This window comes from Protomyctophum bolini, assembly GCF_963924005.1.
Source record: "Protomyctophum bolini genome assembly, chromosome: 12".
NCBI classification, from domain to species: domain Eukaryota; kingdom Metazoa; phylum Chordata; class Actinopteri; order Myctophiformes; family Myctophidae; genus Protomyctophum; species Protomyctophum bolini.
In genome coordinates, this window is record NC_137873.1 from 2,561,266 (window position 1) to 2,633,354 (window position 72,089).

At 42.4% G+C, this 72,089-nt stretch overlaps 2 protein-coding genes across 2 annotated transcripts; one reads left to right on the plus strand and one right to left on the minus strand.

The window, feature by feature from the left end:
• Window positions 1–865: 865 nt before the first annotated feature.
• On the minus strand, window positions 866–8,285 carry atp6v0b (ATPase H+ transporting V0 subunit b). Its single transcript, XM_080777484.1, has 8 exons — window positions 8,009–8,285; window positions 7,057–7,105; window positions 5,805–5,888; window positions 5,203–5,280; window positions 2,933–3,002; window positions 2,482–2,533; window positions 2,020–2,210; window positions 866–1,754 (listed from the first exon to the last, which is right to left on the minus strand). The coding sequence occupies exons 1-8, from the start codon at window positions 8,091–8,093 to the stop codon at window positions 1,728–1,730; spliced, it is 636 nt and encodes a 211-aa protein (XP_080633610.1). The 5' UTR covers window positions 8,094–8,285; the 3' UTR covers window positions 866–1,727.
• Window positions 8,286–32,250: 23,965 nt separating this feature from the next.
• Window positions 32,251–50,144, plus strand: kiss1ra (KISS1 receptor a; the record flags this gene model as incomplete). The annotated part of the gene is made up of 5 exons (XM_080777888.1): window positions 32,251–32,524; window positions 41,330–41,454; window positions 47,464–47,599; window positions 48,798–49,036; window positions 49,764–50,144. 5 exons carry the CDS (start codon window positions 32,251–32,253, stop codon window positions 50,142–50,144), a joined length of 1,155 nt encoding a protein of 384 aa, XP_080634014.1.
• Between the last annotated feature and the right edge of the window lie 21,945 nt (window positions 50,145–72,089).

A 72,089-nucleotide genomic window follows, 5' to 3' on the forward strand; every position in this document is an offset into this window, starting at 1 on the left:
TGAAAAAGTTCCCAAAATAGGGACACCAGGATTAATGTGGTGAATGGACACAATGTGTAGGTAAACGAAATACGTCATTTTGACAATGGCTAAAGATTCTTCCTACTCAACTTAAAGGCTCTCTGTAGACCAGGTTGGATGCCTCTGACACAAAAGTTGGTCAATTTAGGAATGTTAGAAAACAAAAAGTGACACGCCAAAACTCCACTCCTGTAGCGTACAAATGTACATTCAAACAAATAAGACTTAGAAACGTCACCAATCAGTTTGATTCTGTAATGATAGAAGTGCTATTTTAACTGAGTGAACAAATGGAACCATGAGTGTTTATTACATTTATACACTCAGAAACAAATGGATAAATTAACTCAAATAAGTTCACTGTGTACCATGTACAAAATAATACAAAGTTACTAAACCTAATCTCAATGTGTTCTCCCTCCAATGATGAATCACCTCGTTGCTGTCGGGTAGAGACCTCTCATCTCCATATTTCAACTTTTCATGTTTGTGTTTTCTTTTCATAAATTGTTGCTCTACTTCACGAGTGTAGCATTAAAGTAGTGAAAATAGCAGATCTACAAGATCAGCTATTTTAACAATTTACCTTTTTTATAAAAAAGGAAAAATTGGACAAGAAAGGTTCCCACCCTACAGTGACGTTTTGAATGAGGGACAGAGACCTGAGACAGCCAGTTGATTTTGCCCATACTATGCGCAGATAAACGCTCAACCATAGTTCCATGGCATTTCTTAAAAGCCTGTTTGTGGCTGGCTTATGCCAGCTTTGATAAATACTGTACATGGGCCACTGTGTCGATAAGGACCACTTGTTAACAAAACAAAACAAAAATCAAACTGCAAATTTGACAGACCAGGCTATTATACATAGAATGGTTAACAAACACCCTCATGCTTCACAGGAAAAACAAACAAAAAGCACACACGCACACACACATCCTATATACGCACGCACACAAATATTTTCAAATATTCTATTTCTATTCACATTTTTAACCAATCACTTGTGAAGAGTGTCAAACACACACAGCACATGAGTCATGACAAACATGTACAACTAAAAGCAGTTAGGTGAATATCTGATTGCATTTTTTGGGTGTATTCACCTGCCATTCATGACAAAGAGAAAACGGGAGAGAAAACCTAGTGCGAGTCACTGTAATTTCTTGTAACCATTACTTGCACACAATGCTGATTATTTTTATTCAGGATTTACAGCCGTTTAGTGTGAGCAATGAGCTGAAGATTTTTATATGACAACTGTACATAACAGCAAGAGCCCTGTAATATCTACTATGTTTTGTCTGGCAGCACTGACTTTCAAATATTATGAAATAGTGGTCATTTCAACACATACTAATCAATTTATGAACTATAACTGTTTATGGGGACAAGGAAGCATTAGATTACTCATTTGGCTTTTGTTAAGTATGAACAAATCAAAGGGAGGTATAAAATAACTGTTATAACAAGAATGAAAGTATAAAAAAAAGCTGCTGGTTTAAATTTCTGCATTTCATTTGACTCCACAACTGATCTGAAAGACTTAACATCTTGGTGAGCCACTCTTCAACAAGTGATGGTTAAAAACAATCACCGACAAAAACAAAAAAATACATTTAAATAATTTACGATGTATTTACACAATAGTCCATCTTATTTTCCAGCAGGATGTCTTCTGTAAATCTTCTTTTGGATATAAACTTCTAGTCTCCCATCTTTACTTTCGATGTCTGGAAGAAATGAGACAAATGGTTATTCCCCAAATCACACAATGTCCTCAGAATTCTGAGAAGAGAATGGATATCCTTATCTCAAGCTGTCTGGTGGAAGTCTGACAGACAAGTAAAAACAGTACAGGAAGAAAATAACAAAACAATCTTAAACACAATCTATTTATGCTCGGAACAAACAAAAAGTAAAAACGAAGAGAAAAACCAAAGAAAAAACAATTGAGAAAAAGAAGGGAAAAAAAATAGTACAGCTCATGTCAGTCACCTGCAGGATGGCTACAATGACGCCAAAAAGGCCAATTGCGCTGCCAAAGATTTCCACGATGAGGATCTTTACAAAGAGGCTGGCATTCTGGGCATCAGCCAAAGCTGCTCCGCTGCCCACAATGCCCACGCAGATGCCACAGAACAGGTTGGAGAAGCCCACCGTCAAACCAGCACCAAACATGGAGTACCCTGAAAGGACAGCGGCCAATAATGAAACATTACATACTCATAATATGCCACAATGAAACACAGTCAATCAATTACTACCTCAGTCAATCAAACAAATCAGGGTTGTTGAGATATGGGTTATGGGATCAAAAATGTCATAACATTGCATTAAAATAAAGATTGTATTGAGTCGTTGTGACTAGTAGTTTTACATATGAAACTGGCTAAAGTAACTCTACATAAGTCTAGCTGGTTTTACTTCCTTTTACTGCAGTGGATAACAGTTTCTTACCAGCTTGGTAGTTCTTTGCCCCAATGGTCTCAGGGGTAGTTCCACTGAAATTCTGCAAAGAGAGATGGGTTTAATTACAACTAAATCAAATTACACCAGGAAGACTAAGTATTAAGCTAGCAGATCTTCTACTTGTGTGTGATGCTGTAGTTAGTGTAGTATGATCAATGAAGCCTTTTGAGCTGCAATGAAAACAGTGACATCATGGGATTTGCTGGCTCTTACATCACACTCCAGAGGAAAATCAGAGCACTTGTTTGCATCAGAAAACCACAGACCACAGAAAATGTACTGAATGTTAATCAAAAACTTTTTTTTATGTCACAATCCCTTCAAGTCCATAATTTATTCGGACCCCTCCCTGAAAAGGCCCATCTGTCCTGAACCCTAATAATTAGTATTGCCTTAGATGGTTATTCGTCTCAACTGACGTCTCAACTGCCATGCTTACCTCTGCCATGTTGCTTATAACAATAGCCATGATGATCCCATAGATGGCGACAGCCTCACAGAAGATAATGCTGGGGGAGAGAGAGAAAACAGAATCGGAACATGTGATTAGTTGTGATTAACGATTTAATCGTGTTTTGGGCATTGAACATTTAGCCTTTTAGGCTTGGTAAACAAACCCTGCACAGGGCAGATATGACACATAACTGAGAAATAACTGACAACGCAAAATATATTACTATTCCCAAAAAATAATATTTTTTTATTGAAAATCTGAAGTTTTCCAGAAAGCGTTTTATTTCCAAAATAGCCGATCAAAATGTTTTGAGCTTGTAGATACACTATTTTTGCAATTTTTCAACTGAATAGTTTATACGATTATTCAAAATAACTGCGACCAGGTGATTCTGTAATAATTGTGACAGGCCTACATTTCTACATTGTATTGATATACAGTAGGTAGTAGACCAACTTCACTTTACCCATAAACAAATTGCAGTTAAACTGAATTTAAAAAGGCATAATGTATAATCTATATTAAAGAGTTAGGGAAGTTTGCACAAGAGGACACTTTTTAGCACTAATCTACCAATCTATATTGGCCTGCAAGACATACAACCCAATGACCCCACAAAGATCTGAGACTGAGGGACCTTTCAAAGATTTTCATTACTTTTTTTGTTCTCATATTTTGACATTCAAACCCATGAGAAATGACTAAAAGGCCACTGCATAGCGGGAAAGGTGACCGTCCCACTGTCTGGGATGGAGGATGCATCATCTGTGACTTTTTCAGCAGAAACACCAAACGGATGGCAATGAGAATAGCGATCATCCATATTTACAACGGTGACACACCAAAGCTGGCCAAATGACAGAAAAGCAGTAGCTCAAAAATATGAGTGTTTGATGGATTGCATAAATAGGTATTTTAGGCTGTTTTTATGTTGGGATAGCAACATTGTGTGAGGAGAGAATGTTACGGTATACATATGGTCCACTACAGATGATTTATCATGGCTGGTGGCAGCAAAGGGCCAAAGGCTGCATCTGTAATCTAACATCTCGGACAAATGGTAGCACTAGATCGTACGGCTGTCACGGCCCAATTCAGTTTTAGCGGCACCAGAAGCAGACAGTAACGACTACCTATATATGTTACAACATTATGCAATAACTCTGCAAAAGCTTGCAGAATATAAACATAGCAATGAACATGTGCAGGGATGGAGACTGATAAACAGTCATCGTATGGGGCTCAGTGGCTGGTAGAGGCCGGATGTTCGATTCCGGGCTTCCCCAGAGTTAGTGTGTCCTTGAGTAAGACCTAATTGGCAGCTCCCGATATGCAGGTTGGTGTCTTGCAGCTTTCCTCCGCCATCGGTGTATGAATGTGTGGGTGAATGTAATGCACAATCTATGTAAAGCGCTTTGGCTAAAGGCACTATATAAATGCACCATTTACCATTTATATCGTTGCTTAATAAAGTTGTTCCAGGAAAATGTACAATATTACAGTATAGACACAACAGTACAGCTCTGCAACTAGTCTGAACAGGTTTGTGAACAACATAAAGATGTATAGATTCGGGTTATCAGCTATATTTGATTCGGCAAGACTTTCCACCCTACTAAGTATGTAGTTGAAATCCATTTTCTAGTCTTGATTGATTCATAAGCAATGAAAAATTATTATTATTATGCTGGGCTCATCCTTTAACCATTTTTAACCTGGTATCCAATCCATCCCTATGTTGGGAATGCCATTACAAAAATGTCAAAAAGTTAGCCTCTGTTGCAGCCTCGCTGTATTCTGTGAATCTGTTTTGTCACTCGCTACTCAGTCTGGCCAGCAGGCAGCAGACTCGTCAACCAGCACCACTAAAACTAAAACCTAAGGTAAAAAGTAGTAAACACTAATTTGATTCAGTAGTCAGTCCACTATGTCAGATTCAGTAGTACCAAAAAACCAACAGCTGTGTGGGGTGAGTTTAGTGAATGTTACATGCATTGCAGGGCAACAGCAGTAGTAGTGTGCATTGATACGTCATTAAACTGGTGTTTATTTGTTTTTTCAACCTGCACGACAGACCAATCAGAAGCCAATGTCTGTATGTTCTGCAACTAGGGGTAAACCTATAATAAACAAGAAGTCCTAAATGGATCAAAGTGAGTGCTGGTTTTCCTTTCTAAAATACTATTTCTGCCAGAACTGTGAATTACTCGTCTGAATGCTTGCTTCTCTCTTTTTCAAGGTTTGCATGAGCCTACCTGACCAAATTCTTCGTTTTAATTCGTGGAGCCTTCACACCACCACCGATGATGCTGGAACCGGTGATGTAGATTCCCCTAGAATCCAAAAAATACAGAAAAATTAGCACCTGAACCTCATGCAAATAGCACCTCATCTAAAAATGCAATAAATTGCTTTAGCATAATCTACGCCGTTTCAGGATAATGACAGTATTTATGGACAGTCTCTCCTGGTGTTTCCAATACATCAAAAAGGAACCACATCACTTTATCCATGGCAGAAGGGAGTTCCTGAGTTACCAAAGACTTTCCACTTCCACAATCTGTGTTCTGTTTTGAGCATTTACAGAATGAGGAAACTGTTCTTAACTTCTTTTAATATCTGGAAAAGCCGTGTCCAATTTCCCATGGTTCACGGCACTGCCATGAAACTAGCATTAAATGATCGTGTTCCTAGAATTCTTTGTCCATTGAAGGTTTACTGTACAGTGAGCGCACATGCAGTTAAGACGATGTACAAATCTAGGGGCTGCCAAGGTTTTGCCAAGAATTAAGTGTTGATTTTAATTTGCGTCCAAGGTCACTTCCAGAACTTTCACACTCACAAGCCAAGTACTCACCAGGCAGCCCCCACCACAGACAGCGAGATGGCCAGACCAATGCCCAGGTTGGCCCACATAAATGGAGAGGTCTCGAGCAGGAACCTAAGGAAAGAAACAAACACCTTATTACAACAGAAGTTAAGAATCAGGCCTGCCGTTTAAGTGTTTTATGGAGCACCAGTAATGGTATATTATAGTACAGCAACATGAGAAAACAGTTCTACATCAACATCACATCAGCATTTTTTTTTTTGTCATATACAGTATGAAGTCATATATATATCCCATCTGCAGTATAAAGAAGAAGAAGTAGTAGAAGTAGAAGTGGTGGATGGACAACTTGGTTTTAGGCAACGTTTGAGCAAACAATCTTACACTACCAAGGGGCTAATTACCAAGTTCAAGGCATATCCTAGCTCAATATGTTAAAAGTGAAAAGCCACATTTTTTAGTACCGTTCCACCATTGATTAATGATATATTTACAAAACACAAAAGCCTAGCCTAGGCCTTTAATGTTTGTATTAAGCAATTTAGAAACTGGGCAACGTATTTGAAACTCTTGCTAGAAGAAAAAGTAATAACAGTAACATTCTCACAGAATGTTTTGCAACAGAACAACTTATGGACTCAACGTTAGTCAGAAACCAAGGGTCACATTACTGAAACACAAGTGCAATATCTAGAGATCTGATCTCATAATCTGCCATTTAATGACACTGAGAATGTAGTCAAAAAAGGAAGGGCTGTTACAATGCGGTGTAGGTAAACATCATAAAAGGAGTCCTGTGCTTTAGAGCACAATTGTGAAAGGTGACTGTTCAGGCTAATATGCTGCATTTAAGCTATTACGCTTAAGTGTTTTATATCAGCTATCCATCTACACCAGCTTTACAGACTTGAAAACAGACATCTTCTAGTCGCTGGTGAGAAAAGGTTGTTACAGGCCCCAACAGGAAGATGTAAGCCAACATGTAGAACAGTTATGTCTTTACATATCGGATAAACATTCAGATAGGAAACTGAGATGTGGTGATTTGTTTTTACAGTGCAACAATGGGTGACAGGTTTTGGTTTGTAGTTTGCCATTGAAAACATTACCATCTTTTGAAAACTCATTACTACATTATCTAAACAAGTTTCACTGCTACTTTTTCCTTTACTGGATCCAGCCAGTGACTATAGCCAATGCCAAAATAAATTAAAACTGTACTATACCACTGTACATATCTCCTGCATCACACATTGCAATTTACATGATGAGAACTTACCATGCCACATCAAAGCGGAACCCTAGATCAAAAATCGTGTAGCAAATACCTAAAAAGAGAAAGAGATGATTAGCATATTTGATAAGTATAAATCACACTTGACATACCACGGATCGGCATTAAAATATCAATCTTGATATTCCAAGATGCGTCATTCCATGACATAGCCTACTTCTATTAACCCATGTTTTTGCTAGTATTATACAGTAGAGTAAGAGTACACCATGAACAATCATACTAGTACAAATTTACAGAACTGTAGCCTGTGTGTGATAGCTCACTCTCACATGAGAACTGCTGCAGTTCCTATTTTGAGAGTGCTTCACAGTCAGTCACCAATCAGTTGTGCACAGATGCAGCTACTATATGCTTGCAGGCTTGATCAATTCTATGACTAATTGGCGTAGATGCGTGGATCTAATGTAAAGCGAAATATGTCATCACTATTGCTAACTAAGCAGTGTTGTTAGCCACATATGGTACGTAGTTTTACGAGCTACAACGGAGGGAGAGGTTCCATATGGGGCTAATGTGTTTGTGTACGTTCCACTGCAGGCTCGGGGTACGTCTAATTCCCGGCGTGGACACTTGACTGAACACAATGCAACTTCCCGACATTGCAGTTGCATTGGCCGTTCCTTATAACTACCTTTATGACATGTAAAGTCATCCGCAAATAAAATATTGATGAAGCCCGAAACGCTGAACGGGGGCTGACATTTAGTTTAGCACAGCAGATTGGGTTATTATCAACCAGTAAGTTAGTCGTTCCGGGATTTAGTCAGGCCCACCACAATACAACCTATGGTAGTCGTTCACCATTGACGCCACGAAATCAATGAATGAAACCACGATTAATATAAAGGACCGTCTACTCAAATCGTGCTTTAATTTTCGCACGGAAGGATTCCGATCACTTTTCCACGCGTGATCGTGCATCTATCAATCTTACCGACAACCAGGATGGTGCTCCAGAAGGCCAAAGTGACCCCGGTGTAGAGAATAGCGTGTCCGTTCATCATCCACTCGAGAAGCATCTACCCGGGCCGATATAGCAATGCGATCACGATGTGCTGATATTATCTGCGCGATGTGCTGTTCGGCTCAATGTTGGCAAATGACGCCAATAGGCCCCCCAGAAAACGCCACAAAATGAAGAGTTTTTCAATGCCTTCGCTTCGATGGAGGAAAATCTATGGAGAAGGAAGCTGGGCTGTGTTGTCAGCTGACCAGGCTGACTGGGTAGCATGTGACCTGAAGACGTGACGATGACTGCTGCTGCTGTGCTGCGTGACAGAAAAAGAACAGATCTACAAGCTAAGAACGCGTCGCGAGGCGACCCATTCTTAGCTTGTAGATCTGTTCTTTTTTAAGCGAGAATCCCTCGCATTGCTTTGCTTCGTTGCAGCAGGCCTTAGCAGCAGGCAGGCAGTGGCACTCACGAATCATGATGGTCGTTATTTTTTATTTTTTATGCAGCAGTTGTGAAATACTAAAACACAAGAAGATAACATATTGTTATTATATATTTATATTATATTGTTTCTGAGCCAAATATGCCAAGGAGGAGGCTTCATCAGCTTCATGTCATTCATAAAACCTCGCGTCACCACTTTCCACCATCATGCACCGCTTGTTGTGGACGCAAGATGGCGCCAGATGCCTTGTGCTGGGTTATTAAAAACATTGAACATGGGCAAACTACTAATCATTCATTCAACTATAATAATACATTAATTCAGCATTACGATAACAAATGCACATTCTCTTTCTCTCTAGATAGATATATATAGACTGTAAAAAATAATAATAATAATAATATTTTATATATATATAAAATATTATTATTATTATTATTTTGTGGTTTATGTAGTGTAGTGAGTGGAACAAAATCTCAGTTTTTGAGGAGCGCTAGACCCTCCTATGCCCAGCTTGTGAACACAAACCCTGAGCAAAAGTACATATTGAAGATAAAAGTGAGGGCAAAAGTGATTGGAAGGAATGACATTTGTGATGATTTTATTGGCTGAGCATGGAATGTGATGTATGACGATGTATAAGAGCGCCCCTCACTTCTCACAAGTGTGATTTTTGAGCCGTGCCTCCGCTCCATTACGCAGCTATGTGTGTGACCGTTTCGGAAGTTCTCTGGATTATAACCGGATGCCTGAAGCCCACCCCTGTGTCCCATCTTCCAGTCCAGGGACCATCAACCAAGGAAAGCCCAGATACATATCCTGCATTACCCTACATCGACAACAGTGCCGCCAAACAGACTCGAGGCGGCACAAGAGGGATTCTCTCAGGAAATGTCAGTGGGAGTCCTCCGGGCCCTCATATCTATATATAGATTATATCCACTGATTACTATACATCAGTAACCAGGGAGACGGCAGGCCTCATAGGAGAAGATCTATCATACCGGCAATGGACTCTGCTGAACCGCCTGCGTAGTGCGTACTGAGGTTTGTTTGCTTCAAGTCAATGAAGAAGTGAGGCCTGGCAGGCAGCACAGCATGCGAGTGTGGCGAGCCTGAGCAGACTGCAGAACACATAATCACCTGCACCTGCCCCTTGTACAGGAAAAGGAAAGGAAAGGTAGCCTACTACTGTATGTTTACCCATGGTAACTGGACTAAGCTTAAAGCTCAAGAACTTGTTTACAGCCAGGCCCTGCTCATAGAACATTTCATGGTAGAGGTTCAATGCCTTGTCCAAGGGCACTTCAGCTGTGGTAATTTTAACGTGCCGGTCCGGGGATACGAACTAGCGACCTTCCGATATCAAGACCGCTCCGAAAAACCGTTCGGCAACCGCTGCTATTTATATTTTTTTTGCAGCTTGGTTTTTGAAGGGACAGACAGTAGGCTGACAGGAAACGGGAGAGAGATGGGGGAAGACATGCAGTAAAGGCCGTGTCGGGCTCGGGAGTCGAACCCGCGGCACACTGCGACTGGATCACCAGTCGGGTGCCCAGACGGTTACGCCACCGCCTGGGCAGAATGGGGGGACTTTTTTATTATTTCCACACAACTAAGCTCTAAGGTATATTAATGACATAGTAAAATGTTGAAAATGAGTGGAATTCCCCTTTAAGATGTTTGCAGTGTGATGCCCCACACACATTAGACACACAGTATGTGTAGTGGTGCACCTGCCTAACTGTCTCCCTGTAGGTGAGCCTCGGTACTTCTTGATTGCTCATTGGAGAGCACCTGGGCCCGGTGCCTCCAGTGAGCTATAACAGCAAGGTCCCTGCCATTCCCTACGAGAGATCCAGAGGAGGCAGACCTGCTGTCTGTGCCTCCATTCCCTGCATGCTTGCCTCCATGTTCCGCTGATATTATGTCCACCTTATTCTTTCCATCCACACACACACCACACCATGTTCCACACATCCACCACCACCACACCACTGATTACTGACTCCACACCTTATAGGATTTGTTGCCGGATTGTGTTCAGTTCAATTCAGTTTAAGTTAATGCCCAAGCCTATGTTTCAATAAACCTATATTGTTCAACTTTCGACGGTCTCCTGCTCCTCATCTTTGTCATGGCAAGAGCCAGCCATGACAAATGGGGGCTCGTCCGGGATTGTGAGTACTAAAACTTTCAAACTTTAATTTTTAGTTTGAGTTGTTATCTAGTAGCGGCTATTAAAGCCTAGTGGTTGTTGCGCGCACGGTTTTGACAGCCGTTCTGAAGTAAATTGGGGTATCCCCGTGACGTACTGTAGAGCGGGGCCAATCAGAGCCGGAGGTTGGGAAGCCTGGCTCGGGATTCCCTTTTTGTCTTTTTTGACACGGACTTCAAATTGTTTGGGGCGGGCGGGTGCGGTCTTGTGTTTGACTCTCCGTAGCCGCTGCCAGGGGCGCAATAAGCTAGGGGACGGAGGGGACGAATCCCCTGCCAGCGTCACATTGGTCCCCCCCAAATGAGTTTGGGAGTAATACTTGTGAAATCCTGCGTTCATAAACGCGACATATTTTGAAGGGTATATTTGATCCACCCCTGTCTAAATCCCAAAATGGTTTGGCCCATCTACCTTCGGTTTGTTGGAAGTTGTTACACCGCCATCAGTGACCCAATGTGCTTTGCACTCTGTGGTGATTGCGTAATGATTCTAATAATACAGGAACAGTATTCAATAAGTCACCACTTTTGGTGTCACGCACAACTTTTGGTAACGTGTATTGACTAGATCGATAGGAGATGAATGAATATACTTTATCCTCTACTCTATGGACACGTATTAGCCCGCGGACCCCCCTCCCCCCATTTGAAGAGAAGAGAAGGACCCCCATAAGAGAAGATTTAAACAGCTCTAGCAGTAGCAGTGATTCTCAACTCGTTTAATTTCAAGGACCCCGCTGCGTCCACATGACATGCCACAATTAAGGCGACAAGGGTCCATTTGGTTCCAAACTATCATGTAGCTGTACTGTACCCCCTGGAACTCACGGCTCAAGGACCTCTGGGGGTCCCCGGACGGCCGGACCCCACTTTGGTATTTATATTATTATATTAGCCACTAATGAAAGCACAACTGTCAACACCAGGTAAGGTGCAACTACATATTTAAAACATGCGAACCCTCTCCTCTCCTGAAAACTTCCCAGGTGTTGTACATTTTATATAGAATAGGCTAACTTACATGAGGTCAGTGAGTTTTGACCTGTTTTAGGCGCTGCTGATAATGTGGTTAAACTTTTACGTTTTGAGACACATAACACATGGGAGGAGGAGGAATCACAGCCAGGTAATTCATAATAATAATAATAACTGTGCCAAAGCAGTTTTGTATGTGCATTGAGTCACTGGAACAACCTCTCTGTAATCCGACCCTAACCATAACCCCACGTTTTGGTGGTTAGACCCCCCCATCCCCCCCCTCCCTTGGGTGGTGGGGGGGACGGGGGGGACGGATTTTCAGCGTTCTGTCAGTGTTGCGCCTCTGGCCGCTGCTATTTCTTTTGTTTTCCGTTGGGTGTTCTATGTTGAGCATGGAGTTATTTGGATGAATCATAAATAATCATACACGTTTGGGGACACATCGAACGTAAGTTGGACAGAGTACTCAAACAAATATAGGAGCTATACAGCATTGTCCCGTGTGAGGCTTAGCCACGGAGTTGCTTTAAACTTTCGTGGGTTTGTTATTTTTCTTATAGTGTTGGGGGAACGCAGTAGCAGCATTTGTCTCGGGAGCACAGTACGTGGCTGACGGCGCAATTATTAAATGGTTGCGTTGTCCCCATCGTATAATTAGTGCATCAGTACCCCTGCCGAACCCCATGAAGAGCTAGGGTGAGGTAGATAAGCTTTGGATAGGCAGATAGGGGACGCTCTTTTTGTTTGGGTTGCTCTGTGTGAAGTTACGTCGCTGTGTTATTTAAATTGTGTATAGATAGCCAAACGTTATGATGGCTGAAATTGATGATTTTGTGGCATCGCCGTCAGTTGAGTTCTTAAGTGACTGTACAAAGGAACAGTTGTTTGATATTGCTGACCACTACCACATCGACCTTGGGGACAGGAGACGCAGACTGTATACGCTAAGACTAATATTAATGGCCGGTTTGGAAGACATAAATGTTTTGCCGTTGGAGCCTGGGGAAACAGGGGAGGGGGGCGCTGAGCCACTACCCATTAAATGTGTCCAGGCAAATCCAAACTTTTCTTTTGAACAACAAAAGGCGCTTATGCTTATCCAGTTGGATATGGATAGGGCGAGACATCAGGGTGAAACTGAGAGGGAGAAAGTTAAACTGGAAATGGAGAAAATGAGATTTGACTTGCAGAAAGAGAAGTTGGAGCTGGTGAGAGAGGGTAAAATGGATCAGACGTGTTTGGACAGTGGAGGGAGAACCTCTAATGCAGGAAACAGACAGTTTGATTTGGTGGGCAATCTGAGGTTGATGCCGAAATTTAATGAGAGGGAGCCTGAGACGTTTTTCTCATTGTTCGAGAGATTGGCGGACTCGAGAGGGTGGCCTGAGGCGGATCGGACTGTGATGCTGCAATGTGTTCTAACGGGGAGGGCACAGGAGGCTTATGCGGCGTTGTCGGTGACGGACTGTTTAAGTTATGCTACCGTTAAGGGCGATGTGCTTAAAGTGTACGAAATGGTGCCGGAGAGCTACCGGCAGCGTTTCAGAAATGACAGAAAAGACGAAAAACAGTCATATTTGGAGTTTTCACGGCAGATGGTGCTCAACTTTAATCGTTGGCGTATTGCTGCAGGTGGAACTACATGCGAGACAGTGTGTGACTTGGTGATGTTAGAACAGTTTGTGAGGGCAATCCCACAGCGGGTAGCAACCTTTATCACGGAACAACAGGTTAAAACGGTGGGGGAGGCGGCCGCTTTGGCGGATCAATATGTTTTGACGCACCGGGAGTGGGTACCGCGAGGCGCGCAAAATACGCACCGGGAGAACACTGCACCCAGCCATGGTAGCGCACCCAGCAATCGGAACAATAGCGCACCTTCCACCAGTGGGTTTAAAGCGGAGGATGGGAAAAGTAGGGCTGCCCGTGACGGCGAAAGAACATGTCATTTCTGTGGGAAAAGAGGGCATATCAAAGCTGATTGTTATGCATTCAAAGGAAGGAATAACGCAGTGAAATCGGCAGCGTTTGTAGCGCCTGTTGTGGCAGATGTTAGGTCGATGGGTCCTTTACATGAGAGCGAGAGTAGTCTCGGCGGTGTAGACGTGGCGTATCGACCGTTCGTGGAGAGGGGCTTTGTGTCTCTTGTCGGGTCCAAAGAAAAGGTGCCCGTGAACATCTTGCGAGACACAGCGGCGCTGGGCACATACGTGCTTGAGTCTGTCCTGCCGTTTTCATCGAAGTCTGCGACCGGGGATGCCATGTTGAGCCGTGGTATGGGCATGTCCATAATCTCTTCTCCTACACACAAACTCGAGCTAAACTGTGGCCTTGTCCATGGTGAGGTGGAGGTGGCGTTGCGTAAGGCGTTTCCCATGGCTGGGGTCGATGTCCTCCTGGGAAATATGCACGCTGGGGGCCTAGTATGGGCTAATGTGCCGCCAGTACCACTGGTGGGTCCTATTCCAGTCGTGGGCAGTGTCCCAGATGAGTGTGAGCGGGACTTTCCGCAGGTTTTTCCAGCAGCGGCCGTGACGCGTGCCGGGGCTCGTGAAATTGAGCGTAATGAAGTTGAAAATGGTGATGCAAGTTTTTCTTTGTCTGACGTGCCTATTTCTGTGTCTCAGACAGAGCAGCAGTCCGATCCGTCCATCAGCGCCCTGTTTGAGGGAGTTCTGACAGGTAGTGAAGTAAAGGATAGTGCTAATGGGTACTTTCTGGATAATGGGTTGCTCGTGAGGAAGTGGGTGCCTTGTGGGGAGCTGGGGGCAGGCGAACCAGTGTTCCAGGTGGTAGTGCCAGCCAAATATAGGGATTTGGTCTTGAAACTCTCACATGACCAGGCAGGGCATTTGGGGGTGAAGAAGACGTACTACCACATGTTGCAGTATTTTTTCTGGCCAAAATTAAGAAAGGATGTGGCTGCGTATATCAAAACATGTCACACATGTCAGATGACTGGTAAGCCGAATCAAGTAATCAAGCCTGCCCCATTGCACCCTATACCTGCTATAGGTCAACCATTTGAACATATCATAATTGATTGTGTTGGTCCTCTTCCTCCGTCAAGGTCTGGTGCCAAGTACCTCCTAACAAGCACAAAAAGACTAGTTAGCATTAACTGCAATGATTATGGGAATATAGAGCAAAGAAATGACATGGACTGACCATCGCTCCTGCTTATGTTCACAGTCTGGCCGAGCAGACTCCCAACAATATGTGCCTCCATTTCTTCGAGGAAAGTAGTTATGCCTGCGCCGAAAACACTGTAAAGTAGCACAAGCAACACAAGCACTTTTGATGAGACATTGGTTTATGGGCGGTTGAAAAACACAGAGACTCTTGACAAGTTGGACAATCTGTTGGGTCATCTCCCCAAGTCACAATGCTCAGAGCTGACTGCGGTAATTGGGAGTTTCCCAACCTTGTTTAGTGACACACCGTCACAAACGCATCTCATTGAGCATGATATTGAATTGACTGATTCAAAACCCATTCGACAGCGTTTTTATCGGGTCTCTGCAGACAAACATCGGGTGTTGGATACAGAGTGCCGATATATGCTAGAGAATGGTATTGCAGAGCCGGCCATATCTAGCTGGGGTTCGCCATGCATCTTGGTTCCAAAGTCTGATGGGTCAGTTCGGTTCTGTACGGATTTCCGGAAAGTTAACAACGTGACCAAACCAGATGCGTTCCCTTTGCCTAGGATGGACGACTGTATTGACCAAGTTGGGTCGGCAAAATTTGTCAGCAAATTTGATTTGTTAAAGGGATATTGGCAAGTCCCATTGTCAAAGAGAGCTCGCGAGATTTCGTCTTTCATTACTCCGTCGGGGCTTTATTCCTATAAAGTTATGCCATTTGGGTTACGAAATGCGCCAGCGACGTTTCAACGCCTCATGAATAGGGTGGTGGGGGACCTTGAGGGGTGTGCCGTATATTTGGATGATTGTGTCATTTTCAGCGACACTTGGGAATCTCACGTTGCTCGGATTCGCGCTCTCTTTCAGCGGTTGGCTGACGCGCGGTTAACGGTGAATCTGGCTAAATGTGAATTTGCTCGGGCGACGGTCACGTACCTTGGCCGGGTAGTCGGTCAGGGGGAGGTCCGTCCGGTACAAGCAAAAGTCATTTCTGTGGAGAATTACCCTCCTCCTGCCACTAAGAAGGACCTCATGCGCTTCTTGGGGTTAATTGGGTATTATAGAAGTTTTTGCAAAAACTTTTCATCTGTTGTAGCCCCTCTAACTGATCTACTGAAGGATAAGGTGAAGTTCGTCTGGTCCACCCGGTGTCAGCAAGCGTTCCGGAATGCCAAAATCCTGTTATGCTCTGCTCCGGTATTGGCAGCTCCTCGCATGGAACAACAGTTCAAGCTGCAGGTCGATGCGAGTCATGTTGGAGCAGGTGCAGTATTGGCGCAAGCTGACGATGGCGGGGTGGACAGGCCGGTCAGCTTCTTTTCCAAAAAATTTAACAAGCATCAGCTTAATTATTCGGTAATAGAGAAGGAAGCATTAGCACTGGTGTGGGCTTTGGTACATTTCAGTGTGTATGTGGGGTCTGGGGTACCTGTTAGAGTGGATACAGATTCACAACCCACTTACATTTCTTAGCTCGCTTAAGTGTCCGAACCAAAGGCTCATTAGGTGGTCATTGTTGTTGCAGTCCTTTGCTCTGGACATCAGGCACATTAAAGGGAAGGATAATGTGGTGGCGGATGCATTGTCTCGTGCGCCTGTTTAGATATTTGTCTAATCCCTGATGTCTTTGTTTTTGTAGAGACTGGCGTTGTGGCTCCTGGCCTGTTCTTCTCCTGACAGCCCTATTGCTAGCTGAAACACCAGGAGCCAGCTGTTGAGGGGGGAGGAGGGTCCAGGTGTTGCAAGGCCAGGGCTCTAAGGGTGGTTTACACCTTGGAGTATTTAAAAATGATATAGTGCACTTGTTCTTTAAATGTAAAATCTTTTGGTTAGTGGGACACTTAACGTTAATTAACCTTAGATACATTTGTTTGATATAAAGTGCACTTACCGGTAGTTGATTTTGTTTTTGTTTATGTGTTTGATTAACTTGTAGTACATTCATTTCATGTAAAGTTGGGAATCGTGGTTCCTAGTGGGACCACGACCTTAAGGGGGGGGGTGTGATGCCCCACACACATTAGACACACAAAAAAAAGTTTCACAACCAAAACAAACAGCTTCTAGCGTTTTCCTCCAACATGAGGTGCATTCACCTTCATTAGGCTTTGCAATCTTATTGCAAAGACCATGCAAACATAATATCTCATCTACTCGTATGACAAATAGCTCAAATAGCTACCTACAATCAATGATTTTTACTTTTTACTCTCTGAACCTTTTAACACAATGTTTAACACACATTTTGAACAGAAGGCAGATGGGAGATAAACTGCTAGGAAAAAATAAACAACACACTCTGGAATACAATACGTTAGCCTGGAGCTTCAGGGGTTTTGGTTTATCTCGTTCAGTGGAGTCTTCATTCTCTCTGCAGCAGAGTCATGTAGCGTCCAGTGAGGTAGCCACACATGTACCAGGCCTGCAGCGTGGTGGAAAGGGTTGCCACACACAGTATGTGTAGTGGTGCACCTGCCTAACTGTCTCCCTGTAGGTGAGCCTCGGTACTTCTTGATTGCTCATTGGAGAGCACCTGGGCCCGGTGCCTCCAGTGAGCTATAACAGCAAGGTCCCTGCCATTCCCTACGAGAGATCCAGAGGAGGCAGACCTGCTGCCTGTGCCTCCATTCCCTGCATGCTTGCCTCCATGTTCCGCTGATATTATGTCCACCTTATTCTTTCCATCCACACACACACCACACCATGTTCCACACATCCACCACCACCACACCACTGATTACTGACTCCACACCTTATAGGATTTGTTGCCGGATTGTGTTCAGTTCAATTCAGTTTAAGTTAATGCCCAAGCCTATGTTTCAATAAACCTATATTGTTCAACTTTCGACGGTCTCCTGCTCCTCATCTTTGTCATGGCAAGAGCCAGCCATGACAGCAGGTTAACCCTGAAATAGCCTGTTCGGGTTTATGATCTGGTCGGCATCGGATGATAATTTACGTCATGTTGTAGTCACTGGTTTGTCATCAGGCAGGAACCCCCAAACCGGAATCAGTATTACCCCAAATGTCCCTTAATTTTACGGCCTACCCAATAATAGCCTTGATGTGGCATATGAATCTGACAAATTTCTTCAAGTAGGCCTACTTATGGAAATAGTTTGTTTGGTATATCCATCTTCTATTCCAACTCGTAGCGACTGGCGACTGGCGAGACAAAAAACAAACACGTAACACAGACCAGGCTTTCCTCCGAGGTGGAAAATCTAGTGAGACAAGGTTAACCCTGAAACATATAAATGCTGTAATGTAAATCCATTGTTTATTGTATACATATAATATATATACCAATAATAATATTAAAAGTTATTTGTCTAAATAAGAGGAATGCCATCTTATCTTGATTCATCCCTCTTCAAATCAAGTGATCATAATTAAAAGATGATCATTATAGATGACATGAATCTGCATGGTGGATTGCAAACACTAGAGCGGTGCCCGTTTGGGGGGGTTCTGGAGGTGGTGTGGAACGCGTGTTTAGAATTTGTAGTCGGTAGGGCGAACGGTTCTCGAGTTACATGGATTACAGATGTATACAGACGTACGACTACGTACAGACGTACAGAGACATGGTGCATTAGATTAGATTGCGTTAGATAAGATTACATGCAATACAAAGTAGCAAAAGTGAGCATGTACCTGTACCACTAGGATGTCCCCACATCCTAGTTTAACCTTGTACTATTGTTGTGTCTGCTATGTTTTGCTTTGTTATCAGAAAATCCTTCGGCAAAGGTACATTTTTGGAAACAACGATGAACTATATTCCATTTGTTAATTGTTTTCTTTCTCTGTCTACTACTCTACTGCATTAAAAGCATACCTGGTAATTGAATTAAAACGCAATGAAAAGAAATGCAACCTGTAGCTCAACACCAGTAAAACTGTGGAAATGGCCTCCACCCTGTATCTCCACCCTGTGTCAATATGTGCAGTGTTAAATACTACTATGTACATATCATTTACATATAAGGTGCATGGTCCTAAATATCAATGGAAAGAGGCAGTTAAAGGACCACTTCACCACTTTTCATATAATAGGTCCTCTCTAATAATCATCATAAAATGGCACAATGTTTTTCTACTTAAAGTCTGTGTCTCATAGGAGGGCTATGGGCAATTCAGAAACCCGTCCACCAGTGACATCATCGTTATTTTTTTAAACAAGATTTTTTTTACAAAAAGTGATAGATTTATATTATCGTGAGAACGATGGCTTCCATTTTCGCATTGCAACTTTTCAGGACTAGAAAGCCTGCCGTTTCTATTAGCTTGGATTCCCCATCGATGATGAACTGCCCACGGCCATCCTATGAGACACTCAGACACAGACTGAGTAGAAAGAAATTGTGCCATTTTATCATGATTATTAGAGAGGACCTTTTATATGAAGATAGGTTGAAAAGTGGTGAAGTGGTCCTTTAAAAATAGCAGGCGATAACAACAGATTTGTATAACAGATCACCTCGTATGACTGCATCTTCCCGCTCTAAGAGCAGGCTACAACAGGTCATCTGCTCAGAAGAGAGGTTCATCGATTGCAACCTGCCTTACATGAGTGCGTAGTTGCGTATACAGAATCCATCAGGGAATTGGAAGGTTGCAGGTGCAGCCGTTAGCTCATCCAGCGGGTATTATATACGTGTTGTAGCTGTAGAGTACGTGGGCAAGATATTTAACACCTGAACAGCTCGCTCCCCTGTGCACTCCCTGTGCTGGGGACTAGTAAATACATCCCCTTTCACTGGGACCTGCACAACTCCTGGGCCAGGATTCAAGCTGTGAGGGAAATTGTCACTGACATCTCCCGCCCAACTACACCCACAGCCTGTTCCTGCTAGTTCTCTCAGAACAGCGTCTTTCCCAAGCAGCCTGTCTAAAACCCTCATACCACCTTTGTATCTTCATATAATTGTAATTGGTCCTCATTTATTCTCATGGTACTACGTGTAGTGGATACCGGTACGTGCAATGACCAATGCAACACTGTGTGTGTGTGTGTGTGTGTGTGTGTGTGTGCGCGCGACCGCGCGTGCGTGCGTACGTGTGTGTATTTATTTATATTTACTCTTGTATTCACTCTTACTGTATCTGTAGTGTACCTCTACTGTGTTTCAACCTTCCTGCTGTGCAGTGACACCTGAAAGGTTTACCTCATCTCATTACAAATTTACAATTAATCATTTCACAGCTCAACACGACAACACCAAGCCAATATAGCCTGAAAAATAAAAAATAAATTTGTGGCGAAAATACTGTATGCATAAATTAACATAGGAAAAGCAAAACTGCATTTCATTCAGTCTTCAAGGTCTTGCAGATAATGAGAGGCAGGGGGAAAGCCTGAAACCTGCCGCCTAAGGACTAATAATAATAATAATAGCTCAAGTTTATATAGCGCTTTTCTGAATACCCAAAGCGCTTTACATAAGAACACTCGGAACAGACTTTATTAGAAAGAGAGAAAAAAAAGAAGGAAAACAGCAGATACAACAACGGTACAAGGTTAAAAAAGATAAAGGATAAACAAGGGAAGGGGGGGGGGAGACATCCTAGGATAGAGAATGTGGGAGGCTGACTTGATTCAAAAGCACTGGCTGGGGGGGAAGACATTTTAATTTAACTGTGAATAGTGGAACATTATTTCTGCAAGGGGCAATATTGAGGGACTCTCAACACCACAGGGATCTATATTTTATTGTGTGGTTCTGTGTGGTTTAGCATGTTAAAACGTTTGGACGAGTATGACGAGAATGGGTTTTCACCGTATAGGCCAGGGTTTGAGTTGTTAAGTGGGTACCCTGCAGAGAGACGCAGTTGGCTGGCAGTTGCATCATCCCTTGCATATTGTGGAGAATGATTGTATCAAAGATGTATCACATTTTCGTATACAGAATAGCGGAATAATGGGTGTTGATTTTCTGTAGAGAGCCACAAAACCGATTCCTCCCTGAATTTTTCATGAGGTCAAGCTACTGATTTGCCTTTTGGGCGTCCGATAATAAGCTGCCATGATCATGATGACGTCTTGTTTTATTCAGAAGGTACCCTTTCTGATGGAACCCTGGACATTATGTAAGAACATTGCTTTGATCATTAACCTGATCAATGCTAATGTTGATGTCTGCAGGAGAGGAACTTCTCTTTATTGTCCTAAGTAACCAGCTCTCATTCAAGACATGTTGCCCCCCATGGTTCACCCTATGAATGTGATTCCGCAAATTGTGTGCTGGCTAAAAGATCATATCCCATGTTAAAATATCATTTAAGTGATTAAGTTATTGAATTGTGCAGGAACACGATATGGGATTCTATGTGGTGATCTGCAGTACGTAATTTGCATAATTCAAATTGTGTTATTTGTTACATCGGATTTCATTGTGCATGTAAATCTCATACACCATTTATGGTTATGCATGCTAATGCATTCTAAAGGTTATCAAAAGGTTATCTGATAGTCCAATAAACAGGCTGTAAACATAAGTCATGGAATCATAAGAACTGGCATATTTTATTGCCCGGGATACTTATCCCAAAATGAATGGTTGTGTGATATATGCACATGAACAGCAAAGACATAGATGAAAGCAAATACGACCTGTTACATCACGAATTAGCGCCCCTTGAAGCGAAGGCTTCTGTCCTGGAGAATTTTGACGTGTCTCTACTTTTTCAGACACTATATAGAAATCTTTCTGTCTCTCTGTGACCTTGCTTGAGCACAGCTAGGGTGCACACTCTTATAAGTAATGGTAACAGCTTAAAAGGTCTACTTTATCCCAACAATGCATAATTATAAAACAAAATGCATATCATTGAAGTGAAAGATTCAAAGACTGAGGTGCACAGTAACATCTACATGGGTACACGTTTCCTTTGGTGCAACCACTCCAAGGAACAGCAATGTCCGTGTTCACCTATGTGTCCGTCTATGTATGTGACGTTAATGAGCACCAGTATGACTATTAGTACCAGTAGGGGCGCTGTTGTGCCAGAAACAGAGATAGAGAGAGATAGTGCTGCACATGCTGCACTGCTGCCTGCTAATGAGAGAGAGAGACAGGTGTGATTTTTTAAATTGCATTTCCTGAAAAACACATGCTTGTGTTGTCCTTGCTGATTGTTTGGATACTAAGATGAACAGCTAGGAGCTCATAACACAACAACATGGGCACAATTACACAACTCACATTAATAATAATAATAATAATAATAATACATTTTATGTATTATTAGACCTTAGACCTTATTAGACCTTGTATTCTATCCTGGAGGAGACGGGAAGCCAGTGAAGGGAGTGGAGTATGGGTGTGATGTGGTCGTATTTTCGCACTCTCACCAGGATCCTAGCAGCACTGTTTTGAACATTAATGTGGACCGTGTGTTCTTTCTGTCCGTCCCTCAATGTTCTCCACCTGACTCGTAATGCAACACTAATTGATGAATGATTGGCCACCGAAAAGACCTGATCTGTCAACGCGGCATGCTGTTCCTTTTCCTTCTAAACAAATGACCAGAGTACACACAGTCCACAGCCACACAAAGTAGATGTCGTCTGAGGGGCGGAAAACTCATATGTCCAAAACTGTTACCTGCACTAATTGTGCTGCATTTGGATATACATTGGATTACATATGGAGATAAGAGGTAAGCAACAACAAAGATATGTAAAAAGAACAACAAGGTAGGCACTAGGCAGCATAGTGTGCAATTAGCTTGAGATGGCTGCTTCAAAATGCAGAACATAGGTTATTATGTATGTTCTATCATTTAAATCAAGGAATGACTCACTCAGTCTTCCTTTTTTTTCCTCTCTTGTTGTTGTCTATGATGGTTGAACAACAGTATAATTGGTTGTGCACAATAAGTAATAATCGGTTCCATTCAGAAGAACAGAATGAAATCATGTAAGCGATTACATGGTGCAGATATCTTTTTCTCATAATATTTCACCAAAACCCAGGGGTAAAAAAAAACAGTGTGATGTGTTTCTAAAAATGTCCGATCATTGTGTACATGAGAAACACAAAGAGTATAATAACAGAAAGTGTCATTTCAGATTTTTTGCTATTCAAAAATTGCAGATATACAAGCTCACAGATTGTCACTTCGTGCTGTGCTGTAAGCTTGTACATCTGCTATTTTTGAACGTTTTGGGAAAAAAATGAAAGTGTGAGAGCTGTGTTAGAATTAAGGCATATAATAAGGCACATTATAGAATCTGCCTCAGGTCTTAATAATTAGCACAACCATACATATGTTATACATTATACTCAGTATTACGAGCTGGTGCACTGGCTGTCAACTTGAGCGCTCTGGTGACATAACAAACACATAATCCTATTTGTATACAATGTTACAACCTTGGAACGCTGTTCATACTTTTGATGTAATAGGTTATCTCTCTCTCTTTATTACTCTCTCTCCCTTACCAACTGCCCAGGACTGAGATGACAATTAAGGACTAAATGGACACATACTGTACAGGGTTTATCGATTCCCGTTCGGAAATTCAGGTGTTGTGGCAGCACTGCAATGAGCATGAAACATGTGATAGATAAGAAATAGAGAGACACAACATAACATAAGATTAGGTAACTCTAGTATACATTTGGCGTGTAGTTACTTCTTTTTTGTCCATCAGCTAAATACGATGAGTGTCATACATTTTTACAAAAGCATCACCCATCGGAACAGCTAAGTGCTGCCACAACATTGTCTTTCAAGGTTTTGATGAAATGGCTGAAGGGCGAATTAAGGCACTACGCTTTCATACTGACGAGCTTGTGATTCAAGAAAGGAAAAAAGGAAAAATACATTTTAATTTAATTTGGTCAAACTCTCAAGGTTTTTTTGTGTGTGAATTCATGTCAAGATTATAGGCCTAGTTGATTAAAGTGGAAATGGTGACTTCAGCGTTTAAGGGGGAGGGGGGGGGCACTTCAAATAGGCTACATTTAAATATTGTTGCTGTCCGGAAGAAACCACCTAACTTGTTTGGAACAACTGAGGTGTGGGAGGTATGACCAAGCAGCAGACAACCAAACACAAGGGGCACGGTGGCACAGTCAAAAGCTTTGTCGCCTCACAGCTAGAAGGTCCTGGGTTCGATTCCCACTGGGGACGCTGTGCTGGGGGCGTGTTCTCTCCTCCAACAGTGCCCATAACCGAGGCGGGGTTGGCGAAAGGGCCTTTCTGTGTGGAGTTTGCATATTCTCCCCGTGTCCCCTAGGGTAGGTACCCTCACAAAAAACATGCAGTAACCCTGGTCTCTAAACTACAGTACCTCCCTCTGGTCAACCGGGGAGCCTGATGGAGAGGAAAGGAAACTGGTCGGAATAACGTGTTCCCTCCACGCGCTATGTCCGGCCGGGGAAACTCATGCGTAGAAGGAAGCATGATGTCAGTCGAAGTATAGAACTCTCATTGTCAATAGGGCCGACCGGGGTACAGTATACAATTAAAACCAAATAGATCAAAGTTAAAGAATAACACAGGTCTATATCAATTAAACATGGGTGGCTGTTGCAATTAATGATTAAACAAAAACAATTTCCAGCAGAAGGCAGCTGAGCAGTGGTACAGTCAGAATAAGACCATGAAGTATGTGTGTATATAGATATATTTATTTAATGAGACGAAGCTTGCGAGTCAGTTCAGGCCAATCTGAGAATCCCATCGTCAAATATTCGGGAAAACAGCCCCTCCCCTGAGGCAACAGTCTGTCTTGAGAGACTAGTTCAGGCAGACACACTCGAGGGGGTTCATGCAATGCTCAAAGGCGCATACTATACTCAAGGGGTTAACATGTTGCCTTACTATGTGGGCGTATAAGTGTGTGCAAGTCTCACACGTCATTCGCCGATGCGGCAGTCAGCTGACCAATTGGGCGGGCTACTTAAGCTCACTAGACTGCATGCTCTTCGATCCTGCCTTCCTCTGCTCATGGTTCCCGGTTGTATGTGATGTTTTCTCCCACCACCACCCCAGCACCACCAGTGGGCTCTGCTATTTATGCTCCCCATGGGGGGGTTATTGTATCTATCTCCCTGCTCTTTATGTTTTATGTTGTTGCTTAATCGCGCCGAGCAGGGAGAAATCCAGCCGAGCCGAACGCCAAGTCAAATATCATATGCACACTTGTTACTCATTCTGTAATAAATATTGGTAAATCTATTTGTGAGTTGTCTGACTGAATTTATATTATTTCCTCCATACTGTTTTTCCGACTATCCTTGGGATTGTGGGTGGGGGAGGGTGGGATAGGGGATTGAGTTTTATTTTTATATTTCATATCTGAATACTGTATATTCATCTGAATATACTGTATAATACTATCTGAATGTCTGTTTAATACTTGCCCCTGGGCTTCTGTTACAAAAACCTGAATAAAAAGATTTTGAAAAGAAAAGAATAAGACCATGAAGAACACACATTCTTGGATGTAGGCTACATCAACACGCTGTTGAGGACATGTATTTGTTTGACATTTAATTGCAGCTGTAGAGTCTACAGCTGCAATTAATGTCACACCGTCTACAGTGTAGACGGTGTGACATTATTTCATAGCTAGACAGTACTTTCTTTAGTTTACTGGTATAGTATATTGTATGGTACAGGAAGCCTGCAGTGCAGGCTGAGAGAGCGCACCATCAACTGCTAATAGAGCACCGAAGTCTGACGTCAATATCGGTAGAGGGCGCAAATCCACGGGTTCATGTACTTTTTAATTGCATTTTGCAAGTAAAGTACTGTTTACTGTAACTATACATTTTTCTAATAATGCAATATTTGCCTCTGGCATTTAGTGGAGTAGAATACTGCAAGTCATGCAGGGTGGAAACAGTATGTCCAAAACCGTTAGTTTTCATGAACAGTTTCAGAAATATAGTGAAAATAAGCAATCTACAAGCTCACCACACGCCACATCGCAACTCAGTGTGAACTAGATCATTAGCTCTATATTAGCCTCGATACCCAGGCTTTCATTTAGTCTATATTGCTCTATATTGACTAGTTTTGGTAGACATTCTTGTATGATGAAGTAGGGCACTACACAAGTGCCAAAATGGGCGAATGACGATTGTTAGATGCTTAGTTGCTAGATTGGACCGAGATGCTTGGAGAATTAACTCTTGTCGACGGATTAAGCCCCAGAAGGGGTAATAGGTGTAAGTATATAAAGATCATAGGTGTATACCAGCTAGGGGTTCTCAACGTTTTTGACTGGGGACCCCCAACATGCTTTGGGCATGTCTCGCGACCCCCAGGTTGAGAACCCCTGGTGTCTACCACTAGCTGGGTCTAAAACAGATGGTGGCTGACAGAGAATAGATGCCAGTTATAAATAATTGCAGTACTCTTCTGCTACTCACAGAACCATTTTGGCACTGAAATAGGATTAGGACCTCATGGTGGTGAAGGGGAGAAAGCAGGATTTGTGGAGTGTGGACACGCATTGGAATGCATTTCACTCACACCCCAAATGCAGTGGCGGACAAAAGTACTCAAATGTTTTACTTAAGTATACTGTAGAAATACCCTGTTACAAGTAAAAGTCGATTTTGTCCAATGAAAGCCAATGAAACTGGTCAGATGACCAATGATATCCAATGAAATCAACAGGAACTGGAGCACACACAGCCCAGGAAAAGTGTGGATATGGTCAGCTATTTCATCCTAAATGCATTGAGACGTGCAGGGAGTGTGACTCTGTATAATGAGTGCAACACACAATACCAATGGTTTTCTTAGTATGTTCCGCTGGTTGCCTTCGGGTTGTCCTTCACCGCGAAAGGTCAGTCGTTGTGCATGTGGCAGTTGTGAGTGCTGATAATAAGCAGTAATGTGCCGATAAGAAGAGCGTGCATGTCCCTATGTGCTTTAGCCTGCAGGAAAGAGCAAAAGCATGTTGTCTTTGTTGAATTCTCTGACATTTTATCCATCTTAAAGCCTTACTGGGTAATTTCCCTGTAATTGAGGGTCTTTACTCTTTACTCTTTAGTTCATTGCTGCACTTCCCAGGAGCTCTTAATTGATCCCTTTGAAAGGGGTTGTGTCAAATGCGTTCTGTGCTCGTTAGTGCATCAAAGACAGCGATCAATTTGATAGCTGTCATAGAGGGTCAGGTGGGAGTGACGCAGATCTGCAGAATCTACCCAGTATGCCTTTGAAGTTCTAAGGGATCAATTAAGAGCTCATTTAAAGACGCGCTGTGATTGGCCAGTAGTCACTTGAGTGAGCGACACAGCGTGCCTTCCACACTTCCTTCTCACAATGCGATACACATGGCTCTAACGAACTGCAGCAACCAATCCCATCTATCGGGAAATGAGGAACGCATATGCCTAGGACCACTGTCGACCAGGGAGTCTAGGGGTTCAAATGATGATGAATCTGTCTTGCCGATCGTCTGTACAAACACAATTTGCCACGGTGGGGCGGGTGATCTTTGTCACTGCACGTACTACAAAGAGGCATCTATTCTTTTCAATATCTATAGCTCCTACAGGCTGGGACAGCAGTCAGCGGGGAATGTTGAATGGGAGGAGTAGGACACATCGAGGCACTGCATCCTCCTCCAAGGCAGGTAACCTAGTAGCTAGGGTACAACAGCAGTGGGAGGAATTTAGCATAACAGCTAAATTGCGAGAAGAAAATAACTGGCTACTCAAAAAAAGAAGATAAAAATCACACCTGTGTGAAATGAGCGGTGCAACTATACTATATTAACAATATAGTACTGTATTGTGATGTACTGTGTGGGGGTCCCCGGGGGTCTCCGGAACATCCAGACCGCCAGGAACACACCCAGGAGGCCAGCCCGGCTGCGGCAAGGTGCCCCGCGTCCGAAGCGGTCGCAAAATGACAGAGTTACCATGTGGGGGTCCCCGGAACATCCAGAGCCCCTGCAGGAACGGGCTCATACTGTAGTAGTGTACTCTGTGCTGTACTCTACTGGCCACGTTAGGTGTTGCACGTTAGCTGTCTGTGCTCAGACATACAGACACAGAGACAGACATACACACACACATTTCTGCGTAATGGAGTGGTTAGGCACCGCTCAAAAAATAAAAACTGTGCCGACAGCTCAGACTGAATTTGCATTGTAGATTATGTAAAACCACTGTGAACACATACTTACACTACGAGGTCTAAAAAATATGCAAATCCGTAGCACACCATGCAGTGAACTCTTTCAGTCTCTGGTGCCCCTATTAACAGAATAACAGGCATTAATTATGTTTTATTCATAACAAGAACCTTATTGATCAAGTTTATCGAGCTGGGTTCTTATCTATCGAGCATTTTCTATGATTTTGTGGAAAGACGGGAGAATACATTCTGAACAGAACCATTATCTCTCACTCATTAGGCCTTCAAATACAGTACTTTTATAACTTAATACTTACTACATACTTCAGTGTTCATGTGGTTATGTTACACGCTTACGTTACAGCTATAGCCAAAGTTTTATTTTTATGCTTTGACATTCCTCTTACCTATACCGAGAGACCAGTGTCTCTTTCTTTGCATATAAATTGGTGTTTTTGGACTACAGTACTGTAGGCAGGTAAAACATGTGCCACTGGCACTCAACTGTGGTCTTTTCAGTAGCACCCACTGTGTCACACCAATAGCCCACTTCAACTGACTACAAATGTAGTTCAATTGTCCCCTCTTCAAAAAAAAACTAAACATGCAGTGATTTATAATCCACATGTCACTGAAGCTTTTCTCTAAAACCACATGAATAAAAGAAGAGAAGGCGTTCAACATATAGCTGTTATCATGTGTCATCCTCAATCAACCATATAGCTGGCCAGCTGATCATGGAAGATGAATGCTTTTGTTGCATAAAGGCTGTTATGTACTGTACCTTGTCCTTTGTTTGCAGGCTTTACTGGCAGTAAAGCGCACAGCAGAATTATGTAAGAGTTTTCATCCCAATCAAATGAGCGAAAAAAAGAAACTAATGACGCACAGCCTAAATGTACGAACAGAATGAAAGCTAGAGGGTAGCAAGTACTGACAATTACGATGGAGATATATTTTAACATAACAAGTTTACATGATACTTGGAAAATAGTTTGAACACAGAAAATACGTTTGGATATATATATTTTATATTATTGTTGGGGGTGACACGTGGCAACGGTCGTCGGGATCGGGGATCGAACCGGCGACACGCCGTCAGGCTGACTTAGCAGCCTTAGGTGCCCGGACCGCTACACTAGCCGCCCGGGCCTCGTTTGGATATATTGTACGGCGGATAGCGGCCGGATGGGAACCGCAAAGTTCTCAGTTGTTCCCCCAGAGTTAGTGTCGAAGTGAATGACTCTGAACCCCTAATTGTTCCTCGATTAGCAGGTTGGTGCCTTGCATGGTTTCCGCCGCCATCGGTGTATGAATGTGTGTGTGAATGCTGGGTGAATGTAATGCACAATCTATGTAAAGCACCTTGGATAAAGGCGCTGTATATAAATGCACCATTTACCATTGTACAATACAATGTGTGTAAGTCACCTGCGCCTCCCTGGTCAGGTGACTATAGTCACATGCACTCTTTACCTGATCAGGTGACTTGTCACATGCACTCTTTACCTGATCAGAGCGGCTATTTAATCTTCTCTGCCTACCTGCTCGTTCCTGGCTTCTCTCCTGCTGTGCGGACATGCGTCGCTGCTGCTAATGTTAGAGGGAATTAACAGAGACAGATCACTGACGCCAATCTATGTGTGTGTGTGTGTGTGTGTGTGTGTGTGTGTGTATTTAATTGTGGCTATTTAGCCTGGGAGATATAATGTTGCTAGGAGACCCCTGAATCATGAATCAGTGTGTTAGCAAACAAGTGTGTTATAAACTGTGTGTGTGTGTGTGTGTGTGTGTGTGTGTGTGTGTGTGTGTGTGTGTGTGTGTGTGTGCGTGTGCGTGTGCGTGTGTGCGTGCGTGTATATTTGTGATTTGATGTGGTGAGCACTATTTTCCTGGTACTCACAAGAGAAATGGAGAGAGAGCGAGTGCATTTTCCGGCAACGGCATCAGCCGCGGAACACCCGCGGCAGGCAGTAGTGTTTCTCGGGATCAGTCCTAAACTGGGAGAAACGGTTGTTTTATGGTTTTAAAAGATTTGGGGAATTCGGGGGAAAAGGATAGGATCCCTCATTTTAGAGTTATACCATGATTTATACTTCGTTACTGTTTAAATAAATATTTGTACTGAGATTTTCACTGAAAGATATCCCAGGATCAGGTAGACAATATTCATGATCACAGATCATATTCCTTGGGTAATGTGACAGATTTAAAGTAAGTACAACATAAGATCTGAGTTATTTTGTTTGCATGTAATTGGTACAGAGATAAACAATAAGGTGACTATGCTACTGAACACCCCGAGCCCCTCCCAAAAAGTGAAATAAATATATATTTTCTCCCCTTCATACCCAATTTGATAATATGCCGGAAAATAGAATTCTGAAAGCTCACAGCTTTGTGAGCTTGTACTGTAGTCTGTAGATGTTAGAACAGGTGGATGTCACATGTGTGTGTGTGTGCGTGCGCATTAATTATCTCGGGGGTGTGTTACTGTCTGTATGTGTGCCCTTGTGAGCTCGCACACTATAAGGACCGTGACATCTCCTCTGCTCGGCACTCTCCCTCCACTGAAACCCAAGGCTGCTTCAGCTGTACAGACAGAGAAAAACATCAACACCTTGAATTACTACAGATAAATGAAATCCAATTACTCTGAATCCCATCCAGGCGCCAACTGTTACTGATGCAACTGCCAATGTCCATGAAATGATGATACTCTGATCCGTTCGGAGAGCAGACTCTCAGTAAAGAAAGGGACTTGACCTACAGTATCCACCCTTTTCATAATTGTATAGCCCATAAGTCTTTGCGTTTGTGTGTGCATAAGTTCCTCTTTCTCTTGCTGTGTTGCCAGTTTTGCAAGAGAAACAAGTGTCCAGGTCTATGAAAACAAGCACAAATATACAAATAGCTGATCTACAAGCTCACAGCGACACATTTTGAGGTTGTACTATCTGTTATTTAAAAACGCATTGAGAATTAATTGAAATATTTTGAATATTCTTTAAACATTTTAATGAAAAAGGCAGAAGATATTTCCAGATGGATGTCTGCGGACAATTACATATTAATCTGGGGTTAGACTTGAAGAAATGTGGGAAATGGTTTAAACAACTACCAATAATTTATTTGCAAGTGACTACAGGGGGAAAAAGTCAAATAAGCAGACATGGCAACACTGCCAGAAGGAAGCAAAGCACACACATTAGGAGCCCCAGTACCTTGGCGGGGAAAAAGGTGGATAAAGCGAGGGGCGTAGAATCGATTCAAGCGATGGGGAAGAGGAGAGAAAAACAACGACTACAGAAATCTTTCTGGAATCTAAACCAGTAGACCTGGAAAACAGAAGCCGGAGATCAGAAAAGAGGAAAAACAGATGCTGCAGATCGTTCATTGTGGCAAAAAGGATCATCGTTCTGGTCTGGATTATATTGCATGCTATAGAGCCGCCCCGTGAACTCTTCAACACACCCCATACTCTCTCTATACGTCTCTGGCTGCCTGGCCAGTAAGGCTTGACTTGTGCATCCACTTGGAAAACAACTTAACGCTTCACACAGACAGCTGCTTTCCCCTGACACCTGAAGTGATGGATGTGAGGAGGCAGGGTTGCGCTGCTACAGCACATGGGGCTCTCACATCACATGTTGCATCCATTGATCTGAATTCTCTCTCCGTTGCTCTCCTTTCCTCATACTTCATACTTTTTTTTGCCTGATCAAAGCTGTGGATTTGCAATTATTCTCATGCCTCGCGCTGAATAAAGCGAGGACGTTGAAGCGTTGAAGCTTTGTTCCTCTCCTCCTGCTCGCTCTCTCTCTCTCTCTCTCTCTCTCTCTCTCTCTCTCTCTCTCTCTCGGACACCTTTGACCAACCTCCCCCCCCTCATACCACCACCACACCAGCACCATTTATCTCGCATACCTATATTTGTATTCACTTGTTGCCTGCACTCCACACTTTCTCATCTGCCTCCCTGTACTATTCCCCGATCCCTCTTCTCTCTCTCTCTCTCTCTCTGTCCCCCCCACCCCCCACTTGCCTTGTCTTCTCTTTTTTTATATCATTCTCCGATGCGTTTCGTCCTCTCTCTCTCTCTCTCTCTTTCACACTGTCTGTCTCTCTCTCTCCCCCCTCTCTCAATCTCTGTTTCTCACTCCCTCTCACTAAACTCCTGTTCAACTATACTCTCTGCACTACTTGCCGCTGTGCTGAAGTGTGGAAGTGCTTTATTCTCTCATTCACCCATTCTCTCGTCCGTCCGGCAGTCCTCCTCTCTCTCTCTCTCTCTCTCTCTCTCTCTCTGTCTTCTTCCCACCATGTTCTCCTCATCAGAGGAGAGCTGGAACACCACCACCATGGAGCACAGCAGCCTCTGGCTCAACGGCTCGGACCCCAACTCCACCCGGGAGAGCATCAGGCGGGAGGGCGAGCGGGAGAAGGAGACGGAAGGTCACCCGTTCCTCACGGACGCCTGGCTGGTGCCTCTCTTCTTCTCCCTCATCATGCTGCTGGGCTTGGTGGGCAACTCGCTGGTCATCTACGTGATCTCCAAGCACAGGCAGATGAGGACGGCCACCAACTTCTACATAGGTGAGTCAGTGTTGTTTTTGACAGCACATTTTTCCCTCGAATAGTTTATTTAGTTCTAGTCACATTTTAGTCACCTGGAAATGTTTAGTGTTAGTCTAGTTTTTGTCGACTAAATCTACAGTTGATTTAGTCGACTAAAATGTTTTTTTTGGGGGTCCTTGATGCCATGGTAATGACACAATGAAAATAGCCGCTCAACAACGCGTCGCAACGTGACACGTTGTGAGCTTAGATCGGCTATTTTCAGCATGCAACCAAGTAAAATGACTTACACTGGATCTCTTGTCCACTAGTCCCTTCCTAACATTTAGTCTAGTTTTTATTGGTTTATTTGTTTTAAATTGTCTTAGTTTTAGTCATCATAGATTAGTTTTCATTTAGTTTTCATCAGTGAAAAAAAGGTAGTCGAACATTTTTCGAGGAAATCAACACTGTAGGTGAGGAACACTTTGAATTTGAAACGCGGAATCTTCGGTTTTTGTCGGGTGGAAAGCTTGTGTCCAAAACTAACTTTTCAGCAAATGTTTGGTCTGTCGTGAAGCAGAACAAACAACTTGGTTGAGAGATCGCAGGTGTATTTATACTGTGGTGATTGCACCAGGGATTGGCTGTGGTGAGAGGAGGCAGGTGTAGTGGATATGGGTGATTGTGAATGGGGATTGGTCGTTGAGTGGAGGCGGGGAGGTGATTGAGAACAGAGTGTCAGTGTTAAGCAGAGGCTGGTCTCCACTCCTTAAACTATGTTGTATTTCACTTAGTAAGAGACCACACCTTTGCTCAAGATTAACAGTGTATTGAAACAGAATGAGATGAATGCATGGAGTGGAGTGGAGTGGAGTGGAGTGGAGTGAGGAACCCAAGGTAGGGAGCGAGACTCAGGGTGGGGGCGTAGTCTCTGGAGCTGACGGTCATCTTTGCTCTACTCGGAATGAGCGGTTGGTCGTCTCTACTCCGTCACTGCCCCCCTGGATTCCTAGAGAATCGAGGCGGAAGGAGGAGGTTGGGGTGGAGGAGAATGGCGAATAGTGAAAATAGCCGATCTACAAGTGCAGTACTCACAAGTTTCACAACCCATGTTTAGTCTGTCATGGAGCAGAACAATTTGGTTGAGAGATCGCAGGTGTATTTATACTGTGGTGATTACACCGGGGATTGGCCGGGTGATAATGAAAGGCAGGTGAGTTTGATAAGGAGGGAGGAGTTGTTGATAATGAGGGAGGAGTGGTTAAGGTCAAGCGGAAGGAGGTCTCTTCTCCCGAAACTTCCCAAATACAACTACTTGCGTAGTTGTATTTATACACAAAGTGTACATTTTGAGATTTCTGCCCCGTGACAATGTACTTTGTTGACCCCCAGGATCTTGTTTCCCTCTACACCAAATCTCTGTTCTACATGTAACCCAATGTCCAGAGTCCAGATAATGATGTGCCTGCGCCCTGCATGCACACAACAGCGTGGCAAATTAAACCTGTATGAATGTTGCAACATGACAGTCAGTGTTCATGTAAATCAGAGATTTTTACTGTTGAACTTGAGTATTCACATAAGGCAAACGTTACAGGTAGATGTTCTAGGTGAAGCACTTGTATCCATCCCTAATGAACTGGTCAAAATATTAATCAACGCCTCGTGTTGTTTCTTGATCAGCAGCACAGATTGTGATTGTGATTTTGTCTGTCACTCTGAATCTCCCGGCGAGCTGGCGAGCTGTTGATGCCATATGTCACGTCAACACAATCCCAAAGTAAAGGTGATGGATTAACTGAAAAGACAGGGTGGCAGTGGAGGGCGGATGAGTGTGTGCATGTGTGCGTGCCTGCGTGCGTGCGTGTGTGCGTGCGTGCGTGCGTGTGTGGCTGTGGCTGTGTGTTTGAGAGAGAGAAATAATTTCTGGACAGAATGTAAATGCAAGGTCACTGTGTAATGGTGATACCTGTAAATCACTAATTCTTCTCACTAAGCTTTATAGAAATGTGCACGTGTGCGTGTGCGTGTGCGTGTTTGCAGTGTGCATGCTCACTTCCCTCTGTACTGTGTACAGTTTACCGGTATGTGACATGCATTTTGATGTGATGCATATATAATATATAATGTGCCGCGGCTGTTTAATATTCAACAACATTGGATTACACTGCTCATCTCACCAGCTGCCCACTCTTTGTCTCGTTCAATATTATTGTTCCAGATTTACAGATATCAACGGTATGAAGCTTCAGCATCTGGTTCAGCTTCTGATTAGATCAGACTTATCCACTGATTATTGTTGGATAAGAATAGATTGCGTGAATAATTATGTGTTAAACCCAACCCAACACAAGAAATGTGAAAATGTCACTTTCCCCCAAGCTTTATTAATTCTAAACGAATGGCATTGGCACTCTAACTTGTATTAAATCTACCAAATGTTAATGTCCCCCAAGCTATATTAAGTCTTCACAAGACACTGCAGTGTGTTATTGTCAAGGTTATTATAAATATTTCATTTATCAAAACTATAGGACATTGTTTCCTGATACAATAATCAGCCAGTCAACTAACTTTTTATGTTTAAAAGAAAAAACTATTAGTTTGAGTTATTTTGTTAGATCTATCCATAAATCCATCCATCATCCATCTTCAACTGCTTATCCGTAGTCGGGGCGCGAGGGCAACAGCTCCACCAGAGAGCTCCAGACTTCCCTCTCCAGAGCAACATTAGTAACTTCCTCCTGGACCTAGAGGATCCCAAATCCCCAGGCATTCCAAGTCTAGTGAGTCGATGTGATTCCTCCAACTGCGCCTTCGTCTGCCCCGGGGTCTCCTCCAAGTGGGACGTGCCTCGAGGACCTCCCTAGGGAGACGCCCAAGAGGCATCCTAACCAGATGCCCGAACCACCTACGCTGGCTCCTTTCCAAGCGAAGAAGCAGCGACTCTACTCCGAGTCCCTCTCATGAGACTGAACTTCGTATCCTATCTCTAAGGGAGATGCCAGCCACCCATCGAAGAAAACTAATTTTAGCCGCTTTTATTCGCGACCTTATTCTCGCTTCATGACCATAGGTGAGAGTAGGAGCGAAGATTGCTCGGTAGACAGAGAGAGAGCTTTGCCTTCGGTTTTTCAAATAAAATTGAACTTGAACTATAGTTTCTTGCAGCACATTGTGAGTGAAAGGTTGCCACAGGGGTGGACTGACTGGGTGACGTCAACAAGTTTGTCAAAGGTTGAAGATCTATTGTTTCATCATGTACATACAGTATTATTTATAGAATCATTTTCCCCAGGCTTTCTCTCTGCTCTCAGCACCTTAATACAAAGCACTATACAACGTGCATTCCATTCACCTATATGCACACAAACGTTCACAGGGTGGCGAAAGCAATTAGTGGTTCACGTCAGAGTCTTGCTCAAGGACACTTCGCCATAAAAAGAGACAAAGGGACAATGTGATTTTTGTATTGCTACATATCTGTAGTTTATGAAATTATGTGATAGCAATGTCAAAATGGCAGCTGATTACTTGTTTTCGGCCCTTTTATCTGATATAAAATTGTATATAGTGAATGGCACAACTAAGCAAATAATAATAATAATAATAATATCTCAAACTTATATAGCGCTTTTCTGAGTACCCAAAGACGCTTTACATGGGGGGGCTTTACAGAGGTAACAACTAATTAAAAAACAACTTTAATAGAAAGAAAAGGAAAAATAACACTAAAAGCTAAAGAACATTAAAAGACAGTGAAAAGGGTTAGCTAGGGAAGGCAATTTTGAAGAGGTGGGTTTTGAGGGTGGATTTGAAGGTTTGAAGGGTGGGGGCATCTCTGAGTGCCTTAGGGAGGGCATTCCACAGGGTTGGGGCAGCAAAGGCGAAAGCTCTGTCCCCCCACGTACGGAGTTTGGTTTTGGGGACATCGAGGAGGTTTGCATCACCAGACCTGAGGGAGCGAGAGGGGGCATGGCGTTTGAGGAGGTCACAGAGGTATGGGGGAGCCAGGTTATTTAGAGCTTTGTAGGTGGTCAGGAGTGTCAGGATGTTTTCATCTGATTTGGATGATTCTGCTATCAAAGTGTATTCAATTCAATTCAAAGGTCAATGTCAAGGTCATTTTGGATCCAAAATGTCCTTTAATACTACACTAAACCGTCTTGACTACTTTTGATCATGTTTTCACCCGTTATCCTCTCATCCTGAAGCCGTAGATTAACTCACAGGTTGCAGAAGAGAGCCCTCTATTGTAAACATTGACAACACCACATGATGTCTATAGATGTCAATGGCGGTGTGTGCGTTGGATTTGAAATGACGTCAATAGACATCATTGGCAGTCAATGATATTGAACTATGCAACCTCTTCCTCATCAGAACTGTCCTGTTCACCTAGGCATTGAATCTTCCTCATCAGAACTGTCCTGTTCACCTATAGGCATTGAATCTTCCTCATCAGAACTGTCCTGTTCAACTAGGCATTGAATCTTCCTCAGATGCAACTGCAGTTAGGAAGCTAAGATCATATTTTAGTAAAAGCACAGTAATATAAATAATATTTAGGTAGTTTCTGATTTAGTATAGGTAAAAGCTTTTGGATGCACACATCTGCGTGTGTGGCACTGAAAACGTAGTTTTTTCACTGACGTGCGTCAGAACCCACTCACTTGCCCACTGTGATCTTCTCACTCTAACACCACTACAGTGCCAAATATAATGCATTATTGTGTATTTATCTTCCTTCCATCAAGTCTCTTTGCTCAATGTGCTCAGTCTAATTCATGCAGCTGTCGCCACAACACACCTCCGGTGTTAGGTGTGTGATATATTTTTTTATGGATCTTAATAATATCTTACAAACAGCAGGATGCATCCACCACATTGTTTCATCCACAGGCAGTTGAGAGCCACTCTTTTATGTACAGTATTCATTTGCGACAATTTCCTTACATACAGTATATTAACTGTCATATGAACGTTTTGTATGTGCTGCAGGGAGCGCTGAGCCTGTTTGAATGGTCCGTCTCTGTCTTGTTATTTTATTTAGGCCTACTTATTGTTTTATCATTTTCTTTCTCCTCTTCAAATAACGCAGCATTTTTCTGACTGCTACATGAGGGTACAGACTGCTGTGCACTGTCTCTATGCAGTGAAAGTGCTGCAACATTTATGCAGCACTGCTAGTCTTATATTGCCCGTAGGTGTGCACTATATATGCACATTTTCAGTGCAAAAACTCCTCTAGTCCAAAATAGATATTTTATCGTCCCCGGGACATATAGGGACCCCTTTAGTCTGGAGCCCTGGTGCGTGCATGCGTGCATTATCTCTAAGTTGCGTGTGTGCATGCGTTATCTCTAAGTTAAGTCTAGTTGTGTGGTCCTCATTTACTCGTTTATTACATGTTTTACTGAGCTGCGTTGTGTGCTGGAGTATACAACCTTGAGTTTGAGATCCTGACTCTTCAAACTTCAAAGTATAGTCTAAATAGTTTTGACATCCTCATGAACCCATAAAAAGACATATTGCTCATGATTCTTTGATGTTTAATTCAGAAGTTTAAGATGTACCCTGTTTCAGAGAGGCAGGTATTGTGGATTTGCTATGGGATGGCTACAAGAAGTATAATTCAGCATGTCTGTTGTTCTGTTATGATGTTGGTCATGTCCATCCATGGTACAAACATCATAAATGTACTGGACTATACTCTTCATGGGGAGGGCATGACCTCATCATGTGGCCTGTCTTCCATCAGCACACGTTCCAGGTAGAATGGGAGAGTGTTGTCGTCGTTGCATACTTAAAACGGCAACAGTATCGACATACGTGAAAGACACACTGGAGCGTGTGGGAAATGGAAAAGGAAACCATATAACCTACCTGTATCTTACCTGGCTCCGTGGATCGAAACCTGGAAGAGAAAAGGGAATCTGCAGTCCTGGAGTCACACAAATCAAGTAACAAAGGTTATTCATTCAATTTGTACATTTTCCTCCAAGATGGTTATTCCTGCTGTGTTATCCTATCCAACATTATGGCTTTGCGGACAAGCCACATCTACTCTTGGGGAGGGCATGACCTCATCATGTGGCCTGTCTTCCATCAGCAGTATAGCCACACGTTTGAGGTAGGATGTGAGAGTGTTGTCGTCATTTCTTTCTTGTGCGTGTCTCTCCACGCACATGGGCGGTCTGGTGATGCATTCCTAAACGGCAACAGCATCGACAGACGTGATGAATGTCTTGTTGAAGAATGAGACGCATGCGGCACACAGCGTGTTCCATTAGCACCACCCAGAGAAACAGAGGGGCATCTGAACATTGCATCCTTTACAAAAACAAAATGTGTTCACAAGTCGCTCTGGATTAAGAGTGTCTGCTAAATGCCTAAATTGTCAATTTTAACCACTTTATCCACTTACATGATTGTCAGCTATTAAAAAAATAGGAAATATAGACAAGCTCACAGTGCATAACTTCGTGCCACGCTGTGAGCTGCTTTTTTTTTTTTTTTTACAAATCTTAAAATAAGTGGTCTACTGTGTGTACTGTGTGCGTGCGTGCGTGCTTGTGGGTGGGTGGTGCTTTGGTAGCCTAGGCACGTGCACCAGTTGGTTGTGTGAGGGGCTTACAAATGGCCGGCCTCTTCAAAAGGAGGGCCAAGCAGTTAGAAAGAATACTTCTCAACATCAACTACTGCTCAATTTGGAGGAGGCGTTTCCTTTATCCATGATATGAGTTCAGTCAGACAACTCAAGAAGGATGTAATATATTTATTGAGTATAAGATAAGCAATACAATATATTTATTATGGTTTGGCGATGTATTGGATCTGCTTTTTAGGTACTCAGATCAAGCGCATCAGTCCCGACCATAGGGACTCCGAATCCCCCGTACCTAAACAGTAGATCCAAAACGACAGGTGGTAGCTGGGGTGGAGGTGGGTGAGCACTTGTATACAGCAGCGTGCATGTTTACAGTATAGCAGCAGCAAAGCAAGCAAGCAGGAGGAGGAATGCAAAACCTCCGGTTAAAGTAGCCGGTGTATGAGATGGAGTGAGTGTGTGATTGGCTGAGTGAATCATGTGGATGAGAGCGGCTGCAGAGCCTGATGCTGCGGCGGCCCAATTAACGGCCAGCAGCGACCGAACTGAGGTTCCCTGACTGAACTTGCTCTGCGCATGTCTACGACAGGCACAAATGCTCATTTGTCTTAAGCCCAACACACACCGGCTCCGTCCGACGCAGCGCGGCGCGTTGCCGTGAAGCGCCGCCTGGAAAATAGAACTGGTTCTATCGGCGCGCCAGGCGACACGGCGCGGCGGACGCAGCCGGTGTGTGGTGGGCTTGAGTCTCACGCTGTCTGACAAGCTATATTATTGTATGAAAGAATTGTATGCCGTCTATGCACTTTGTAACAGGCAGTGTTTATGTACTTTGTACAAGGTATTCTTGTACTCCGACATACATTAATATTTCAAATGTGTGCGTGCGTGCTCACGCATGTGTATCTATGTATGATTGTGCATGTGCATATACAGTAGTTTGTTAAATGTGGCTTTTGAGAATCCAACAGCAGTGATTAAAAGAAATTCATAGTCTGAGCTTGGACAGTGGAGTGCATGTGTTGATACTTGATATGCATTACTGTATGTCCTTTTCAACATTTAGAAGGAAAGCTGGCAATTAGTTGAACTGAGCTTGGTCAAAGCATACTGGTGGCTGGGGGACAAAATGGACAAAATCAAATAGCTATTACCATATTTTTTCATAATAGCTCTTCTTCTGAGGAAGTGTACTGTGGCATCTCGGCGAGCTTACCCCAGAAATATAGAAACATGCAGCACACAGCGTGTTCCATTAGCACCACCCAAGCAAGTCGCTCTGGATTAAGAGCGTCTGCTAAATGCCTAAATTGTCAATTTTAACCACTTTATCCACTTACATGTCAGCTATTCAAAAATAGGAAATATAGACAAGCTCACAGTGCGTAACTTCGTGCCACTCTGTGAGCTGCTATTTTTTATTTATTTTTTTACAAATCTTAAAATAATTGGTCTACTGTGTGTTTGCTTGATTGATTGATTGATTGATTGATTGAAATATTTATTAACAGTTTGCAGAATTACAGTACATTTCAAGCACAAACTCAATGCAAAGACTGTTAACTGTGAGTGGACGACCCAATTAAGCATTACACTTGTTTACAACAGGGTCCACATTGTTCAATTCATCAAAACATTTAGAGACATACAAATAGACACTTCTATGTAGCTAAAGAACAGAACAGGAATTCATCATATAGGAAGCAAAAAGGGAAAAGATACTGTGTGTGTGTGTGTGTGTGTGTGTGTGTGTGTGTGTGCGTGCAGCTAATATGCATGCAGGTTTACTGACTCATTGACAATAACTGCAATCTGTTTCAACAAAGGAATGGCAGGATGTTGAGTCAACCTCTCCCTGACTCAACACCGCATGTCCTACAATCTGTACCAAATTGAGCTATGATTGCTGGAGTGCCAGAACATTGTGCCTTCACGGGCACATGGGAAATATGTTTTCTGCGTGATACTAATAAAAAGGGACTTAAGGTATAGGAACACGTCCCAGGTGCATCCATGCAATGTTTTTTCGTTCATAAATAGGAACTTTAAAGTATACTATGTTAATTAGTCGATTGACTGAACATTAAACGTGGCACAGCACAACGCCCTCCCATCTTAGCAGCCGGTCAGATGGGTGGGCCGTGAACACGTGCCAAGATGTTCAAGTGGGCCCAGCTCCCTGAACCAGAACCGCTGGGACTATAATGGGATGTTCTGTTCTCTTTGTGCAGCAAACCTGGCGGCCACTGACATCATCTTCCTGGTGTGCTGCGTTCCGTTCACTGCAACCCTCTACCCCCTCCCTGGGTGGATCTTTGGAGACTTCATGTGCAAGTTTGTTGCCTTTCTCCAGCAGGTAAATGAATGCACTGAATTTGCCAAGCATTGATGTGAAAACACTAATGGGCTCGACATGAAGAACACGAACAGCTGCTAAATCAGCTAAAAGCAGTTTCAATAAGATTTTCATTTGGAACCACATGCTAATTTGAGCGTGTACTGTACTGTACTGTAATGTATGAAAAGATAATCCCACTCCTCCATACAAATGGTTTTTCAGCATCAAGAGAGAATAAATCCTCTCTGGTGTTGGATGGAGTGGCCCATTTTCTAAAGGCTCCTTATAATTATCTTTTTGAGATAAGGAAGAGAGCAAAAAAGGTTGATCTCTACACATTTCTTGAAAAATACATGGATATGCATTTGGCCCAGAGAGTTCACATTTTGCATTTAGCTGTTCTTCTTTCATTCATTCATTCATTCTACATCAAATCGCTTGGCTGAAAATAGCTCACAGATAGCTCACAAGCTCACCCCATGTTACGTTGTGAATCTTTTTGAGATTCCTATTATGACATATATACGCAGAAGAGGGACGCTAGATTAATCTCAGAGTGATCCATATCGGTCTGATGCAACATTCCTAATTTAATTCAAGCACGGACTGATTTGTAGTCTTTTGACAAAGTAGATGAGAAAGACTTCCATGCAGTCTCAACATCATATTCCTGTAAAGACTTTCAGTCTCAAACACAGGTCTATTGTTCGCCTATGACGTGAACAGAATATTATATATATATATATAATTAATCAAGTGATGGATGGAGTGAAGCGAGCATTATACAGTAGGTATTAATTTCAACACGACATAAGGTCCTCTCAAATATGCTTTCATCAACTCGCAAACAACCGGGGAGGGCGTGCCCTGCAGAGTCTCATTATATTCCAGGTTGTAATTCTCATTCTACCTTCCATGTCCAATCATCTTTCACATAATATGGCCCGGACACCTCTGATTGAAGTACAAAAGTGTGTAATGAAGCCACGGCCCACGTTGTTGTCTGAGACATACAATGACGCACCATGAAGGATTCCGTTGACTTCATTACCCTCAGCTCTGTGTAGCCATGCAGTGTTGTTGACAAGGGCATCTCTCACAGCCAGCTGAGCTCAGCCTTGATAACATCGGCAAGGGCCCCTTTCATTTACAGTATGACGTCAGCAGTGCAGCAATATATGCCTTCAGAGACACTGAGACAAGGATCTCTGCTTTAAGATCTGCTTTAAGCACATGCACTCTATATCTGATATAGAATATATATATATAATGTAATTCATACGGTATCGTACGAAAGTGAACAAGTATCTAGACCCCTGGGCTCTGTACTGTAGTAGAGTATAGTGGCTACGTTTGTTGGTCTGGTTCAGGGCTGTTGCTAGTGGTTTCTGTACTGTAATATTCACAACTTCACGGGAATTACGAAAACTCAATTCTCCCACACGCTGTCTATTGTATTTTTATTTTTATGGAAGTCAGAAAAATAACAGATGAGAAGATAACGAAGACATAACTTCTCTGAGGCCTATTGTGCCTCAAATACTTTGTGCAGTAACGGCATTAAAGTACACGTGTTCTAAATGCTGGGGTCTTGTCTAAAGAATGGAACTGCCAATGGTTCCTGTTCAGTTAATAAGCAGCCTGTCAGGTTTAAGTGAATAATGAGCGGCAGTCCTATAGTCAATCACTGTGCACTATTAGGAAAATTACATTTTTAATTTATTTTTATTGGAAAGAACTGAAAGCTTTCCATTTGTTTTGGAGGTGGAACAAAGGTTCAGCCTTTAATTATGCTGTGTTCTGAAGGAAAAAAAAAGAAGATACACAGCATGGAGTTTTGTATCCATTGTATTACCACCATTGTATTACCACTCAAACCAGCTCAACTTTTTTGTAGCAGCTACAAATGCTGAATGTATCTTTGAATCTTCATCGGCACCGGCTTCCGTTCAAAAATAATGGTATCCTGTATCTTTGTAGCTTGCTGCCAGTGTGAACGCAGCATTGCAAGCGAGGCAAGAGAAAAACGTATATAGCGCTTTAATAAAGATGGAAGACTGGCAGGCAGGATGAAAGGCAAGGAGTGCAGAGAGATGGTTGACGTTATCGCCTCAACACACAAGACTAATTTAAATATGAACGAGAACACAAAGGGCTGTCACGTGCACTCTGTCAAAAGATGAACGTGCACATTTTACATTTTTCTTCACTATACTACACATATAGGAACATACTGTAATTACTACGGTAATTAGCTTTATTCATCTGAACATGCAGCAGACGAGTCATTTCCAATGTCGCATTGAAAGGCGAATGGTCCGTTTTCTTCTTTTGAATATGAAGAGGTATTACCGTCATCGTTATTCTCCAATATTAATATGACTCACACTCTATTCCTATTGACTCCATGCACTCACTCTATGCTTCTTACTGCAAGTCTCCTCCACTGTGGCTCACAACCCTTTTAATTGATCTTTAAAATTGTTGTATTCATGTCCTCACTGTATTGCATTACTGCTCTTGTTTTTTAATGTTTATGCCTTGCTTTTCTTTTCTTTTTTTCTCCATTGCTCTGTAAAGCACTTTGAGCTGCATTTCATGTCATGAAAGGTGCTATACAAATAAAGTTTTTATTTCAATTTTGGGCACCATAAGAACAGACAGGAAACAAACATTCAGACTAATGATGTACCTGCATGGGACCATATTGACCCAAATTTGACCAAAAACTACGAGAAATATATAAATGAACATGTAAGAAAATAGTAAGAAAGTACTAGCTCCTATATAGGCCTACCATAGAGTGCAGAATTGTCCGTTAGGTTGATGGGATACATATAATATCAAAACAAAATGTAGGTAGGTACAATATTAATAAGGAAATAGTCTAGTATTTAATGTGCAGAAAATTAGATCCAGGTGGAGTTTAGGATGTAACATTAATATTAAAACAATTGACGTTGTTGTCTACCAATCGATTGATTGTTCAATACAATGCTCTGAAAATGCATGCAGCCCATCTGGCCATTTAACAATTCAGTGGTCAGATGTTCAAGAGGGCCCATTGTTTGGTTTTGGGTTTCTTGACATTGTCGCAGCTGTAAGGGCCAAATGAGTACCAAGGTCAAGCGCATTCATGTAACCTTGGGGTGGCGCTGTTGTTTATTTAAGTATCAAGTTCACGGGTATGGTGAGGGAGGATTGACCCGGAAGGGGCAAATGCTGTGTGGAGAAATGCTCGTCAGAGAATATCCATTGTTTGTGTCTATACTCATTATTGTTCGTTTTGAAATCACGCAGATACTGATACTGATTTATACGGAATAAATGTGTCAAAGGCAAGAAGAGCTGCCTGTGTGTTTATATATCACATTGTGGGGCTGACACACAGAACAAACAGTATGGCACTTAAACAGCGCGTCAACCAGGTTCAACTACGGGATCAACTCCTCGAGAGCTAAGACGGGGCTCTCACAGCAGCAATAATAAACAATTGAGAGATAATGAATAATAGCCACAATAGTAAGAAGAAATGCAAGCCATGTACATTAGTCATAGCATAAAGCACAGGTTATGACCTGTGCTTGAAGATGCTGTGCGCATGATTCCTACTTCTAAATACTATAGTCATACTGCAGTGGAATGTATGTGGATTGTGGAGTGAGTTATATTGGATATTCTAGGCTGGCCAAATAAATATTTTAATAATAATTGTTGTTTAATAATTAATTCAATGAAAGACTGTTTATGATGAATATTTAATAGTGCTCTACATGGCCTGATATACATCAAATACACTGCATACATCAAACCACATCAGTTCAAACTATTAAACTTAGGGAATTGGTCCCACAGATGGTAAATATATTATTAGGGAGGACATCATATTTGAACGCAACATAATCCTGACAGGCTCCTGACCAGTTCATGCTAAAATGCATCTCTGACAAGGTGCCCAACAGGGATGTTCTGGCCCGTGCAAAAGTACCATCCGTGTATACGCCCTCGTGAAACAGAGGCTGGGTCATGTGTGCCATGTGGAGAATGGCAGAATCCCTAAAGACCTCCTCTATGAAGAGCTCGCTTCGGGGAAAGAGGCCACGAGGACGGCCACAGCCATACGATACAAAGACAAGCAAGCAAGACCTAAATGCGACACAACCACATGGGAAGTCTCAGCAAAAAAACAGAGACACCTGGAGGCTTGAAACTCAGAAGGGGCTGCAGAGGTTTGAAGAACACCTGCAGCTGATAGTATAATGCCATGCCTGTTTAGTTCTTGCTTATTGTAAATCACTCTGGATTGTAAAATGTAATGTACAGTACACAGTGGCTGCTATGCTCACGCACCTTATTATTTACAAAAGCTCTTCAGCTGGTCTACATACTTAAGCAATATTACACTCGAGGGTGTTCTTTATCGTCATTATTCCACGCCTGCGATGCTGCAGGAACTCGCCCGAAAGGCAGTGCAGAAGTGCATTGCATTTATTAGTCATTGGGCCGGATGAGATATCGTTGCCACTAAAAGGGACAAGACATATGTGGTATCATTTTGTTCGTCTGACATCCATGACGTTAAAATGTGTGCCAGTTTCAGAATGGCAGCTCAATACTTCAATAATTCACTTTTATGCAAAGTTTGTACCATGAATGGCATGACCAACATCATAATATCACAACAGACATGCTGAATTATATACTTCTCGTAGCCATATAGGGAAAATCCACAATACCTGCCTTTCTGAAACAGGGTACATCTTAAAATTCAGAAGGCATGTCCGGACCGTGTGTCTGTGGGACCCAGGCACTGTTTTCACAAGCTTCAACACTATACCTGCATACAATTAATGAGTAGTAATGAGTCCCCTGTGTGGACTGAGTCAAAGGCTTTTCGGTGGTCGGTGAAGGTTGTTATTATCAAGGTTCTTGTTTTTGAGTTGACCCCAGTACAATTAAGTGGGGTTAAAAAACATGATCGCTTGATTATGCGAGTTGCACCATCAATTTCAAATGTAAACCGCTATGAACTACAGATTTGGGGTTTAATTAGCATTCTGTTGATGTGGCGCATTGGGTAGATTAATTTAATTCAGAAATTCTTCACCGTAACTAGGAAATTAATGGGTTTCTGTGTTCATATGTTAATTACTAAATGCTACCACACTCCACAGCTATACCAACCCTTCACAGCTCTGCACTCATTCCAACTCCTCAATACGCTTACTTTATCTTTCTCCGTCATATCCCTCTCGCTTTCTCTCTCTCTCTCTCTCTCTCTCTCTGTCTCTGTCTCTCTGTGTGTGTCTGAGATAGAGCTCTCTGTCACTCACACACATACACACGCACGAGCATGCATGCACGTGCGTGTGCACAGCCACACACACGCACTCACACGCAGGCACTCTCATTCATCCCATGTGCTTCAAAAACAAGAGCACATTTAGGAGACCTCAGAATAAGGCCATTTCTCTTCAGTATCAAGTAGCTGCTTACAGTATGCAGTAAACAAAACATTCATGCATTTGTGGTTTGGCATGCTGTTCTTGTTTTGTTTTTTTAGAGTTGAGATTCAAAATCGATTTTTTTAAAGGGCGTCCTGCCCAAGACAGCAGAATAAAAGTTTCATATAAATAATAACAGGACATGACAGTGGTCGAGTAGTCTTTGACCCTGTTTATGAATAGACACAGTTTGGTCATCTAACGTCTCTTACTGTAAGCACGCCAGCACGGTCGTGATGGTACGGCTAAACAGCGGCTTTTCATTTAAACTAGGTAGGGACCGGGTGCACAAGAACAATGCAACAATGACTCTAGTGTTTAACTGAGTGTATACATGGATACCACTGAGGATTTTATGGTGTACAAGCTGTGAGATTATTTCCCAATTGTGTACATAGACGATCACCACACAAACATGTGGACTGTGTGTGTGTGTGTGTGTGTGTGTGTGTGTGTGTGTGTGTGTGTGTGTGTGTGTGTGTGTGTGTGTGTGTGCGTGCGTGTGTGCGCTTCCTTCCTGTAGATGACAGTGCAAGCCACCTGCATCACGCTGACTGCCATGAGTGGAGACCGCTGTTATGTCACTGTCTACCCGCTCAAGTCCCTCCGCCACCGCACCCCAAGAGTTGCCATGATCGTCAGTGTCTGCATTTGGATTGGTCAGCTAATAGGCTACTCTATTTGATATTATTTAATTCAAATGGGTAAAATTGTTCCCGTGCTGTGAGTATGATTCAAAAAACCGTGACATGATATAGTACTTTATTGTGAGTTCGCACTGAAATGCGTGTGCAACACATATGTACACATTTGACATAACACAAAAACAGTGTTATGTACAAAAACAGTTACATACATAGAGACATAAGGGCGCAGAGCAATGTCCACAGCTCAGTCTAGTCCTGGCCAAAAACCTGATTAAGCCTCAGAATGTCAACAGAAATGTAGAAGATAATTTGAATTACATTCCCATTTCATAAACTAAAACTCGAGCGAGCTATCACCTGACTTGTTTGCACAAAAAAAATGGTGCTTCTTGAGTGTGTTTGACTCCTTTTCATGGATCGGGAAGTTGAGCTTCCTTTTTCATAAGATGGTGGTTGTTGCATGTCCCACTACAATACTAAACCATAGTTTATAGTGCAGGGGTCTTTCAAAAGGGGTGTGGGACCCCTAGGGGGTCCTCAGAGTTTATACAGGGGGCGCCAAATGTTTTTTGAGGGGCGCTAGCCCCTCCTATAATCAGATATTAGTGAAAATGTCCACTTACTCAAACATAACATTCTCATTGACAATAAATGGAGCATTTACGTCATATGTGTGTCTGAGCGAATAGGTAGTTAATAGAGGGAAAAAAGAGCAGACCGAATACAGAGTGAAAGGTCAAGTATTGACCGGTTAAATGTCTGCAAATACAGTAATATAATCCATTTGGGGCCAGCCTGTGGAGGCTTTTTACTGTAAGTCATTTCAATATTTTTTAAACCTATTCAGTCTGCATTGTGATATGTGACCTTCTAAGTAATGTATTCGTTAAAAGTCTAGCAGCCGCATTCTGCAGCAGCTGGAGGCGGTGTATGCACACTAGACTCTAGTGACTAGAGGAGCAACTCAGGGTAGTGAGTAAATAATGAATTATAATAATCCAACCGGGAGGAGGAAATGGAGCTTTAACTCGTCTTGAGGTGTCAGTATAGAGACCTGATTTTGGTCAATGTTTCTTAATTGAAAGAAAATAACTTTGAGACACTTTTTTAATAGTGTATATGTGTCTCAAAGAATAAAGAATGAATCCATGACAATAATAATAATAATAATAATTCAAGTTTCAACTAATTCAGTAATTGTCCTACCCAGGCTCCTTCATCCTGTCCACACCTATTTTCATGTACCAGCGCATTGAGGAGGGCAACTGGTACGGCCCCCAGCAGTACTGCGTGGAGAGATTCCCCTCCAAGACCCACGAGAGAGCCTTCATCCTCTACCAGTTCATAGCTGCCTACCTGCTGCCTGTCCTCACCATCACCTTCTGCTATGCACTCATGGTGAAGAGAGTGGGTCAGCCCACAGTGGAGCCAGTCGATAACAACTACCAGGTGCGCAAGTGTTTAATGGCTATAATCACATTAATGTGAGCTATAAAAGGCATTTAAACACAGCTACAGTAACCTGCCTTTGACAAAACATTAAGTTTACTGTCGGGTTACCTATCATCTCAAGCAAGTTTGAGGTCTCCGCAAGATTATTTTTATACTGAATACTTTCATACTGAGATCAATGGAATGTCTTCCTCAAAAAGCAATCTATAATAGGCCTACTTTGGTCTTTGGAAATGTATGAGCGGTATGTTATGTACAGTATATTGAGTCCCAGTCAATGGGCTAAACATGCCAGACCACCAGTACAATCCTTTGGGTAAGGTAAAGATTTGATAAAATTAAGTTAATCTCAGTCAGTGGCCTCGGCTCAGTGCCCTTGTGGTTAGAGTGTCTGCCATGAGATTGATAGGCCACTATAGGCCATTGCCTAGGGCGGCAGTTAGTAGAGGCGGCACAAACTCGCCAAATGCGACTCAGTAATTCCCATAGCAGTTCCCGTGCGCTCCCTGCCACTCAGTTATTCTCGTGCCAGTTCCCGTGCACTCCCCCGCGCACTGCCTCCACTGCACCGGTCGTCATTGCTGGTTCATTTTGTGTTGGGAAGGGCGCATCCGTGGGATGCGGCCGAGGGCCTAAGTGCCAGCGCTGTATGTATTTTATGTAGATCTGATATTAATTCATACTAATAATTAGCTAAGTTTTTAAGACCTCCTCTCCTTCCCAGGTGAACCTGCTGTCGGAGAGGACCATCAGCATCAGGAGGAAGGTCTCCAAGATGGTGGTGGTGATCGTGCTACTCTTCACGGTCTGCTGGGGTCCCATTCAGTTCTTCGTCCTCTTCCAGTCCTTCTATCCAAGCTACCGGCCCAACTACGCCACCTATAAGATCAAGACGTGGGCCAACTGCATGTCCTACGCCAACTCCTCTGTCAACCCAATAGTCTACGGCTTCATGGGAGCCAGCTTCCGCAAGTCCTTCAAGAAGACATTCCCATTCCTGTTCAAACACAAGATCAGAGACGGTAGCACAGCCTCCAGGACGGCTAACGCTGAAATCAAATTCGCCGCAGAGGAAGTCAACAACAACCACAATGTGGCAAATTGATTTTGAAGAACGAGAATTTGTATATTTACATTTTATGAGCAGCACTTCAGAAAACATTGCAAGTAATCTAACAGAGAGAGAGAGAGAGAGAGAGAGAGAGAGAGAGAGAGATAGAGAGAGAGAGAGACAGAGAGAGACAGAGCGAGAGAGATATTAACATTCCAAACAGCTTCTTTTGTTGTCCTCCCAAGCCATCCTCTCAGTCTATTGGTGTAAAGGATAGCCATGGTCAAAAAGTGTTGAAGAGAAGAGAGAAGTGTTTAAGCATGAGCTGCCTGATACATGATCTGCTCTGCAAGCTGATAAAAATAAGCCATGGGAAATGAACAAGGGAGCAATTCGTGTCACGGCTGTGCTGCTGTTACCTGTCCAGCAGTCGCAGTTGTCACTCTGCCACATTCAAAGTCATGTGTTGCGCGTGTATTGATTATCCATTGTGTTCATGTGTCCTATCAGGGTATCATACTATATGCGTGTTACTGGATTCTCATTATGTAAATTCATAGTTATTGCAATTTCAATATATTTATTTGAATAGCTTCAAAAACTGCTGTACATTCAACTCTTGCTAAATTTGTGCAATACTTCGTATTTACTAATTGTGAATGACTGGTGACACTTTCTGGTGTCTTTTGAATTGAAAATATGCACTATATGACAAATGGTATTGGTAAAATACAGTGCCACAAGAAAAGAACCACAATCGAAATAAAAGAAAAGTACCTTGTACAGCCCTCATGATTTCCCCATTTAAATTGGAGAATTACAGTAGCCTACATTTCAAGCACAACTTAATACAAAACTGTTAACTGGACGACACCATAAAGCAATACACTTGTTTGCAATGGGGTCCACCATGTTCAATTCATCATAACATTTAGAGACGTACAAATATACACTTCTAGTGGTGGGTGCCTGCCTGGGTGGGGGATTGGGATTCAAATTTTACGGGCCAGTTTTGAATTGCAGCCGTCCGTAGGTGCTCTTTGAGAGAGGTTTTGAAGGAGTCAAGGGATTCGCATGTCTTAATGACTGTTTGTAGAGCGTTCCACATTTTGGTGGCATAGGAGCGAAATTAATTTAGTCAACAACAACCACAATGTGGCAAATTGATTTTGAAGAACGAGAATTTGTATATTTACATTTTATGAGCAGCACTTCAGAAAACATTGCAAGTAATCTAACAGAGAGAGAGAGAGAGAGAGAGAGAGATAGAGAGAGAGAGAGAGAGAGAGAGAGAGAGAGAGAGAGAGAGAGAGAGAGAGAGAGAGAGAGAGAGAGACAGAGAGACAGAGAGAGACAGAGAGAGAGACAGAGCGAGAGAGATATTAACATTCCAAACAGCTTCTTTTGTTGTCCTCCCAATCTGGAGGATTTGTGCCAAATCTGGGTTGCACATGGTTTGGTGAACCCCCTCTGGTGTCGTGAGTGTGGACTTCTTTAACATTAAGGAAGTATTTAGACAGGTACATGGGTATCTTGGTGGTGTATCGAATCTTGTGGACCAGACCCATTGCAAGATGCTGTACTCTGTCGTCAACCCTAAGCCATTCCAGCCTGTCAAAGTGGGCAGGGGTGAGGTGGGTTCGGGGAGTGAGGCCAAGTAGTAGCCTGACCAGTTTGTTTTGGGAAGTCTGGAGCCTTGTTTTAAGGGCCTTTAAGGTGCTGTGGTACCAAGAGGTGCATGCATAGTTGAAGAAACCTTGTACGAGGGCTCCTGTTAGGGTCTTTGATTACATTGGTGGACATTTTAATGATTTTATCACCGGATAAAGATTTGCCTCCAGAATGGAACCTTTTCACTGCCTGTTCAGCTAATCTAGGGTTAACATGGTTGGCATTTCTGTTTTGATATCAGTATCCAGCCAGGCAGAGCTATAGGTTCCAGATGAATGGATCTGTCTCTGCAAACAGCCTGAGATAGGGGTGAAGACCAGTCAAGTATAGAGAATGTTTCCCTATCTTTTGTCCTCCACACGCAGACTTGCATTCACAGACAAGCGTGTGTTTCCATGTGCTTGGCTATCGATGTGTGTGTAGACTAGATTGGAAATGTCAACAAGTACCGTAGGTGCACATTATGCAAGAACTGTGACGTGAAGTCCTATCATTAAGGTTACATTTGAGTTACATGAAACAGTCCTATATGGAATGATACCAGCGTCCTTGTCAATTTTGAAGTAAAGAAAGCCTAGACACTTTTCATGTCAGTGGGTAAAACCATTAAAAGCTATTTCCAGACCAGTGGAAGGAGCATGATGTAGAATAGAGATATCAAATCAAACCAAAGTACATTTACATTGACCGAAGACAAACCAAAGTGCTGAACGTGCTGATTGAACTATCAATAAAGGAAATGTGCCTTGGCTTTCTTTTCATTTGAAATTTGAACATTTGAATAAATTAGGGGAGCAAAGTGCTGCCACTAAAGTAAAAAAAAAAAAAAAAAAAAACATATCTTATGGTTATGGTACTAGAAAGAAAGGCAGCGATCCGAGCACTCAAAAATGAAAATGAGGAGAGGGTGGATACAATTCAAGGTACTTTATTTAGAAAAGTTAAAAACAGCCAACATGTTTTCGACCGTCTACATTCCGGGCCTGTCACCCGTCACTCCGCTGGTCACCAGACTATACCTGGTTGTCACATAGTCTATTCCTATGAGTCATAGAATACCTCAGAACGAAAATACATTGCATGGATGCACCTGGGACGTATCCTCAGTGATGTATCCCAAGGTCATCGGGTTTTGGGTCTCACGAACATCATACCCCTCACTCGGGTGACCCAGTCGGGGTGATCAAGTCCCGACTTACGTCCCAGTAGCTACCCCCGATCAGACCCAGTGACTAGGGAAAGACCAGGGCCACACAATCCGTTGGAACCACTCCGGAACTACTCTGCCAACATATATAATAAACTAGTAAAACACAGTGACTGTCCATACATGAACTGGCTGTCAAAAAAGGCTTCACAATAGTCTTCGTTCACCCTGATATATATTTGAATCAACACACCCTGCTACAATAATGGATTCTTTCATTCTTAACTTCATCTGAATGTGTCTCAACCATGTGCCGCATTTTGACTGCAACTTCATGGACACGGAAAATTAAATGTATCTCACTCCGCATCACACAAGATGTGTCAGTAAAGTAGAACTGTGTCAAATACTGGAGAAAGGTGCATTGATTATAATCCAGTAAACATACTGAGTACCTAATTTTGAGTGCAGATGATGTGTCCATGTAGCCTTTCTATATGACTATACCTCTGTGATGTGTTTATTCCATGTGGAGTGATATGGTGATATATAGTAACAACTAATAGCAGACATTTTATTTAACACATTGTTCAGTCATACTTCAATGCCTGCACTTTCTATGTAAGAGAGGAATATGGAGAGAAAATAACATTCCGTTTCGATAATGTCCTCAAACACAATGTATAATTATGCAAACCAAGGCAGAAATACAGAAAATGCCTTTTTTATTTCAAGGTTTAATTTATATTTGATATCAACACTAGCTAATTAGCAGTACGTGATTTTGAGGCTACAGTGAATGCAATGAAACATTTTTGTTTGTTTGTGTTTCCTAGTGTTTGTTTTACATGAAGAGCAATGCTAATGTGCAATCTAATGTGACACTGTGAAAATGTAATACTGTATTGTGTTTATCGCTCAATTTGTTTGTGATATTAAATATCTCAAACCAAACCTATGTGCATATCATTGGTGGCACTTTCCATTATTAATATTTACACATAATTGGCGGGAGATTGAAGAATAGCGTTGGTAATCATGAAATCGGTGTAATGTGACCAGCAGTGCAATGCTTTCTGAGAGTTTTATCAAATCAGCTCAGCAGTAAAATAAATAAATACAATTAAAATATAAATAAAACATCTGTCAATTACATTATGATGAGATTTCAAGTGTGCAAAGATGACCTTTTGGCCTGAGGGTGTCATGATGCTAGAGGTAACCTTTCTCATGTTGTAGTCAATGATTTGTAGTCACCTGGCAGGAAACCACAAGGCGGAATCAGTACTATGAATGGGTACTTTCTCATTCCGCCTTGTGGTTTACTGCCTGGTGACTACAAATCTGACTACTGTTCTGGTAGCATCCATTGACGGGTTGTGAGGGATCTACAATTCACTGACTGAATGTCCACCTACTCTGTGTAGAGTGTGTAGATCTACAATTCACTGACTGAATGTCCACCTACTCTGTGTAGAGTGTGTAGATCTACAATTCACTGACTGAATGTCCACCTACTCTGTGTAGAGTGTGTAGAGGGTGTGTAGATCTACAATTCACTGACTGAATGTCCACCTACTCTGTGTAGAGTGTGTAGAGGGTGTGTAGATCTACAATTCACTGACTGAATGTCCACCTACTCTGTGTAGAGTGTGTAGATCTACAATTCACTGACTGAATGTCCACCTACTCTGTGTAGGGTGTGTAGAGGGTGTGTAGATCTACAATAATTCACTGACTGAATGTCCACCTACTCTCACCGAATGTTCACTAGTACTACACGCCAGAACAGGGACATGTTCATGTGGCTCAACAGATTGAGGGAGAATGTACAGTATGGCATTTTGCATATTATTCAACGTAGCGTATGGCTGAATGACATTATGCATATTCAGAACCTCTTCCCTTTGATCCCTTTTGAACTCGGATTAATTAAGCTCTAGTGTGTGCTGCGTTGGCTGAGTTGGAAAAAGGTGGACCATGATGAAGATAAGAAATTGCATAGCTGCAAGAATCTGTAATTAAACTGTTGTTGCTCAAAAGTGTGAGGAAATAGTTTATATACCTCTCACGGACAGAAACAGCGGACGCGTTGAGAATTCAAGTTCTTCAATGACGTATAATCCCATTCTCAGTCCAGTTATAATTGAAACCTGTATTTATAGAGGAATGTAATTGTAATTATTGAGTAGTGTAGGGTTGAGAAATTGTTAAGTCCAAAATTGTGGCCAGTGGCCACATCTTTAACCACAGATGAGTTTATTGCAGATTTGGTGTAGAAGGAAAATAATCATGAGGGGCGCTCTCATCATCTGGAATTTATGTGGATTGGGAAGCAATGGGGATTTGTGTAAGATGAAAATCTACACTATACGGTAGCTGAATATAGGAGGGGCTAGCTCCCCTCAAAAAAGGATACGAGGGCCAAGAATAGAGATCTGGGGGACTTAAAACTAAGTGTATAGAGTTTAAAGGTAATAAGGTAGAGTACATGATATTTTCTTTGTTCAAATAATATCTCGTTTGAACAAGATAATATATGTTCTGGTTTGGCAGGGATAATGATGAATGGGAATGAATGTGTCAGGTTTCAGCTAGAAGGGCCTTTCAGCTCTGTGGGATGTCTTACGTTTGAACAAGATAATACGTTTCTTCCCATGGCCACTCCAGGGCTCCGTTGATAACACAAAAGGGGAGCAAAATTAGAACTGGAACACCGTCAAATTGAGGCCGGTAAATGGATGCTCCTTCCTGTTCTGGCTTGGCAGGGATAATGAATGGGAATGAATGTGTCAGGTATCAGATAGAAGGGCCTTTCAGCTCTGTGGGACGTCTTCTGTCACTTACGTGCACGTGTGTGTGTGCGTGTGTGTGTGTGTGTGTGTGTGTGTGTGTGTGTGTGTGTGTGTGTGTGTGTGTGTGTGTGTGTGTGTGTGTGTGCACATGCGTGCCATCACTGCCATGGGTAGGTCGGTGGACAGTGCATTATAGCACTTGCTATGCATCCCAAATCACACCTTATAGAAAGCACGAATGTCAATTGTGTTTTTTACCTGGGAGTCATATTTTGACGGCAGTAAGCCTATCATAATTTCACCCGCCTCCCTATCTAATTATATTGGACAGTATAAAGATGTTGATATTCATTTTGTATTCATAGGACTCTACATCATACCCTAGAATGCACAAGTGTCTAAAACACAAGTGTCTATTTCAAACACAAAGTGTTTTTTTGACTGGGGAGTCATATTTTGACAGCAGCAACTGCCTGTCATAATTTCACCCCCCTCTATATCTAATTATTGGTACAGTATATAAAGATGTTGATATTCATTTTGTATTCATCTTTAGGGCCCACATTTTTACTATATTTGAATTGAAAACCTGAATATTCTTTTGCTATTTTTTTTATTGGAATCCTGAAAAGTAACAGAAGGAGGAGACTCAGTGGAGGACACTGGAGCAGCACAGACATTTAGAGCCTTTTATTAGGTGCTGCTAGGTATACAGCACGACTAACGCTTCGACCTTGCGGTCTTCATCAGAGTCGTGAAATGAAATGTTTGTTTGTCTAATAAAAGGCTCTCCATGTCTGCTGCTGAGTGTCCTCTCCTCCAACTTATGTCCTTGTCCCTGTGAAGCACCGGATCAGCCGCGTTGGTAGACTCCCTTTGTTCCTGAAAAGTAAACTTTTTTATTGAATTTCAAATTCATTTAGCAATAGTTATGTTAACTTTATGAACTGTTAACATAACTATTTGGACACAGAAAGACAATAACATTTTAATACTAGTCATTAAGTACTATAGTCACGGAGTAATTAAAGCTGGATATAGGAGGGGCTAGCGGTGAGCGCCCCTCAAAAATATAAATAAATCTATATCTTTCTGTAAATGCACCACTGTTCTGCACGCTGTTCTGACATCACAACGATGTTCTGACACCACAACGATGTTCTGACACCACAATGATGTTCTGACATCACAACGTTGTTCTGACACCACAACGATGTTCTGACACCACAATGATGTTCTGACATCACAACGATGTTCTGACATCACAACGTTGTTCTGACACCACAACGATGTTCTGACACCACAACCAGATTCTAATCTTCTACAACAGTATTGTATAAATAACATGAAAAAGGTTGCAGAGGTCGTGGATAGAGGGTGTGATAGTGGAGCCATCGATATAAAGTCTTAATTGGGTAGAGTGGGTGAGAGAGTTGGGGCTGATGGTGATGATGATCATGATGTACAATTTATTGCAGTTGAGTTTGAGAAACATATTTAGCATCAATTGACAATTTATTTACTTCTGTGATGCAGGCAGTGTGGGTGGAGTGGGTGGCTGCGGAATAGCGTTCAGCTCCTCCTCCCCCCTCCACAAACTTGTAAAAGCTCCTCCAAAATAAGATGTGTGTTTTTGGTGGTAGAATTATTTCCCTAATGAGGCTTCCCTCTTGATTTGGAACTAAATTGGAAGGACTGACCTATCCATCCTCCCCAGCATATCGTCAGTGTGAAAATGAGTTTCCTCTAAGCCTTAGAGGAAACTCATTTTCACACTGACGATATGCTGCTCTAAGGCCTCTGTTCTACCTCGCAATTACAATTTGAACCTAATTGATCGTATGCTCAGTGGAGATTAATTTAGATCTTCAGGGGAGATTTGGAAGCCAATCTTAGCCAATCAGGATGAAAGATGGGAAATGGTGCAGATCCGTGTTGATCACATGACTATGGAGATAGTCTATACCGAATTGTGTGATGTATGGATAAAATGTGTACGAGTAATCTACAGAAATGTGTTTTGCCAAAATCGGCCTCATGGTGGCGCTATAACAGGTCGTTGTGGAATATTTGGGGCAGAGTTTCGTCGTTGGCATCCAGGGAGTGTGTGTGCAAAGTTTGGCATGGATCAGGCGAACGGTGCCGGAGATTAGCTGGCAACGGACGGACGGACGGACGGACGGACGGAAGGACAGACGGACGGACGGAGTGAAAAACATACTCTCTCCCCATGCCTTCGGCCTGGTGGAGACAATACAAGTCTGGTGCAATATACAGTATTCCCAAACCCTATTACCTATCAGAAGAAGATAGCCCTTTGGCTGATCCTCACATGACACATGCATGGTCCCAAACGCCATGACCTATTAGAACAAGATGACCGTCTGGCCTTTCTGAACAACAATGTTCCCGATTGCCATCACCTATTAAAACAAGATGACCCTGACCCCTCACAACCGTATTCCCAATGCCCGTCATCTATTAGATTTAACCAGTTGGACCTTTAACCTCTTGCGAAAACATCCACACATTAAAAGTTTGTTAAGTTTGTAACTTTGTTGAGTTATTATCAACCCACACATGCAGCACACATAGCTTCTACCCTGGCTGTTCAGCACAAAAGGTCAGTTGCTGTAAGCGAGAGCGTTGCACCAACCTCAAGATTAAATTGCAGTAAGTCAAGTAAAGTAAACACCAGGATCAACACAACACCCTGCGGACAGGGAAAACATTTTAATTCCATTCTTTTCCAGGCATTTATCACATTCAGTTTAACGGCTGTATTAGAGCCGTAATAATAATAGTAGTAATATTAGACAAAATGCACGGTTTGAAGAGGACTAACTTCTTCTGATGCTGAAAATTATTATACCGTTCCCTCTATATGTACCATACAAGACCAATATGCCAGCCATACACAACACAAACAGTCTAGTCTAGTGCAACAGTAGTGTGCTGAACAACACTACTAGTAGTACGGTAGCTGTAGTAGGCTATGGTATAATATAGACCCTGCGCACTTCATAAAACCTCAGTCTGATAATCAGACTAGTAGTATGGTGCAAATATAGGCGTTTTGCAGCAAACATGTGCATGTGCATTATAACTGCAACAACCAACTGCAACAACATGGTTCCAAATTCTGTAGGGCAGAGTTGTGACACATAAACTAAATAACACCACTGTACATCTCTCCTTCACCACTTGATCATGTATGTACGGTTTTGAAAAGGATGGAGAAGTACTGTGTGACACATTGGAATTAAAGAGGTGGCTATATTTCATGAATATATTTAATAATAAAGTAAAATATATCATTCAATTTCAGCGTGTTTTTCAGAGGCAGTCAGAGGCCCTTCAAAGATGAAGATGCACTTAACTATCTCCATGACATGACAGAAGCTCTTGTTGAAATGTCATTCGTGACATTTGTGTGCTATACAAGCCCATGTCACATTAGCTAGAGCCTCACACTAAAAGCCAAGCTATGCCGAATGGAAAATCAACGAAAGAAAGAAAACATCAGTGACTGAACATATTATATTTCCATCCACACAATGTCGACCGTTTCACTCGACTCGGTCATTGCAACAATTACAAATTGAATCTCCATTGTTATGTCCCTGTCAACCCATTTTGGGCGGTGTTAGCATTATGTTATGATTTAGCTATCGAAAAACAGCAGATCTACAAGCTCATAGCGCACCACCGAGTGGCGCGCTACGAGCTTGTAGGTCTGCTAGTTTAGAAAAATCTTTGAACTAATCTTTGAAATGTTTTTGAAGAACGACTGGCATAGAAACATAGCTTTTTCAGAAAACTGTCAGGATGTAGAAGACATTTTTAGAATCTGATCTCAGGTCAAAATGGGTTATGTAACTTTGAGCTTACTGTGTGCCAGTGCTAGTACTGTAGCTGCAGCTCTGCAAAAATAATAGTTTCAGGACAGCTTGAGCTTGTGTGTGTGTGTGTGTGTGTGTGTGTGTGTGTGTGTGTGTGTGTGTGTGTGTGTGTGTCTGTGTGTGTGTGTGTGTGTGTGTGTGTGTGTGTGTGTGTGTGTGTGTGTGTGTGTGTGTGTGTGTGTGTGTGTGTGTGTGTGTTGTTCGGCAATAGCCACGTCATTTGACCTATGTTTCTATAGAAACTAGAATAGGTCAATGTGACTCAACTAAAATTTTGCAACCAAACAATGTTGCAAAATTGCTTTAATGTTTTAATAACCTGCAGGACAAACCATGGCTTGGACCAATAATTGGCTATAACCTGACGGTGTTAGAACATTAGTCCTATGCCTGCACATCTAATAGAATAGCTGTGCTGACTCACCAGTCAGTATAGCTGCTAAATTTGTTACATTTCCGCATGGCTGCCTCTTTCTATTAAGCCAAACACTCAGGAAGACAGTTTGCCTACCAAGTATGCCTCTCTTGTTCAAGTGTGCGGAGCCTTCTGTGAAAGTCTGTTTGTTTATGCATTGTTCATGCATACACTCCTAGGCCTATAAATAATGAATCTTGCACATAGATGAGACTCAGAAACTCTGTATTTGTTTTCCCTGACCAGGCAAGTCGAGAATTTGCAAATGTATTCCTGGAATGATGCCACATTCTTGTTTCTTGACTCTTCAAGTCGTCTTATATTCAGCACAATATGGCATTCAGTTCAATGGTTATGATCAAAGTATACCATGGCCATGGAGAGTGCTAGATTTTGAATGGCGGTAGGGTATTTTTACCAGTTTCGGATAACCGCCCACCTTCACACCTTGAACGTTGCGACTTGTGACCTCATCGCCATTAATTTATGCATGTTACGGCACCGCACGGCACAGAGTCATAACATGCATCATAGAAAATTTGCTTAAACATATAGAAAGCTAATGTTACTGTATGCTTAGAAACAACACAGGCTTCAGAGAGAACATGAAGCATAATGATATAATTATGTAGAGTATGTCTGTTTGTATGTAAAAGGCGTATGCTGACGGACTCAGATGCTCATGTCTTGTTACTAAGGCTTCCCTCACTTGTGAGAAGGGTTTGGCTGTGGCGTTTCCATTTGAGCAGTGAGAGACCCATAGCTATATAGACTGTGAGAAGGGTTTGGCTGTGGCGTTTCCATTTGAGCAGTGAGAGACCCATAGCCATATAGACAGTGCAGGCACACTAGACCCGTCAGGAGCGTCAGAAGTAGCTCAAGTTTTCTTCTTCGTGGGGTTTTTAGACAGCTGGTGGATGGAAAAGAAGCTCCACCTCCGCGTGCGACGGACGCGACGGACAGCTTTCCGGAACAGCTTGCCCCAGACTCAAATGGAAGCCGCGCACAAGCGTGAAAATGAAGCGCGTCACACGGCAGTGGTAGGCACTAGCCAATGGAAAAGATTCAGCCTGCAGCCCATCCACTGGGCGGGTTTTCACTTGTAGTTTTCTTCTTTCACGGAGTCAAACGCCCCCGTACGTCTCTAAATGTTTTGATGAATTGAACAATGTGGACCCTGTTGTAAACAAGTGTAATGCTTAATGGGGTCGTCCACTCACAGTTAACAGTCTTTGTATTGAGTTTGTGCTTGAAATGTACTGACTTGAGAGAAATGTACTGTTAAGGGAAGTACAGTCTTAAGAGTATGGACTGCCCTTTATTCTGCAAACTGTTAATAAATATTTCAATCAATCAATCAATCAAAAAACTCCTTCTCACCGCCACTAGTGTGGCCTCGGCCGGGAGGCGAACTCGGGTTGTCAATTCCAAAGGCACGTACGTTAACCAGTCGACTAGAGAGTGATAACTCGATAGCCAAGTAGCAACGCAGCACCATATAGCCTACAGTAGAATGCGCCTTTGTCTGTGTCAACATCTTGTCACTCACTTGTCACTCACGCCTACTTCGCCAACCAAGAAATAGAGGACTACAGGCCTTTAAATAGGCTTCCGTGTGCGTCCCCTCTTGGGACCGCCCAACGCCCCGGAAGGCATTAAACTGAGACCTGACGCGACGTCCAACTGACGCCTGCAGTGTGCCCGGACCCAGACTGTGAGAAGGGTTTGGCTGTGGCGTTTCCATTTGAGCAGTGAGAGACCCATAGCCATATAGACTGTCACAGAAAGAGATAGGGCCTTGCCCGCATCTCTGCCTTAACCACATTAAACCAGTTTTTATCAGTGCCTAAATGTAACTAAATCCATGTCTAAACTTTATGAACCCAAATACCTAACCTTAACTAAAATCACACCTGTGTGAAGTGGGGTGGTGCAACTCCGTGTGGGGGTCCCCGACTCCCCGGGGGGGTTTCCAGCGAGCGCTGTGACGGTGTGGGGGTCCCTGGTGGGTCCACAGAACATCCAGACCCCCAGGGGGCGTGTGTGTGTGTGTGTGTGTGTGTCTTTGTGTGTGTGTGTGTGTGTGTGTTAGGCTGGCTTAGGCTTCACTCACACTGTTGCAACATGCATACAACATTTGTCTCGTGTCTTGTCCGTGTTTAATGGCCGCCCGCAATGCATTTCCAATGGAAGTCACATGTTTTGACAAAACATTTTTGTTTGATGCCTAATGCCGGGGCTCCACCGGATGCAGTGGAGCCACCCTTCATTGATTAAAAAGGGAACATTCCCTGACGGTGACGGAGACGCGATGCTGACACGTCCAGACAGACCCAGCCAGCCAGGGACACAGGCAGAGACCCAGGGACACACATAGCTGTATATATACAGGAGTGGTTGCACCACTCAAAACATTTATGAAACCACCCATTAAATATAACCAAAGTGAAAGTTCCTGTCTGTGTATCGAAACAATAATTCCATGCAAGCATACTTGTTGTCAGGCAATGTTCTGGTCACCTTTCTGCACCTTGATACGGTATTAGAATATTAATATTATATTGAAGACCAGATTGTGAAAATACAATTGGGCATGTATAATTCCTGAAAATCTTGTTTTTGTCAAGGGTTCTGTTGGCACATCATGTTTATTGGCTGAGACAATGTGCAAATGATGCTCAAATCCTCCCGGGAGCCCATGCTAATGACATGCCAAATAATCATTCAACAACATCCCAGTTGCCCCCAACAAACCATGCTCACACATGCATACCGTTTGGATTCTGTCAGCACCTGACAGGAAAATAACAGCTTTCCGCCATCTTTTGGGCTCCATTTCACTTGAGATAACGCACCTTCTGTTACTTATCTCTTGGTCTTGTCACTGGTATTCTTCAGGGATGCAGAGGAAATAGTGCGGTGTGTGTGTATGCAGGACAAATAGGCACATGATTTGAATGTAATTTCAAAATGTATAATACCAGAGGGAGTATTGGTACCTGTTGAAATGCCCAGTGTTAATTGAACTCTTAGAGCATACAAGACTTAGCTATTGAAAAACAGCAGATTTTATCAGACTTATAAATGGATGAATTGGACTGAGGATTTTGTTATGTACAACGTGAACGCGCTTGTCATTTTGGGAAATGCTCAACAAACAGAGGAATTGTTTTGATTTGATTTGATTAACATGAACTCAACCTGTGCTTCCCACAGGAAGGACACAGATTGGTAAATGTGACCAAAATAAATCTTCAAGTGTTCCAGAGAGCTAATTTTTTGATTGCCAGTCAGTTACAAGACTCTAGCCTGCTGAGTAAAGTGGAAGTGGGATTGAAAACATTATTTCATGTCACTCTCACAGCCAAACTGTTCGTTCCCAGCTGTGCTCATGGTCAATAGAAAGAACCGCTGCTTTAATTTCCGTAATGTCTTTTGGACTCGTGTTGTGCGTGTGTGTGTGTGTGTGTGTGTGTGTGTGTGTGTGCGTGCGCGTGCGGTGCGTGCGTATGTGTGTGTGTGTTCATGTGTTTTCTTTCAGTTATATACAGTAGTGTTGCTGGAGGCCATCAAGGAATTGGAGGCAGCTGAGCTAAAAAGAACCGAGGAAAATAAGTACTGTATATTCCAGTTTCTTTTGATTTGAAATATTAATGGTTTAAAAAAAAAAAGGGTTACAAAATTACAATTGGGAATACTTTTCAGCCCTGAGATGGAGAAATGGATATAGTGGTGGTGGATGTTAGTGTTATTCTGTATTGTTGGGTAGAAAGTAAACACTGACTGTATTTCCATATTTATTTTTATGGATATTTACTTTGTAAATGAATGCTCTGCTTCGTCATACCACAATGTCACTCAACAGATCCCGATATGACGCACTGACCCATCTTGAAAATGTTTCATATTTTAACAACACACATCTTGTATGGGGGTCCCTAACCCTGTATGGGGATCCCTAACCCTGTATGGGGGGTCCCTAACCCTGTATGGGGGGTCCCTAACCCTGGCACAAAATTATTTCAGAGGGAGGTTTGCGGCCAAATACAAATTAATTTGGTGTTCCTTGACTTTAAATGTTTGAGAATCACTGCAATAAACTACATTTTTTGGTCACATTTGTAAACATTTTTATTAATCTTTGTTAAACAAAATGTGTGCATCCCTAATTAGCTTTTTACACGGAGCCAGGCCATAAGGGCACGGATCATGTATTATTATCTGAACAAATAGAGTGGAAGTGAGAAGAATCTGTATTTTCAGTAGTAACTACTGAAGGATGGAAGATCGATTAGGCTCTTCTTGGCATCTTTGCATTTTGATATAACGCATTGTGAGCTTGTTCATTGGCTAGGAAAAAGTATAGATCAGATTGGTTAAAAGCAGATAGATTGAACTGCAAACTTTCTATGCTTGCACATTGCTTTGAGGTGGGGGGGAATGGAACACAGAATAACACATCTACCTCTACCACTATGGTGGTAGAGGTATAATGTGTTATGCTGTGTTTGTTGGTCCAATAAAGGTGTTTGAAACGATAATAGCTTCCACTTGGAATATATATCTACTACCCCCTGAGTCCTGTGTTTGATTAGCCTTGACTAAGCCAGACCTGATTCAGTCTGGCTTATTAGCCAGACTGCATCAGGTGTCTGAATCATGCTGTCTGAGTTTGACAGCATGAGACACAACCTATAAACAGCATCCTCTCAATTGGATAAATGGCAGGCAATTTCACAAGCAGCCTCATGGAGCTCTGCTACAGGTGGAAAAATGGAGCGAGAAAGTTAGCGAAATGTGTGGCAAAGCTGTAAAAAACTAGCACTACCACTAGCTGTTGTGATATACAACATGATATGTGTATGAGTGCCTATGCTGTGTACTTGTACGTGAATATACAAATGTACAGGATATGTATTGTGTACTCACTGCCATGAACTGTGACAGACTGACTTTAGCCACTGAAGCCATCTCAGAGAGCAAGGACACTTGCTGCTAGCCGATGTTATTGTTATGTCTCAGTGGCACGTCATGAGGACACGAGGATCCAGAGCTATATATGATTCTGTATGTGTGTAATAAATTGTGAACCTTTGGCGAGATACTGTCTGAGTGTCCCGTTATTATTGTTCTCCCGGGCCCGTACGATCGCCGCCGTTACCACAGGAATAATTCAGTTGGATTATCACACACCACACAGCCTGCACACACACTACCGGTCAGCCAGAACCGGACCAGGGTCCTTACCAAGAGATTACAACACTAGCTTTCTTCACAAATGTGTTCATAAAGGTGTCTAACACAAATACATTTGTTCCAACCAAACTCCCTTGGGAAATCTTGCTGAAAGTTGGGGTACCATTAACAACCAATATAAGGCAACATTTTCCAATTTTCATTATACTTTAAGTAGAATGTGACGTGTCAAACTATAGGGGGTTTTCATGATTCTCTATCCATTGCAAGCAATAATTTTGCACGAAAAACACTCCTTCATCTAAAAATGGCTATAGCCGTCATTACAGATGTGATGAGGTCAGCACATTTGGGCACATTTGGGCAAGTGGCTATGGCCGAATTTAGCCCAATAAGTGTTTTTCGTGCAAAACTAATGCTTAGTCTATCATTAAATGTTTTGATGAATTGAGTACAAAAGGACCCCAATGAAAACAAGCCAAAAGGCTTTCTTGGATAAATCATTTTAGCAGACCTTGTATTGTACTGTACTTCCTTGTGCTTGTCACTGCAAACTGTTAATAAAGTATTCAATCAATCAAACATTGTGAGTTTGTAGATCCTCGGACTGTGATTGGGAGAAGAGATTTGGGGCTCCATTTTCGTCACCGCTAAACCCCTTATCCCTCTTCTTTGCCTTTTCTTTTACTATTTTGAAAAACATTTTTTAATAGTTCAACTAGCCAATCTACATTGACACGCTGTGAGCTTGTAGACTGGCCATTTTAACTATTAAAAAATGTTTCGCAAAATAGTAAAAGAAAAAGAAAAAGGCAAAGAAGTTTAGGGATAAGGGGTTTAAAGCGATGACGAAAATGGAGCCCTTGGTGTAGGCAGAAACAAATCATGGTATGAGTGTGAAATTAAAAGCAGAGGTTTAATAACCAACTAGCCTCGGAGACCACAGGCGTTCAACAGGGCTGGGTAAACTTAGACACTAGGGATGTGAGTGTGACGATGCAACATTTTGGCCCGATATTGATATCCGATATAATGAATTACTGTCATGGCCGATAACCGATATTACCGATGTCAATATGATCTCATTCTGTATTATATATATATAAGAAATATTTTGTCCATTCTGAAAGATACATGTAACTTAAAGAGCTAGGGTATCTGCAGGCTTAGGCAAGTCAGATTGAACTTTAATACAATATATTTAATATATAGAGCTTGTAGATCTGTTCAAGCTACTTTACTTTGGCCTGTTTATCTGTAAAGACAATCGGACCGATTAATTAATTGGTCCGATGCCGATGGCGATGAATGAAAAAACAACTAGACACAAAATACTAATGCGGAAGCCTCACAGCCACTACAATAACACTGATTATAACAACAAACTGGCAAAGACTGACTACACAGGAGTTTAAATAGACAGCACTAACAGAACACTGGTGAATCCACTGACAATCAACACAGGGATAGGCTGGGGCAAACAGGACACGAGTGACTAGGGTTAACAAATCATCAGGGTGGAGAGACAAGACAGGTTAGCAAACAAGGGAAGAACAAGAAACAACACGACAAAATAAGAGAGAGAACCTGGGGAATAAACAGACAGAACACGTCTCAGACCTAGACACAGAACACTAAACACAGAGTGAAAGTAAACGTAAAGCAGGCAAACAAAACGAAAAACTCAACCAAACAGTGAAATAAATGTCCAAGTTGACAAACATGGTCAATGTTGAGGAGCAGTAGCCTGGCTAATAAGCCAGACCGAATCAGCCGTTCGGTTGTGTGATTTGAGTCTGGGCTAGAGACTAGAGGAGCAGGCCAATTAACCAAGCCAATTAACTCAGGTCCAGTTTACTAGGGTTTAAGTCAGCGGTGGGCAACTTTGACAAGGGAGAGGGCCATTATATATCCGCACTCACTCCAGAGGGTCAGATTGCATATTTCTGTTGTAGCAACAATAGCCAATCTACAAGCTCAAGTTTCGAGCTATGTAGATCAGCTATTTTTGCTATTTTTGAATTGGAATCCCGAAAAGAACCTTTCAAATGCATTTAGCTAAAGTTATGTTAACTTTATGAACTAAATACAAATACATTGGACATAAAAAAAAAATACAATAAAATGTTTAATACTAAGCTACTAATAGATGCAGGTCATGTTTGCATGTTTGGAATTGTAACAGCTGAAATCAATACTATATCAGTATTACGATATTAATGTGTGGGTTAATGTGTGGCCATGTGTGGTTTAAGTGGTTAAAAAGTAAAAGAATATCATGGCCAGAGGTCATTTCTGTAAAGGCAGACAAAAATAGACATTATTTCCTTTAACCTTAATCAGTCATCCCCCAGTCAACCACCATTACTTGGTGTAATATGTTGATTTGCCTGAAGGGGGAGACAGAGAACAAGAGACGCTTCAGAATAGATCCTTGGGCTGTAATGAAGTAAAGTGACTTCAGCAGAAAGCTAAATGACCTGTGGCAGTTTGTCTTGGCAGTGATGTTCTCTGTGTGTGTGTGTGTGTGTGTGTGTGTGTGTGTGTGTGTGTGTGTGTGTGCGTGCGTGCGTGCGTGCGTGCGTGCGTGCGTGCGTGCGTAGCTGTGAAGACAGATAAAGTGTCTCAAGACATACACACACACATACACACACACACACACACATTGCCCTTGCTCGCAAAAAAGAATACAGACTGCATCCTTCTTCATGACAAGGCAAGCCAATTGTATTTGTAAACTATAACGCCAAATCACTCATGAGTCATGAGTTCTTGCAGAGACCCAACAATAACCCGTGTTATGTTGTTGTTATGATATTTTCCAATAGGTTAGACTTCTTCAGATACAGTATGTTCCAAACGTCTGGAAGCATTATAAAGCCTTTATGTGCTCAGAAAAGCTCACAAGCTCACAATGTTTTGAGCTTTCACAAAATACTACACAAAGGGTAAGCATGACATTGTATGCAAGTTTCACAAAGAAAATACAATACAACTCTTTGTTTTTATATTTCCACAAGTTCAACATCCCCAAAATCCAGTTGCTAAACTGAAAACTAATACTGTTCTTTCTTTCTTTTTTTCCTTTTTTATACTCTGGCCCTCCATCACTCTCGCCCCTCACACAGCTATAAGTGCAGCTGCAGGGTCAACAATGCTGGTGGTGAAGGGCCTTTTTACGCACCAAATTGCCCGCAGCAGGCCGAAGAGGAAAATCCCTGTCAGCACTGGAAAATAAGGGAAAAGGCAGAGAGAGAAAGAGTATAGACACAAAGAGACCTATTTTCATAAGTGAGGAGAAACCACCTCACGTCACTACAACACAGGCGGGAAACCCACCACCACCTTCCTTACCACCTTGCCCCAGCACACAGAGGGATACATGCTGGGGGAGGGGAGGAGAGTATAGAAAGAGAGGGAGTTAGAGAGAGAGAGAGAGAGAGAGAGAGAGAGAGAGAGAGAGAGAGAGAGAGAGGAAAAGAGAAATGGAGTCAGGAGGATAAAAGGGAAAGAGGGAGGGTTGGTGTGAGGGAAACGTCTGGGACCATTCAAACCTTAATGAAACCCAATATCCTGCCTCTGGTCTAAAAATAAACGTAGCAATGCGCACATAAACACAATATAGAATGTGTGTGTGTGTGTGTGTGTGTGTGTGTGAGAGAGAGAGAGAATGACGTATTGCCTCTGTGCTACAAAGAAGAGGTGTGAGCGGTTTATTTTCATTCGCAGGTTTATTTGTGTTGAAACTGAATATTGTACTGTAGGCCTACCTTCTTTTCCACGCACGCAGGCACGCAGGCACACATGCGCACACACACACACACACACACACACACGCACACGCACACTGTACACACACACACACACACACACACACACACACACACACACACACACACACACACACACACACACACACACACACACACACACACACACACAGAGTCATATCCAGTGCAGCAGTGTGTGCAATTTGAATGCATAGGGGTACTATCAATTAAACCAGACACTGGCTTAATGGCCTGTACATATAATTGATAATTAAATGGTAGACTGAGTCCAAGCAATTAAGCAGTGGGCTGAGACTGGGGGATCTGCGTCAATTCTCTGGTGTTATTATTCCTAGCGAAATAAAAAATTAACTTGGTCTGATAATTACTCACAGAAGCGCTTGTCACGAGTTGTTGCTGCTTTAGTTTGTAAGATCCAAGGAGCACCAAGGGTTCCTCAATGTGTTGCATGAAATATGCTATTATTTACTCAGTTTGGTCATATACTGTTTCCTTAATTGTTATATCAGTGCTGCTATTCATAGTCACGTTTCTTTGGCGCCTACACACACACACACACACACACACACACACACACACACACACACACACACACACACACACACACACACACACACACACACACACACACACACACACACCAAAAAAGGCAGCAGCCAATTATTGAACCAAGTATTAATTAGCGAATACAGTACTAACAGTGAGGTCATAGTTACTACTGGACATTTCTGTAATAGTCCTTTTGTTACAATACACACTTTGTCACATTTGTATTCATGTGATGTGTCCACATTTGTCCTCAAGCTATGAGGCATGATCATTACTGATTACCAAAGCTGTTGTTTGACTACAATCACCTGTTGTGGATTACAGACACCTGTTTCCCTACTAAGACAGCTGCTAACTTTCCCATTGGAAAAGTCATTGTTCACACAGTATGAGTACATCCCTGTAATGCTTGTGAAGGCTTAGTCATATTTTTATATGCGTAGCGAAAAGAGAGCTTTATAGAATGTGCATTACCTTACATTTTATGGACACTTTAGACACTAAGTCAGGGGCAGCCATGCCTGGATTGGCCACAGGACGTACCGGGCCGACCCTCTGGTGGGCCGGTCTGGGCCAAATGCAATTTTTTTTGTTATCTGTTGGTTTTGTATCATTTATGTTGTACTGTAAATGTGGTGGTGTTAAGGGCTTGTATTTCAAGTATTTGTATTGGCCTCGACCCGAAAAGTCAGTAGAGTATCGGCGCGCTGGTTGTGGTGGGCCAGTCTGGGCCAAATTCTGCGAAAATGTCGGGGCCGAATTTTTGTCTCAGTCCAGCCCTGGGCGCAGCCCAAGAGGCAACTCTACCGCCTGAGCCACTATGAAAGTTTAGACTAATGGAGGACTAATGACTGGTCTAACCAATGACTAGTCTAAACCAAAAACTGTCTGAACTAAGTACTGCACCCCTCCAATCAACACTTCTAGCGTTAGCGTTAGTGCAGCATTTTCTTACTAACTAGCTACGTACATTTGGTAGACATCCAGACTGATGCTGTTAATTGCATAGCTTTTAACAACAAATGCAAGTATTTTAATGTCGGTTCTAACAATATATCAAAACTCCCCAATGATTCATTGGGAAACTGGATGTGTCATGTTTTATTGGAAATGAAAGCCACAAGCAGCAAAAACTAAGAAATATTGAATAATATTGAAGATGCTCAAAGCATCTTAGCAAAACTGAATAAGTGAAAAACAAACTGAAAACCAAATCAAATAGGTGGGATTGGGAATTAAAAACCTGAACGGATCATTTTGTCTCCGCTGAAGTTCTAAAGATCTGAAATGAAAGTCAATTTGCTGAGATGGAAAACATGCAGGCTATGGCAAAAGAAAATACACTCTGACAGTATCTACGTTCTATAGTCTTGCCAATTTTATATAGTACCATGCATTTAGGCTGGGCACAATATGCAATCTGATTAATGTAATATAAATACTGGGTCACTACTTTCTCTCCTTTTCCATCTAACTAAATAAGCTGCCCCTTATGGCTGCCCCAGGTTTCCCCATTCTGCCAATGCTTTTCAATGGGAATGGAGCGTTTTGTTGCCATTTGCGGATTTCTGCATAAACACGCATGCGCGCATGCACGCACGCACGCTCTGCTCCCATTGAAAAGCATTGGCAGAATCCGCCCTCATAGGCAGAATTAGTTCGGTGTGACCGCACCCTTCTAAGGGCTGTATTTTGCGTGTCTTAAGTACCAGGTCTTATTACTTAACTTGAGTAAACTAAAGACCTGGAGGCGTGATCAATGCCATTTGGCTATTCTGAGTGGCCAAAGAGCATTGATCAAGCCTCCAGGTCTTTAGTTTACTCAAGTTAAGTAATAAGACCTGGTACTTAAGACACGCAAAATACAGCCTTAATTAAAGGCTGCATTCTATAAAACATATTCTGCTGTGATCTTTCATCTCTCCTGCTTAGGGTCTTCCCTGCAAGGTTTTGATAATGGAGTGGATACCTCCCCCCATGACTCAAGGTCTAATTATTCAGATTCCAAAAGTAGCTAAAAGGATTACAGAAGATGCTCTCATTGAATGAATACCCCCGGTCACATAACACCCAGTCAGGTTTAATGGCAGGCAGACACACAACCAACAATGTAAGACTTGTACGAGACATCTACAGTAGATTACTAAGACCTTGTGAAGGACAAGGGATTTATTATTTTCTTTGAATTCTAAAAGGCTTCTCTGACAGCATGCTTTTTTTGGTTTCTCTCTCTTTGGTTTCTGCATGTGCATTCTCAAATGCAATTAGACCCCTAAACAAAAATAGCAATTATTCCATTGAATTATCACATGGCACATCAATGCATATACTGTAGGTCTTCACTCTTCACTAGGGTTGCCGAGTACCCACCATATCTATTTTTACATGCTATGCAAATGATTTAATTTCACATACAAACATAGTGGTAGCATGTCCATTGCTGATCAAGCTATCTTCATCAGTAAATTAGCTGATGACACATAATTCTTAAATTGATGTACCAATGTACATCAATTTAATTGATGTACCAATG

Coding starts and splice junctions, on each gene's coding strand:
- atp6v0b (XM_080777484.1), bottom strand. CDS start 8,093: ATGCTTCTCGAGTGGATGATGAACGGACACGCTATTCTCTACACCGGG. Junction 5,889..7,056: donor TTCCGCTTTGATGTGGCATG/GTAAGTTCTCAT, acceptor TTCTTTCCTTAG/GTTCCTGCTCGAGACCTCTC. Junction 3,003..5,202: donor AAAACGAAGAATTTGGTCAG/GTAGGCTCATGC, acceptor TCTCTCCCCCAG/CATTATCTTCTGTGAGGCTG.